This window comes from Barbatula barbatula (genome assembly GCF_947034865.1).
Source record: "Barbatula barbatula genome assembly, chromosome: 22".
Lineage (NCBI taxonomy): Eukaryota > Metazoa > Chordata > Actinopteri > Cypriniformes > Nemacheilidae > Barbatula > Barbatula barbatula.
In genome coordinates this window covers 20,711,959-20,784,047 of record NC_136785.1, presented here as the reverse complement: position 1 = coordinate 20,784,047, position 72,089 = coordinate 20,711,959, and the positions used below count along the sequence as shown (strand labels likewise).

The 72,089-nt window shown below is 41.3% G+C and overlaps 2 protein-coding genes across 11 annotated transcripts; one reads left to right on the top strand and one right to left on the bottom strand.

The window, feature by feature from the left end:
* Positions 1-11,551: 11,551 nt before the first annotated feature.
* On the bottom strand, positions 11,552-13,396 carry LOC306910899 (general transcription factor II-I repeat domain-containing protein 2B-like; the record flags this gene model as incomplete). Its single annotated transcript, XM_079485804.1, has 1 exon — positions 11,552-13,396. One exon carries the CDS (start codon positions 13,394-13,396, stop codon positions 11,552-11,554), a length of 1,845 nt encoding a protein of 614 aa, XP_079341930.1.
* A 22,252-nt stretch (positions 13,397-35,648) lies between these two features.
* Positions 35,649-53,516, top strand: LOC306910863 (prolyl 4-hydroxylase subunit alpha-2-like). Of its 10 annotated transcripts, none has more exons than XM_079485738.1 (16): positions 35,649-35,800; positions 41,246-41,346; positions 41,824-41,920; positions 41,994-42,145; positions 43,436-43,573; positions 46,888-47,127; positions 48,275-48,465; positions 48,948-49,124; positions 49,207-49,277; positions 50,932-51,031; positions 51,126-51,179; positions 51,267-51,290; positions 51,379-51,444; positions 51,829-51,897; positions 51,982-52,078; positions 53,175-53,516. In XM_079485738.1, the coding sequence occupies exons 2-16, from the start codon at positions 41,259-41,261 to the stop codon at positions 53,243-53,245; spliced, it is 1,635 nt and encodes a 544-aa protein (XP_079341864.1). In that variant the 5' UTR covers positions 35,649-35,800; positions 41,246-41,258; the 3' UTR covers positions 53,246-53,516. The 10 variants fall into 10 exon arrangements, 5 of the variants coding, with proteins under 5 accessions (XP_079341864.1, XP_079341863.1, XP_079341867.1 ...); XR_013788212.1 differs by having other exon boundaries at positions 35,652-35,800; positions 51,267-51,326; positions 51,410-51,444; XR_013788213.1 differs by having other exon boundaries at positions 35,652-35,800; positions 51,267-51,326; positions 51,410-51,615.
* Positions 53,517-72,089: the final 18,573 nt, after the last annotated feature.

Sequence of the window (72,089 nt, the reverse complement as noted above, 5' to 3'; positions counted from 1 at the left end):
ATTAGTATTACTTTTGTCTGCGATTGTTTTGATTGATTTTTGTTTCTTTTTTTAGTTTTCATATTATCTGATTCCTTGGCAGCTGCAGGGTTCCTCTGTGGGTGTGACTGGCACTGGTGCAGTGATGGGGACTTTCTTGTGATTTTGTATGTCATATTGAGTGCTGTGCTGGCTTGGGGTGAATGGCAGTTTGTGATTGTATGCTCTTACCACTTACAGTTGTGCCCAGTGTGAGCCCTGTGGTTAGTCATGAGTGTATGATCCCTCTTTCTTTGTAGGCCTATATGAGGTCTATGGTAGTGTGTCTTTCTAATATTTTTAATTCTATGAGAAATTTGATAAATGTGATTGTAATAAAACAGCTTGTAAGAAGTCTTCACTACAGTCTGTGGCCAGTTATTAGTCTGCCCCTATTGGGCAGGATACATTCTGGGGTTGATTTTCCTCTTGCGGCCGCACTCAGGGAGGTTGGCTACAATTCCATGGACCTCAAACTTTGTAATAATATTTGCAATTGTTGTCACAGGAACATCAAGCTGTTTAGAGATGGTCTTGTAGCCTTTACCTTTACCATGCTTGTCTAATATTTTCTTTCTGCGCTCCTCAGACAACTTTATCCTTTGCTTTCTCTGGGTCATGTTCAGTGTGGGGAACACTATTATACCAAACAGCACAGTGACTACTTTTCTCTGTTTAAATAGTCTGAATGAATTTCATGATTGGATACATGTGTGATACTAATTAGTAAGAAACGAATTAGTTGGAAATATCACTATAATCGCCATCAAACGTGTCCAGGCCATTTTAGAATATCTGTGTAGAATAAGCAATAATTTATCTCTTCCACAGCTTCTTCGCTTTATTCTATGACATCCTAAAGGCATGCACGTATACATGATACAATAGCTTTTAATTTCATCACTCTTCGGGAGGAATGAACCAATATTTCAATGTGAAATCTGGACCTTAGTCTTCAAATTGGGACCCAGCTAATGTTTCCAATACTGAGACTACTGTAGGCCTACTCCCTCCTGTTCAGGTCAAGGGTCAAGAGTCATAAATCATTGACATTTATACAGATGCTGCCTTATAACAACTACTGACAGTCACTTGTTGCCCCCTAGTGGCATTTTGAATTATTAGACTTTGCCTTCTCTACGATGGAATTTGCTTTGAAGTTTCTCCTTGATGGAACTGTGTAAAACGTGTGTATTGTAAAAGTCAAGTCAAGTCAAGTCAGCTTTATTTATAGAGCGCTTTTTACAATTTTCATTGTTACAAAGCAGCTGTACAAGAAAACATTGACTATAAGTAAAACATAAAAGGTTATGGAAGTCAAAACACAGGTCAAATATCAGACACACAATAAATTCCTTTATGCAGTGTTAATTAAATAAGACTATCAAATTCTAGCAGCCCCCCCGGCCAGGCAAACAGTGCAAAACAGTATGAAAACGGTGGCGAGGAACCCAAAACTCCATTGGAGGAGAAAAAAAACCTCAGAGGGAGACCAGGCCTAACCAGGGGATTCCAGTTCCCCTCAGGCAAAAACTGCAGCCTCTGCACAAGCTCAACAGTGCCGCACAACAAGGCAAAATAAAAAACAAAGTTAGATTTAAAATTATCATTAATAATCTAATAGCGACTGAAGTTTTGTAGAGTCGCCACGTCCTTCGTCCAGCATTTGTCAGGTCTGGGAATGGATTGCGCCCTGCCTGCTCCGGTAACCTTAGACTGCGCCCTGCCCGCTCCGGTAACCTTGGACTGCATCCTGCCCGCTCTGGTAACCTTGGAACAATGAGACAAGACTGGCTGAGAGTAGAGTACTGTTCTGCACTCTTTGATGCAACAAATGCATCAGTTGTCATTGGAAGTGTCCCTGGTTCCGGTTGATCTAACTAGTGCAGCCTAGATCTTTGAAATATATATATTATGATAGTCTAGTGTATGCAAGAGGAGGAGTCAAGTCGCAGTCGGACGCTCCTGCTTACTTATCCGCGCTTACTCTGTCGCTTTTATAATTTTATATTTTATCTCCTTTTATCACCTAATTTTAACTTCGGCACAGTGCTCAAACGTCTTACTACAAAAATCAGAATTATCTTATTTGACCAGCATCCAACTGAAAGCTTACATTCCAGGGAAGCGAAAACACAACTGTCTACACTCATAAGGATAAGAGAAAATGCCTTCTCTGGAATCTACTTGCTGCATAAACTGCCACAAACTTTTACAAAGGATTGCAGTTCTTGAAACAAAGTTACTTGTGGGACCACCAACCAGACAGAACACAAATCAGAGCTCCGTCATGGACGCCCTCAGCACACAGCCGGTGAGTCCCATAAATCTAGTACTCCTCGACCGGCCTTTCTGAGTGTAGAGAAACAAGCCGATCGACTTACAAATAGATGGCATAAACAGGGAGCGAGACCTAAAGGCACTCGAGACATCAGACTGTCACGAGTATCACATATTACCGCAGCAGCATCCTCTACCCCAAATACGGCTAGAAGGATTGCAAACACTGGTCTCCGAACACCGCCCATAAATCTTGAGAACAGATTTGAAGTACTATTCAATGAGGAATCCCCAAATTTGATGAATGTGTCTGAACACAGACTAAATCAGCCAGCAGCTAACTCTGATTTTAACAGGCGCTCATGGTCGAACAGACAGCGGCACTCAGCTCAAAGCGCAGCTGAGCCCAGGACTCTGATAGTGGGTGACTCCATAATCAGAAACATTAGTAGCAGGGATACAACTACGTGCTGCCTTCCACAAGCAACAACTTCTGATGTAAACAGGGAACTTCAGAACATTCTGATGAAACATAAGACTGTAAATCGACTCATCATTCATGTGGGGAAAAATGATATTCATAAAGAACAGTCAGAACTTCTTAAGAAGGACTTCAATGAACTCATTGAAACACTACAAACACTGAATGTTCAAACATTCATCAGTGGACCACTCCCAGCAAGAGGAACAAACAGGTTTTCACGTTTGCTTGGGCTTAATACATGGCTGCAAAAAACCTGCAATATAAAAGGAGTGAACTTCATTGACAACTTCAATATTTTCTGGAGTCAGAGGCAACTGTTTCAACAAAATGGCCACCAGCTAAACAAACTGGGTTCAAGAGTGCTTAAGGACAATATCTTCTTCTCCCTCAGTCATCCTTCTGCCAATCCACTCAACCAGAATGGCACACACACACCCGAACACAGTGTGAATGACCACATGTCTTCACCTCAGCACCTGATTGGACATGCGGCTGACACGTCACACAATGATAACACCACTCAGTTCATGGACACCATCTCAGCTGAGCCCTGCCCACCGAGCTCCACACAGACAGACTGTGACATATTAGAAGTGCTCCAAGATTCAGCACCCAAGGACGACTTCCTGGAAAACAGCCAGGGAAACCAGGACAGCGTATTACAGCCTCCGATAACACCAGAGATACAGCCCCTCTCACCAGACACGTTATCTCTCTCCCCAGCATCTCCACTTCTGTGCTTCTCAGAGAAAATGGAAAAACTGGTGTGTGCTGGAACCAAACCTGCTGGAAGCCCCCAAATATTGACCAAAAAACGACAAGCCCCACGGCTGCCAAAGCACTTTACATTGAAGGGGGGAATCTCCTCAACCACCACCAATGTGCAGCATCCACTTGGATGATGCGATGGCAGCCATATTGCACCAGAACACCCACCACAAACCAGCTTATTGGTGGAGAGGAGACAGAGTTACAAAGCCAATTAAAGCTGCAAGCAGCAAAGTCGGGCCCTCGCACAAGTGCAACCGCAACCCGGTGCCACCATCACCACCTGTTGGCCTCAGGAACAGCGAACGCTGGACAATGTGCACACAGGGAATTACATTACAGAAAGACTTTCTCATACGTAGCACCTAAACTCTGGAATAGCCTTCCCGACACTATTCCAGGATCAGACACACTCGCCTAATTTAAATCTAGATTAAAGACACATTTTTTCAGGAAAGCATTCACTTAATGCAAAATATGCTAAATAAACCACCGGGAGACTGCTGACAATAGATATTATTTACTAGAGTCATTTAACTTGTTATATAAACACCATGTCCTGTGCTGTGTTTTACCTTTTTTGTGTTTTTAGTTTTTCTTTTTTTCTCCAGTAAAGCTGCTTATAAATAAACTATATAAATAAAATTGAATTGAACTGTCATTTATTTACACGTACTAGATTTCCTGCTGCCAGTTTGTAGCGCAATACTGCAGGTTAATATTGACATATTTAACATGTCTTTCAGGACATGACACTTATTAACGTGTTAGGTTTGGAGCAGACTGGGTCTCATTCACTTAGAATGCGTATGCAAAAATTTGTGCGAGAAACCCACATATGACAACCAACGCTACCCAAATGCGTAAGGAAACCGGTAAATGGTAGGCATAGAATTAATTTACATTTAGTCATTTAGCAGACACTTTTATCCAAAGCGACTTACACGGAGTAAAATTAATGCTGAATAATAACAGGATTTGTTCTTTATTTATTTGTGCCACATTCATTGTTGCCAGCTGGTGGCACAATGACTGTAAGTGAACACTGACATGGATATGTGGTAAGGTCAGGACTAAAGTCAAACATGTGAAGTCGGACCTTTTGTGCCTAAGTAACTACATCTTCCTGTTTCATGGCGAAACATCAAACTTTGTCAGGCCACCACAGACACGCCCCTTAAAGAAAATGTAGGAACTTGCAATGTTTCATCACAACGGTCTTAAGATTAGACTGGCCAAATATGATGCTGATCTGTTCAAATCTTTATGAGGAGATAATCACAGTGTAAAACATGCCACTTTCTGTTCCCTGCAGGTAGCGCTTACTTGTAACTGAATATTACCATGTAGATGTCTTCAGACCAGGACTTTTATCAAATATGTGAAGTCTAGGATTGGTTATTTGGTTATTTACTGTGCCACATTCCCTTTTGCGGGTGGCGCTATAACTATAAGTGAATACTGACATGGATGTGTTCAGGTTGGGACTCTTAGAAGTTTGGGGCTGGTCGGACATTTTGTGCCTAAGTTACTATAGCTTGCTGTTTCATGGTGAAACGCCACACTTCGGCAGGCCACCAGGGTCACGTTTTCCCATGAAAAGTCAGGATCTTCGCCTTAAAATGAGAATGACAAAATATTTTGTTGATCGGATTAAAACTCTTGGAGCAATTCGTTAAAGTATGAGGCCTGGACATTGAAACAATCCGACACTGCATGTAAAGGTCACACTGTAGAACGAATCCGCTACAGTCGGCAATGGAGCCCGAATACCGTTGCGGTAATGCCGTGGGACTGGTCGTTGGTGGGGCTGTAATCGGCGTTGGAGGTGCAGACGAGGAGGTGAGTTGGGAGTGGAGTAACGTGACCAACTCGGATGTTCTAAAGGAGACATGGCCCATGATGAACATTAAAACAATGTTCTGCGTGTTCAAAATTGGAGAGAGGCCAGTTAAGAAAATGTTGAAATTTATTGATCAGAAGTCTCAAACAATACAGCCGCTGGGTGAGTTCTCAGACGCAAAGTCTTACACAAAGAACCGACCACGAAAAACAGTTTCACAGCTTTTTATAATATTTCACGACGGGTCTCTTCTCCATTTGGGGGTTAGGACTCATCCAATCAGCTTTCTCTTCTTTGTCTTGTCTCAACCAACCAGGTCACACTGCCTTGCTCTCGAATCATCTGCAACACATTATAAAGAGGCCCCCACAATCAACCACATTCCATGGGGCTCCTTGTGTAATCTAATCTTTACACACATACTTACCGTTTCCTGTGGAAAATACCCTCAAAATCAGCCCCTAGTTCTTGGTTACACTGGTTATATTTTCAACATATTATGTACAGTTAGTAATCAATAATGAAATCATAAAGCATATTAAATGTAAAATCACGTTTAAACCACAATAAAAATCACAATTAAAATCCTACACCCACTACCACACTCAACCAACCCTCCCTTTCCTTGTCTCACCCGCACTTATACACACATGAGCAAACAAACATCTTGTCATATGTGATGAAGATGCGTGAAAAGCTTAGTTTAATGACTGACTTGGTACACGCTAACATGACAAAAGCCCAACAACAGCAGAAACAGTGGTACGATCAGTCGAGTGGGAAGTGAATGCTGTCTGTAGGTCAGAAAGTGCTTTTATTGCTTCCTACATGTGAAAGTTCACTTTTGGCTAAGTGGCAAGGCCCATACAAAGTGCTTAGAAAGCTAAGTTCTACAAATTATGAGATTTCCATGCCTGAACGTAGGAAAAAGACTCAGACTTTTCATATTAATCTTTTGAGGCCTTGGAAAGAGAGAATAGGCGCTTGGTCTGAACAGTTGTGGGCCAGAACAGTGGAGGATGAAGAGGAATTGGAGGAACAATATTGCTCTGAAGTACTGCCTGACTCCATTTCATCCTGCACAGAGCTCACTGCGTCCAGTTGCTCATCTGGTTTGCTGTCGTCTTTACTCCTAGCTCCATCTTGTTTCTTTGGTGGCATTTTGCACTCGACAAAACCCAGTCAGCTCCTACCACCTTCCGTTAAACGATGTGCCGCTGCGTCCGCATGAATTCCCCCTTAAGGCCTGGAAGCACCGCTGCCACCATGTGTCGGATTGTCGCCGGCATGATTAGTCAGATAATCGGTTGTTACAGACAATCAGAGTAGTCTTCCTGCTGTGAGGCCTGGGAGATGACCCAAAAACCACAGCACAAGGTAGAAACTTGTGTTTTTATTTTGGACCGCGGTCTTGGCACACGTGAATCCACACACTTTACCCAACAAGAATATAGGAAAGAAAACATAAAATAAATAATTTAAACTGACTGAACAAACATAAGAAAAAACATAAGCTGTGAGCAGCAAAACCAGGCATGAGCTGCCAGCAGCAGATGGTGTGAAGCGGCACTAACATCCGTGTATAGACTGGGTCTGAATTCATCCATTCGTACCACTCTAGCCATTTATGATGAAGCTTGATGCAACATGCCACTCGTATTTCCCAACGAATGGTGGCTTCAGCTCCAAGGCGAAGATCTATTTCACCAACCCGTCGCCCAGACCCTACTTCTGGAGTTCATACTGTTCCTGAGCCCATGCAGGTGGATCAATACCACCTAATGCCAGGGGAGCGCCGACGCCGCTATACGGAAAACCTGTGTTTGTATTGTGGAGCACCGGGTCATCGTATATCTACCTGTCCAGTTCGATCACGAAGAACCTCGGTGAGTACCATCCATACTCCCGCATCTGTTCCACGCATGTCATATTCATCGGTAAGGCTGTCTGTCTCCAACCTGTCAAGTCAAGTCAAGTCAGCTTTATTTATATAGCGCTTTTTACAATTTTCATTGTTACAAAGCAGCTGTACAAGAAAACATTGACTACAAGTAAAACATGAAAGGTTATGGAAGTCAAAACACAGGTCAAATATCAGACACACAATAAATTCCTATATGCAGTGTTAATTAAATAAGACTATCAAATTCTAGCAGCCCCCCCGGCCAGGCAAACAGTGCAAAACAGTATGCAAACGGTGGCGAGGAACCCAAAACTCCATTGGAGGAGAAAAAAAACTCAGAGGGAAACCAGGCCTAACCAGGGGATTCCAGTTCCCCTCTGGCAAAATCTGCTGCCTCTGCACAAGCTCGACAGTGCTTCCACAACAAGGCAAAATAAAAAACAAATTTAGATTTAAAATTATCATTAATAATCTAATAGCGACTGAAGTTTTGTAGAGTTGCCAAGTCCTTCGTCCAGCATTTGTCAGGTCTGGGAATGGATTGCGCCCTAACCTTAGACTGCATCCTGCCCGCTCAGGTAACCTTGGAACAATGAGACAAGACTGGCTGAGAGTAGAGTACTGTTCTGCACTCTTTGATGCAACAAATGCATCAGTTGTTTTTGGAAGTGTCCCTGGTTCCGGTTGATCTAACTAGTGCAGCCTAGATCTTTGAAATACATATATTATGATAGTGTAGTGTATGCAAGATTAAAAAGATGCGTCTTTAGTCTAGATTTAAACTGACAGAGTGTGTCTGCCTCCCGGACAGTGCAGGGAAGACTGTTCCAAAGTTTAGGTGCTAGATCGGAAAAGGATCTGCCGCCTGCACTTGATTTTGAAATTCTAGGTATTACCAACTGACCTGACACCTGAGAGCGTAGTGCACGTGATGGACTATAATACGTTAGAAGTTCACTCAAGTAGTGAGGAGCTAAACCATGCAAGGCTTTATAGGTAATAAGCAAGTTTTTAATGTTTATGCGATGCTTTATAGGTAACCAGTGCAAGGTTGACAGAACCGGGCTAATATGCTCATACTTTTTTGTACGCGTAAGAACTCGAGCTGCCGCATTTTGGACCAGTTGGAGTTTTTGTAATAGGCCTGCAGGGCAACCACCTAATAGTGCATTACAGTAATCTAGTCTTGATGTCATAAAGGCATGTATAAGCTTCTCTGCATCTGATGGTGACAGCATATGACGTAGGTTAGATATATTTTTAAGATGGAAAAACAATTTTACAGGTGTTGGCGACCTGGTTCTCAAATGACAGAGTACTATCGAATATAAAGCCAAGATTCTTAGCTGAAGATGAGGGTTTTATGGAAGATCCATCAATAGTTAAGCAGTATTCTTGGTTGTTATGTAGGGCGGTTTTCGGTCCGATAAGTAACACTTCTGTTTTGTCCGAGTTCAGTAATAAAAAAATTGCTACTCATCCACTTTTTATATCGACTATGCATTCCACTATTCGATGGAATTGCTGTGTTTCATGAGGCTTCGAGAAAATATAAAGTTGCCTATCATCAGCATAACAGTGAAAGCTTACTCCGTGTCACTTTATTATATCTCCTAGAGGTAGCATGTATAATGCGAAGAGCATAGGCCCTAAGACTGAGCCATGTGGTACACCGTACTGGACTTGCAATTTGCGTGATACCTCATTGTTTATTGCTACATATTGAAAACGGTCGCATAAATAAGATCTAAGCCATTTCAAAGCTATTTCCTTAATACCGACATCATTTTCAAGTCTATGTAGGAGCATGCTGTGGTCAATGGTGTCGAATGCAGCACTAAGATCTAGCAGCACCAATAAGGAGATACAACCTCGGTCAGACGCCATAAGCAGATCATTTGTAACTCTAATCAGAGCAGTCTCTGTATTGTGATGTGCTCTAAATCCAGACTGGAAATCTTCATTAATCTCATTCCTTTGGAGGAAGGAGCATATTTGAGTTGAGACTACTTTTTCCAGAACTTTAGATAAGAAAGGTAGATTCGAAATAGGTCTATAGTTAACTAGTTCTCCAGGGTCCAGATGGGGTTTTTTGACAAGGGGCCTTATAACAGCCACCTTATATGCTTTAGGCATATGTCCTAATGTCAGAGATGAGTTAATAATGCTAAGTAGAGGATCTATAATTTCTGGGAGCATCTCTTTCAGTAGATTTGTAGGTATAGGGTCTAACATGCATGAAGTTGATGTAGATGATCTAATGATTTTAGAGAGTTCATCGTGATCTATAGTAGAAAATAAACGTAATTTCTCCTTAGGGGCACTGTAGTTAGTCGTTTGTTCAGCGGGATTCACTTCTGGTTGCATAGTTATAATTTTTTCTCTAATATCTTGGATTTTATTTGTGAAATAGTTCATAAAATCATCACTGCTATGCTGGTATACAGAATCAGAAGTCGCTGACGATTTATTTTTGGTTAATTTAGCCACTGTATCAAATAATAACCTAGGGTTATGCTGGTTTTCTTCTATTAGTGATGAAAGGTAGGCAGATCTAGACGTTTTTAGGGCTTTCCTGTATTTTTTAATACTATCCTTCCAGGCAGTACGAAATACCTCTAATTTAGTTTTCCACATTTTTCGTGCCGCTTTCTTTAGAGCCTGAGTGAGTTCATTTTTCCACGGTGTCGGTCTGTCATTTTTAATCTTCTTTAAGCGCAGAGGAGCAACTATGTCTAGCGTTTCCGAGAAGGTGGCATTAATATTTTCAATGGTAAAGTCAACATCTTCAACGTTATTACTCATGATTTGAGACAATTCAAGCAAATTATCAAGAAACGCATCTTTTGTAGTCGAAGTTATTGTTCTACAATATTTGTAACTAGTTTGATTTGCCACTATTGGGTAGTGAAGCAAGCATGATATGTAGGACTCAAATGATCTTTGCTAGTCCTGCATGTTCAAAATTTGGAAGGATGAGGGGAACAAACTGTTTTAAAAGTAATAGAGTTTATTCATCAGATTTAAAAGGTCTTCACATCGATGGTTTGTGGCCGTCTCCATACGAGTCCAGTCAACAACACCAAGGAAGTTTCACACCCACGTTATATACAGAAAACAGAATATGTTAATGTCTTTTGCTCCCCCTCCGCCTCCGGGTCGGAATTCCCTGAGCAACCAATCAGCTCCTGTTGGACTCTTGCTAACCATGTTCCGTTCTCTGCAAGAGCATCTGGCCGGAAATCTTCTGAAACCAGCCTTTGTTTGCAAGTTGAATTGCCTTCTGTGTCCATGTAATTAGACAAAATTTCAATGGTTATATAGCACACAATATGGTTAAAACAAAGGTTATATGATTAAAACATATCTATTAAACTTTAATCATGTCACGTGGGAAAATACATTTGATTAAAACAAAATTACTCATCCATTTCTATATCGATCCATCTTAATTCCCACAGATACCAGATAATGATCCGAAATGTCTTCGCTCTGCTGAAGGATTTTTACGTCGCCCACGTTTATACCGTAAGACAATATTAAATCTAAAGTATGATTACGAAGGTGAGTAGGTCCTGACACATGTTGACTAACGCCCATGGAGTTAAGAGTGTCTTTAAAAGCCATTCCTAAAGCATCTGTATCATTATCTACATCAGGGGTGTCAAACTCAGTTTGACTCTGGGGCCGGATCCAGACTTTCTGTTCTCGGGTGGGCCGGATCAGTAAAAGAATGTCAACTCCAAATATTTATCTTTGTTTTTCAGTACTATGCTTTATCATTCAGCCTACATTTGTAGCCTACCCTACATATTATAATCACGGATGACAAAGGATCTTTTCTAAGCACAACACATTTATTCACAAACAATGGAAAAAAAAAATGATTTCATGTTAGGCGGTGAATGTGTTAACAACTGGTTTATTTTAACAGTTAAGTGAATGCAGTTTTACACCTGAACTAACTCACCACACTAAACAAACTCAAGTGGGAGCTATGAAAAAAATATTTTCGCCTTAATTGTCATACTGCTTTGAAATAAATAAAAAAAGAAATAGAAAATAAAAGTTATAGCAGTGCATGGGCAATAAGATTAGACTACATCAGATCAAACTACTAGGCTGGGCCTACTGAAGCTGAGAATATACTGCACAATATTAATTGTCTTTAATATGAAACCAGATTAATCTTATTTTTAATGATCTGTATTCATGAGTGCAAACAAATTTCGTGTCATCACACTTTTTTTCTCTCTCACTGCACTCCTGCAGTATACTTACTGCTGCTGGCTCCTGAAACTTGGGATCTTTTTGCCTTCACAAGTGTATCGATATTAGGTGTCAAATCCTGAGTAGCAGCACATTTAACAATGTCATTCAAGTGTTTATTTGTTAACCTTGAGCGCTGCTTTGTTTTATTATTGTTCATTACGGAGAACACCTGTTCACAAAGATAAGTAGTCCCAAACATGGATAGAACCTTTGCAGCCATGGCTGTTAATTTGGGGTAACCTGGCACGAGATATTGATAAAACGTATCCAATCCCACGGACCCAAATTTATCCTTCATAGCGGAATCGCACTGCAAGTCAATAAGCTCGAGTTGAATGTCAGCTGGCATATCAGAAGGCTTCACTGTAAATGGCGAGCGAAAAAAGCCAAATTTGTTCTCAAGTTCACTGAATAACTGAAACCTCTGCTCAAACTCTCGCAGCAAATCTGTTATGTTGTCTTTATATTTTTCCAAATCATTATCGGGACGGTCCGGTGCCTCCGGACGCACAGCTGTGAGACAAGAGAAATGCGCGGTGTCACCGTTGGATAGCTGCGTCTCCCACAGTGACAGTTTCATCTTGAACGCACTTATGCTGTCGTAATATTGAGTGACAACTCTGTTACGGCCCTGCAATGTAGTGTTAAGTGTATTCAAGTGTTGTGTAATATCAACCATAAACGCAAGATCCTGCACCCATTCCTTGCATTTAAGTTCCTTTACTGGGCGTCCCTTCTTCTCCATGAACTGTCTAATTTCCCCTCGTAGCTCAAAGAAGCGCTTGAGTACTGCACCTCTGCTTAACCACCGCACGTCAGTGTGGTATGGTAGGCCAGCATGAATGAAATTATCACTGAGAAATGTGTCAAACTGACGGTGATTTAGACCGCGCGCTCTGATGAAATTGACAGTTTTCACAACCACACTCATAACATGGTCCATTTGCAGTGTTTTGCAACATAACGCCTCCTGATGCAAAATACAGTGAAATGCCCAAAACTCTTGTCCTCCATTTGCGGTCTGTACTTTGTCACGGAATTTTGTGGCAACGCCTGCCTTTCTCCCGACCATTGATGGCGCACCGTCGGTAGCCAGGCTCACGGCACGGGACCAGTCCGCTCTCACCTTGTCCAGCGCTCCAACGAGAGCGCTGAAAATGTCATCTGCTGTTGTGGTGTCATTCATGGGTACCAATTCAAGCAGCTCCTCGGTGATGGTCAAAGTTTCATCAACACCTCTAACGAATATGGCCAGTTGAGCAATATCTGTGACATCGGTGCTCTCATCTATTGCAATTGAAAATGCGATAAATGACTTGATTTTCTCTTTCATTTGGCCTGTCAAGTCACTTGAGAGTTCTGTCACCCGATCTGCGACAGTGTTCCTCGTTAGACTAATATTGGCAAAGGCAGGTCGCTTTTCAGGGCACACGACTTCTGCAGCCTTCAGCATGCATGTTTTTACAAACTCCCCATCAGAAAATGGCTTGGATGCCTGCACCAGCTCGTTGGCAATAATGTAGCTGGCTCTTACAGCCCCATCAGCGATATCGCAGCTGCGCGTAAAAGTAGACTGCTGTTTGTTCAGACCAGCCACCAATTTGTTTATCTCGTCTTTCCTTATTTGTCCTTTCAAGTGGTCATACTTGTCTTTATGATGAGTCTCATAGTGGCGCCGAATATTAAACTCTTTGAACACTGCAACTTGCTGATTACATACCAAGCACACTGGTTTTGCATTCACTTCTGTGAATAAATAATTCTCAGTCCATTTTTCCTTGAAAACTCTGCACTCCGTGTCCACTTTTCTTTTTTTTGACAGTGCCATTTTGGGAAGGGTGTGTTGACCGATAACTTGTTTAGTAGTGGTGAATTGTGAAGCAAGATTGCTGGTTTATTTTTAGTACTAACTCGTGTCAATGCCGCATGCAGCTCTTTTACACATGTACTGCCCTCCCGCGGCCGGAGGGAGCATTTGGTTTGTATTTATTTTAAAAAATCATAACTTTTGATAGAAATGAGCTAGAGACTCGCTTCTTTTTTTGACATACTCAGAAATTTATGCCGGGCCGGATTAAATCATCCAACGGGCCGGGTCCGGCCCGTGGGCCGTATGTTTGACATGCCTGATCTACATGAATGTTAAAGTCCCCAGCAACAAGGACTCTGTTGCAGCCAGTACTAGTTCTGATAAGAACCAACCAAATTCTTTATTAAAATCTGTGTGGTGCCCTGGAGGCCTATATACAATAGCCAGAATACATTTTCAAGATGTTTTGTCCTTAGTTTTAGGTATTGATGCATCAAGTACCATGACTTCAAAAGAATTGTATTTAGGATTAGACTTCTGGGAAATGCTAAAAGAGTTACGGTAAAGTGCAGCAACACCTCCCCCTCTGCCTTTTAGGCGAGGCTCGTGTGTATAATAGTAGTCTTGGGGGACAGACTCATTTAAAGCAATATAATCATCTGGCTTTAGCCATGTTTCTGTGAGACAGAGCATGTCTATTTTATGATCTGTTATCATATCGTTAATAAAAAGTGCTTTATTAGAGAGAGATCTAATATTAAGCAATCCGAGTCGTAACAGTTGATTATCTGTATTATTTTCATGTTTAGTTAGATTAACGTTAATTAAATTACCTTTGAGAGGTTTACGCGTTATTTTTTGTTTGCTAATCCGGGGGACAGACACAGTCTCTATTTTATGATGTTTGGGAGAAAGTATTATCGCATGTTGTGTATTTAGTGTGTTCTGCAACGTGAGACGGCAAGCAGACCGTTGGTTAAGCCATTCAGTCTGCTCCCTGACCTGGGCCCCAGTGAGTCAAGTTTTAGCATTAAGACTATGTGCCATATTTCTAGACAGTAGAAAAGCTCCAGCCCAGGAGGGGTGGAGACCATCACTTTTCAACAGGTCAGGTCTGCCATCAAAACTCTTCCAGTTATTTATAAAAACTATATCATTCTGCAGGCACCACTCAAACAACCAGCCATTTAGATATGATAATCTGCTATGTATCTCATCACCACGATAAGCGGGAGGGGGCCAGAGAATATTACAGTGTCTGACATCGTGCTTGCGAGCTCACACACCTCTTTAATATTATCTTTTGTGATCTCCGATTGACGGAGTCGAACATCATTTGTGCCGACGTGAATAACAATCTTACTGAATTTACGATTAGCCTTAGCCAGCACATTTAAATTTGACTTGATGTCAGGCGCTCTGGCTCCCGGTAAACATTTGACTATGGTGGCTGGTGCCTCTATGTTAATGTTTAGCTTAGCCTTCTCTGTCAGCGGCGAGGGCTTTACATGCGATAAATGCAGGGAAATAGCTAGGCTGACAGAGAAGATCTCAGAATTAGAGTCTCGCATCCAATATTTATCTGAGGATAGTAAGAATGTAAGGAGCTTAGAAAACACTTTGGATGCGAGCAATATTAGGGCGTACAGTTCGGTTCCGGATGAACAACTCCCGCAACTGGGAAGCTTTGTGACTGTGAGATGGTTTAGTCGCAGGTCAAAACACCACTCAACCGTTCCGACTACAGTCTCGAACAGGTTTGCCCCACTCAGTGACGCACCGATTGAGAAACCTGCTGAAAGTGCCCTAGTTATCGGTGATTCTATTGTTCGGTTAGGGTTAGCTCTACTTGAAGTTAGAGAAATGTGAGTTCCACGTACAGACCATTCATTTTTTGGGCTACATAATCTCGAACAACCAGGTTACCATGGATCCCCGCAAAGTTGAGGCAGTACGGAGATGGCCAGTACCACAGACGGTAAAAGAACTACAACGTTTCCTAGGCTTTTCAAATTGTTACCGACGGTTCATTGCTGGGTTCAGTTCAATCACAGCACCCCTTTCTGCGATGACTGGGAAGAAGCCCAAGTATCTGAACTGGACCCCACCCGCTGAAGACGCCTTCGAGAGACTTAAACAAGCCTTCACTGATGCTCCTACCCTAGTCTTACCAGATACTGATCTCCCCTTCGTAGTAGAAGTCGATGCTTCCTCCAATGGTATAGGGGCTGTGTTGTCCCAACGGCATTCCAACGGCATGACGCCTGTGCATTCTTCTCCCGTAAATCGACCCCCGCGGAGCGAAATTACGACGTGGGTAACCAGGAACTTCTGGCGACTAAGTTAGCCCTGGAAGAATGGAGACACTGGCTAGAAGGGGCCCGTCATTCCTTCTCTGTGGTAACGTATCACAGAAACCTTGAGTACCTCAAAGGAAGCCCGACGACTAAACACTCGCCAAGCTAGGTGGGCTCTGTTCTTCACACGGTTTGATTTTCAAGTAACATACCGGCCCGGATCTCAGCACGGTAAGGCAGACGCACTGTCCAGACAAGGAGTTTCGGACCCCGAACCTGTTGAAGATAAAAATATTATCCCATATGTTCATTAACCCGATCCATTGGTCGATTGATCAAGAGATGCCTACCACCATCCAGACCCGCCAGGTGTTCCCCCCGGACGAAGATTCTTACAAGAGGAGCTCCGCGAATGCCTTATGGATAGTGTACATTCTGTTCCAGGATCTGGCCACCCAGGAACTCAGCAAAGCCTTGGCCTATTAGCAACCCGGTACTGGTGGTCGAGTATGACACTGGTGGTCGAGTATGACCCAGGATGTCGCCCGCTTCGTGAAAGTCTAGTCCATTTGTGCCATTTCGAAGACCCCTCGACGACTACCTCAAGACAAGCTTCTACCGCTTCCTATCCCCAAAAGACCATGGTCACATATAGCGGTAGACTTCGTGACCGACCTTCCCTTGTCGGATACCTTTACATGCATCCTAGTAGCCGTCGATCGGTTTTCCAAAGCCTGTAAGTTGGTTCCCCTGCCCGGCCTGCCCTTATCCTTTGAAAACGCGGAAGCCCTATTCAACCACGTTTTTCGCAACTATGGTCTGCCGGAAGACATCGTGTCGGACAGGGGTCCCCAATTCATATCTAAGGTCTGCAAGGCCTTCTTCGAACGACTCCAAATTACTGTCAGTCTGACCTCGGGCTATCACCCCCAAGCCAATAGACAAGCAGAGAGGAAGATCCAAGACATCAGGCGATATCTGCGGTCATACTGCCATTCTCAACAGCACAGCTGGCACCGCTATCTTCCCTGGGCGAAATATGCCCAAAACTCTCTTCGACAGAGTTCCACCGGTCCAGTGTGTACTGGGATATACACCCCTCTTTTTCCCTTGGACCCCTGGACCTTCTACGGTACCGGCTGTTGACCATTGGTACCGGGAAAGTGAAGTTTGGGGCTCAGCTCATCGCCAACTCCAGCAGGCGGTACGAAGACAAAAGAAGTACGCCGATGCCCGCCGGTCCCCCACGCCAATCTTCATGCCAGGACAACGAGTTTGGTTGCATGGCACGGGTACGGTCTGGAGGAGAATATTCTCGACCCACTTCTGTTGACCGAAATTTCATCAGCAACATCCAGATCGTCCCAAGCCAAGACCTCGAGGGCGCCCTCGTCGAGCTGTTGGGTCCGCTGGAGCGGACCATGGAGGAGGGGGTTCTGTAAGAACCCCGATCACAACCCCCAGATCATCGCCCCCTGCTGGTTACAAATGATCTTCATCTCCGGAATTTTAAAGGACTTCAATTCCCAACATGCACCGCACACTCACCCACCAGCTTAGATTGTTCATGCACCACACCTGTTGTTCATTTGATACACACTATTTAAGCCTGAGTTTTGTTGAGCGTTGTTGTCATCAGTTTCGTTTTGTACTGCACTATGGATTATATGGAAGTAAAGACCGGGGATTATTAAACCTGAAATCTTGTTTTGGATTACCTACCTGTTTCCTGGTTTTGATGTTGTATCCGAGATTCCTGATTTGGAAATACTTACCTGTGGATTATTTACCTGATGCTTGTTTTGAAATTTACCTGCAAAGTACTTTTGAAGGGATTGTACTTGATGATCTGAACTCAACTATTAAATGACCTGATTCCTGTTACCCCGGCTGGTGTCCTCATCTCTCCTCAGTCCCCGTTGTGACATGATGGTTATGTACAGAATTTGTTACGTGTATTTTATGATGAGTGCACATACATTTAATCGAGATGTGTCGAGAACTTTGCTGTTTTTAAGAGTTAGAGAAACTGCTAATTTAGCTAACCTCGTGTTTTGTTTAGCTGTATGTTAGCCCACATGTTTCAGTTGTCTTTTTTTTCTTATGTTAGGCTGATTCTGGTCGAGGGTTCTGAACATTTTCTCCGTTTGAATTTGAACAGGTATGTAATCCCAATATCAGGATAAGAAAATAATGTGTTCATTTAAAACGTTTTTGTGTATTGATTAATGTTTAATGGCACTAAAAAAACTCAAATGTAAAGTATGTACATTCAGGGCCGGATTATCCAATGGGCATTATGGGCATGGGCCCAGGGGCCCATGCGCGTTGTGGGGCCCAATCAAGAGGAAGATGTTTTTTATAACAGCAAATATAACCAATGAAATACAAGCTTACATTTTATTAATCTAAAAAGACTGTTCTAATTGGTTAAACGCAAGTACGTAACAGCCCGCGCAATGCCGAACTATTTTTAGTTTAGAACTCTCTTCTCTTCGCTCTCTCAACGGAGGCAGTCGCATTTTTCTTGCTCCCGTCCTCCACTTTTTTTCCTGCTGATCTCGTGTCTTGTCTCGTATCATCTATTAAGAGACTCTCTCTGCACTACTCTACAACTGAAATTATGGATCTGATCAACTGGTCTCTCAACGCTATTGACACGATCTTCTCGACGAGAAGATTGGGTTCGGGGGAACCTGTCTGCCCTGACGGAACGTTCGTAGCTGGCTACACGATGGACGCCTGGGAGAGATGGCGGATCGTGTGTCTGGCTCCTCTTTCCGTGGAGGACATTGAAGATATCTACCTATTCGGAACCATGATAACAGGTATTATGCTGATTGGATTAGGCTGTGCCCTTAGTTATCGAGAAATTAAGAAAACGGTAACAGCTCTCAAAAGCTCACAAGGCTGCCCGTTATGATGGAAGTCGTGGGAAGAGCGGACGGCTCTGGAAATGAGACTATTAACCGCAATATGGATTCTATCACGGAGAAGCTCACGACTTTGCAAAGGAAAATTAATATTGTTGGAGACCAAAATGGACAAAGAGAGTAGCCGTGGAAATGTAATGCGGTTGCTCGCCCCAAGACTAAACAATCAATCTTATCTTTTTAGACTCCCCCATATCAGCCTTGGCCAAGGCTGGTGCTGGAATTCAACCCTGAGTGGAGCAGTACGGAGAGACGCTCTTGCGTCCCTCCCCCATTCTACTGAAACACCTGCACAGACTATCACACAGACTCTCACACACACACACAAACATAGGCCGCACTCGAGGGCGGTCACCCATTCCCAGATCCATCGCCTCCGTCGCTTTGACCCCGCCAGCCTGACAAGCGGGTCTGTATACGGCGCCACCATGGCAGCAGGATCAGATGGCTGCTTGTCGGAACTGGATTACTTATCCCTGTTGCAAGTCTTGTCTATGGTGTATTGTGTACATGTTTTTCTCCTCACCTCCCCCATGTTATGCTTTATCTTCTTCTAAAAATACATTTCGTTGCACTGTACTTGTATGTGTGTAATGACAATAAATTGAATCAAAATCACAATCAAAAACTTTTAAATAATTTAGCGCTTAATCGGTCGTAACATACTTTGTCGTAGTTCAAAATGAGTGAAAGTGGTTGTAGAAAACGCAAACGAAAAAGAGAAAAAGAGGAGAGGGAGATATCTTTATTAAGGCATGTGCCATCAATCAAAACATTCTTTAAACGGAGCCAGGGGGAGAATCAGGGTGAACAAGTTGAAGATGACGAGCAAACTGACCAGGGACCGCAGCCCGGAGTCGGACCGCAGCCCACACCGGAGCCCAACCTGTCTGAGTCCGAAGCTAGCTGTAGCAGCAGCACGCCGTGGATTTATCAGGTGTCTGATCCGGCGTTGTGGGGGGCAATCACTGAAGATGGACGCGCTGTCCTTATCGATCGTGGTCCTGCTGCCTTTCATAATAGACGGAGTAAATATCCAGCCTCAAACCGTGATGATGGTTTGGGCGGAAAGGTGCGCTCTCTCACTAATGATCTGTTGTGTTGTCAACTCCCAAATGGCGAAAAAGTTTCCCGAGACTGGATCACCTATTCACCATCCACAGGTAATATTTTTTGCTTTGCCTGTATGTTTCTTTCGACAAAAAGAAACCAATTTGTTAGTGGGTTTTCTGACTGGAAACACCCTGAATGTGTGGGTGAACATGAGAAAAGCACAGAGCACTGTAATTGCATGTTAGCACTGCTTCGGCGCTCATCTGTCACTGGGACTGTAAATTCTAAACTAGTGCAACAAATGGAGGGAGAGAGGCGTTACTGGCGGGACGTGCTCAAACGTGTTGTGGCTGTCATTACATTTCTGAGTGGAAGAGGGCTTCCTTTCCGTGGTAGTGATGAAGTACTTGGTTAATCACAAAATGGTTACTTTCTTGGTGTCGATAGTGCTCAAAATTGGGCACTCTCGACATGGCATTTATGACACAGTTTTGGCACTGTGTCTTAGGCAGATTTAAAGTGACAAGTGAGGCATTACAAAAGCCTGACATGGATCTGATGAGTGCAGTTCGTCTGTTTGAGTCTTTGAGATCATGGGTTGTATCACTTCGAGACCAGTTTGACCATTTTGAAATATCTGCAAAGAATATTCCTGGGGTGTTCCAGTCATATGAAGATGAACTGCAGCAGGCCAAAAAGCGGAGTGAAGAACCCCTGAAGAGGAGTGAAGGAGAGATGCAGAAAGAAAAATTCCCTGAAGAGGAGAGGAGGACAGATAGACAGAGAAAGGGAGCCCTTAAACAGGAGAGGAGGAGACAGACAGACAGAAAAACCCCTGAAGAGGAGTGAAGGAGAGATACAGACAGAAAAACCCCTGAAGAGGAAAGGAGGACAGATAGACAGAGAAAGGGAGCCCTTAAACAGGAGAGGAGGAGAGATACAGACAGAAAAACCCCTGAAGAGGAGAGGAGGAGAGATACAGACAGAAAAACCCCTGAAGAGGAGTGAAGGAGAGATACAGACAGAGAGAGCCCATGAAGAGGAGAGGAGGAGAGATACAGACAGAAAAATCCATGAAGAGGAGTGAAGGAGAGATACAGACAGAGAAAGGGAGCCCTTAAACAGGAGAGGAGGAGAGAGACAGACAGACAGAAAAACCCCTGAAGAGAAGAGGAGGAGAGATACAGACAGAAAAACCCCTGAAGAGGAGTGACGGAGAGATACAGACAGAGAGAGCCCCTGAAGAGGAGAGGAGGAGAGATACAGACAGAGAAAGGGAGCCCTTAAACAGGAGTGAAGGAGAGATACAGACAGAAAAACCCCTGAAGAGGAGAGGAGGAGAGAGACAGACAGACAGAAAAGCCCCTGAAGAGGAGTGAAGGAGAGATACAGACAGAAAAAACCCTGAAGAGGAGAGAAGGAGAGATACAGACAGACAGAAAAGCCCCTGAAGAGGCGTGAAGGAGAGATACAGACAGAAAAAACCCTGAAGAGGAGAGGAGGAGAGATACAGACAGAAAAACCCCTGAAGAGGAGAGGAGGAGAGATACAGACAGAAAAAACCCTGAAGAGGAGAGGAGGAGAGATACAGACAGAAAAACCCCTGAAGAGGAGTGAAGGAGAGATACAGACAGAGAAAGGGAGCCCTTAAACAGGAGAGGAGGAGAGAGACAGACAGACAGAAAAGCCCCTGAAGAGGAGTGAAGGAGAGATACAGACAGAAAAACCCCTGAAGAGGAGTGAAGGAGAGATACAGACAGAAAAACCCCTGAAGAGGAGTGAAGGAGAGATACAGACAGAGAAAGGGAGCCCTTAAACAGGAGAGGAGGAGAGAGACAGACAGACAGAAAAGCCCCTGAAGAGGAGTGAAGGAGAGATACAGACAGAAAAACCCCTGAAGAGGAGTGAAGGAGAGATACAGACAGAGAAAGGGAGCCCTTAAACAGGAGAGGAGGAGAGAGACAGACAGACAGAAAAGCCCCTGAAGAGGAGTGAAGGAGAGATACAGACAGAAAAACCCCTGAAGAGGAGTGAAGGAGAGATACAGACAGAGAAAGGGAGCCCTTAAACAGGAGAGGAGGAGAGAGACAGACAGACAGAAAAGCCCCTGAAGAGGAGTGACGGAGAGATACAGACAGAGAAAGGGAGCCCTTAAACAGGAGAGGAGGAGAGAGACAGACATACAGAAAAGCCCCTGAAGAGGAGTAAAGGAGATACAGACAGAAAAACCCCTGAAGAGAAGAGGAGGAGAGATACAGACAGAGAAACCCATGAAGAGGAGTGAAGGAGAGATACAGACAGAAAAACCCCTATAGAGGAGTAAAGGAGAGATACAGACAGAAAAACCCCTATAGAGGAGTAAAGGAGAGATACAGACAGAGAAAGGGAGCCCTTAAACAGGAGAGGAGGAGAGAGACAGACAGAAAAAGCCCTTGAAGAGGAGTAAAGGAGAGATACAGACAGAGAAAGGGAGCCCTTAAACAGGAGAGGAGGAGAGAGACAGACAGAAAAAGCCCTTGAAGAGGAGTAAAGGAGAGATACAGACAGAGAAAGGGAGCCCTTAAACAGGAGAGGAGGAGAGAGACAGACAGAAAAAGCCCTTGAAGAGGAGTAAAGGAGAGATACAGACAGAGAAAGGGAGCCCTTAAACAGGAGAGGAGGAGAGATACAGACAGAAAAACCCCTGAAGAGGAGTGAAGGAGAGATACAGACAGAGAAAGGGAGCCCTTAAACAGGAGAGGAGGAGAGATACAGACAGAAAAACCCCTGAAGAGGAGTGAAGGAGAGATACAGACAGAGAAAGGGAGCCCTTAAACAGGAGAGGAGGAGAGATACAGACAGAAAAACCCATGAAGAGGAGTGAAGGAGAGATACAGACAGAAAAACCCCGGAAGAGGAGAGGAGGAGAGATACAGACAGAGAAACCCCTGAAGAGGAGAGGAGGAGAGATACAGACAGAAAAACCCCTGAAGAGGAGTGAAGGAGAGATACAGACAGAGAAACCCCTGAAGAGAAGAGGAGGAGAGATACAGACAGAGAAACCCCTGAAGAGGAGTGAAGGAGAGATACAGACAGAAAAATCCATGAAGAGGAGTGAAGGAGAGATACAGACAGAGAAACCCATGAAGAGGAGTGAAGGAGAGATACAGACAGAAAAACCCCTGAAGAGGAGTGAAGGAGAGATACAGACAGAGAAACCCATGAAGAGGAGTGAAGGAGAGATACAGACAGAAAAACCCCTGAAGAGGAGTGAAGGAGAGATACAGACAGAAAAACCCCTGAAGAGGAGTGAAGGAGAGATAAAGACAGAGAAAACCCTGAAGAGGAGAGGAGGAGAGATACAGACAGAAAAACCCCTGAAGAGAAGAGGAGGAGAGATAAAGACAGAGAAAACCCATGAAGAGGAGTGAAGGAGAGATACAGACAGAAAAACCCCGGAAGAGGAGTGAAGGAGAGATACAGACAGAAAAACCCCGGAAGAGGAGTGAAGGAGAGATACAGACAGAAAAACCCCGGAAGAGGAGTGAAGGAGAGATACAGACAGAGAAAGGGAGCCCTTAAACAGGAGAGGAGGAGAGAGACAGACAGAAAAACCCCTATAGAGGAGTAAAGGAGAGATACAGACAGAGAAAGGGAGCCCTTAAACAGGAGAGGAGGAGAGAGACAGACAGAAAAAGCCCTATAGAGGAGTAAAGGAGAGATACAGACAGAGAAAGGGAGCCCTTAAACAGGAGAGAAGGAGAGAGACAGACATAAAAACACCTGAAGAGGAGTAAAGGAGAGATACAGACAGAGAAAGGGAGCCCTTAAACAGGAGAGGAGGAGAGATACAGACAGAAAAACCCCTGAAGAGAAGAGGAGGAGAGATACAGACAGAGAAAGGGAGCCCTTAAACAGGAGAGGAGGAGAGAGACAGACAGAAAAAACCCTGAAGAGGAGTGAAGGAGAGATACAGACAGAGAGAGCCCCTGAAGAGGAGAGGAGGAGAGATACAGACAGAGAAAGGGAGCCCTTAAACAGGAGAGGAGGAGAGAGACGGACAGAAAAACCCCTGAAGAGGAGTGACGGAGAGATACAGACAGAGAAACCCCTGAAGAGGAGTGAAGGAGAGATACAGACAGAAAAATCCATGAAGAGGAGTGAAGGAGAGATACAGACAGAGAAACCCATGAAGAGGAGTGAAGGAGAGATACAGACAGAAAAACCCCTGAAGAGGAGTGGAGGAGAGATACAGACAGACAGAAAAGCCCCTGAAGAGGAGTGAAGGAGAGATACAGACAGAGAAACCCATGAAGAGGAGTGAAGGAGAGATACAGACAGAAAAACCCCTGAAGAGGAGTGGAGGAGAGATACAGACAGAAAAAAACCCTGAAGAGGAGAGGAGGAGAGATACAGACAGAGAAAGGGAGCCCTTAAACAGGAGAGGAGGAGAGAGACAGACATAAAAAGCCCCTGAAGAGGAGAGAAGGAGAGATACAGACAGAAAAAAACCCTGAAGAGGAGAGGAGGAGAGATACAGACAGAGAAAGGGAGCCCTTAAACAGGAGAGGAGGAGAGAGACAGACAGAAAAAGCCCTTGAAGAGGAGTAAAGGAGAGATACAGACAGAAAAACCCCTGAAGAAAAGAGGAGGAGAGATACAGACAGAGAAAGGGAGCCCTTAAACAGGAGAGGAGGAGAGAGACAGACATACAGAAAAGCCCCTGAAGAGGAGAGAAGGAGAGAGACAGACATAAAAACACCTGAAGAGGAGGAGAGATACAGACAGAGAAAGGGAGCCCTTATACAGGAGAGGAGGAGAGAGACAGACATAAAAACACCTGAAGAGGAGGAGAGATACAGACAGAGAAAGGGAGCCCTTATACAGGAGAGGAGGAGAGAGACAGACAGAAAAAGCCCCTGAAGAGGAGTGAAGGAGAGACAGACAGAGAAAGGGAGCCCTTAAACAGGAGAGGAGGAGAGAGACGGACAGAAAAAGCCCCTGAAGAGGAGTGACGGAGAGATACAGACAGAGAAAGCCATTGAAAGAGACAGACAGACAGAAAGAGATAGAGTGAGCCCCTGAAGAGGAAAGATAGACAGAGAGAGCCCCTGAGGAGTAGAGGTACACTGTTTGTGTGTGTGTGTGTGTGTGTGTGTGCTGCTCTAACTGCTTTATTGTTCATTTTTTATCTAATACTTTCATGTTTTAGTCAAACTGACCTATGCTGTTTACCTCCTTTTCATCACTAGAATGGCGAGTAGAGAAAAAAATGGGAAAAGAAGAGAGAGACAGGCAAAAAGAGACAGTCCCTGGATAGCTGAGAAGAAGAGAACAAAAAGAACATCTGGAGATAGGAGACAGAGGATAGACAGAGGAGATGGACAGACAGGAAGGAAGCATGAACAGGTGTGTGTTTGTGTGTGAATTATGGAAGAACCTGATTAATAGACTGGATTTATAGAGGTGAGGCAGTAAGTGCTTGCACATGCCAATGAGTTACACTACACAGGGAAATGTCTTGATATTGTTGCTGCTGGTCCAGGAAAGCAATGTGGTGTAAATCCTGTATGATGGATAATAATTAAAGGTGCTGTTATTGTCCAGGTTGTGATCACATGCTGTAAACTGTCTGTGTAAATCCTGTATAAGCTAGAGGAGTTTCAACAAGTGGTACCCTATAATTAAAAACCTTGTTTGTGGACACGTGTGGGGGAGGGGGGCCCTACAAGAAATTGTGCCCAGGGGCCTCTGAAGTCTTAATCCGGGCCTGTGTACATTGCTTCGTGCATATTATTGTATGTATTACCTGTTGAAAAGAATGTTTATTTCATGTTGCATAATATTAATGTCGAGGGTAGAGTTCTGAACATTTTCTCTCTTTGAATTTGAACAGTTTGTACACAATAAAGTGCCTTGAGGAACGTCAGTGTCCTGTCATCAGTGCACCAGAACACAACGCATGGAATTTATCATGTTGTTTCTAAAGTAGCCCTAAACAGACAAACTGCTCTAGAGAACGCATTTTATAAATAAGTTATCTCATTGAGGAAAGCGAAAGTGTGACAACATCTTAGTCCTCTCTCAGTCTCTGTAGTGCCTCGAAAGGGAGGGGTAGCGTGAGCCGTTGGTTGCAATTCGCAACCGCAAGCCAACCACTTCATCGACAACAGGCATCACATTATTCTCCGGTGTTGCATGAACGCAATTGACTAGCACCTGCACTAGGTTATTTGCATAAGGCGATCTGACTGGCTGACGTGTGCGTTGGCACTTGAAAAGTTACGAAATTTTCAACTTCTGCCACAAACAATGCCAGTTACGCAACACCGACTGACCCACCATTCAGTTCAAGAAAGCATGATGTCACCCATTCAAAGCGTTGATGCTGACACCCTGTGTGCATGCAACGTAAGGGCACTTAGATGTGAAATAAGGTAGAATTGTTTTGTAACTTTCCCATGTAATGTAATTTGCTATATAGTCAATAATCAAGAGCAAACCAGTGAGCAGTTTTGGACAAAACAAGTGTCTGAATTCACTCCTTCTATTGGACACAGATCCCACTTTGGGTGCAGCGCTATTCACCCATAGTACCTTAATAGAGATGTATGGACTTCTGTGTTCTAAGAAAATTCAAAGAAATGTGGAACAAGTTTCCCCTTAAAATGACAGAAAAGTTCCCAGTGAAGAAAAAAGTGATTCATAAAGCATCTTAACCCTTAAAAGAGTACTTAAGGTCCAACATTTTAGGAGTAGCGAGGAAGACTTTTAAGAGACTTAAGAGTTTCTTTAGCAGCAGAGAAAATGGACGAAGCATGAAAAGTGAGAAGAAAAGTGTTGCAATGCTTGACAATTTCCATATTACTTTTAAGGTTTGTATGATTTTTTATTCAAAATGTTCTTTGTGTGTGTTCAACTTTTGTTTATCTTGGTTTCGGCTTTCTTGTATAACTTGTGCACATTTTAAAAGAGTTATAATATAAAATTACATTTATAATTGAATGACAGTGAGTTAATAAGACACAACACATTAGATCGTGCGGGGTGCATGTTTGAGACCCATCCTAGTAGAGACACGCTAACACCTCCTTAACAACTGGATAAATGCAGGAGAGATGATTCTGTCACAATCTTCTATCGTGATCACACAACACTTATCATCTCTCCTTACAGAAACGTCCATTTTCTATCAAATACAATGACATTAACAGCATTGTAAGTAAAAAATTATAAAGAATATATATATATATATATATATATATGTGTGTATATTGTGTGTTGCGCGAGTATGGTAAAACAGAAAACAATACATGCAATTTCAAACTACTGACCATATACTTAAAACACCCTTTCTTCCTTCCATACATAGCAACGGGGTCAGCCTAACTAAGATAAACAGTTTTGTCTTTTCCTTGCTCAGAGTTGCCCTCAGATTGGTCCTGAATCAATTTTGAGCTAAGACTCCTACATAGAAGTTTATAAGATAAATTAAGAGCTTTCTTACAGGATTCTTAGAAGTATACAGCCTGCCAGTGTAATAACAGTGAGCCATATTTATGATGAAAGCTCAAACATGTTCAACGACTGAAAAATTATGCCATGATTGCTGAAAATATCATCCTTTTGATTAGGTTTCATTATTTCAACGTTAGTCAGTGTGTAATGTCCAGAACTGACCATCTGTCTGGTTTACAGTCTTCGACTCTCGTAAACTGATATGTCTGAAAACGGTTAAACTTGAAATTACGTTTGAGTGAAGGAGGACCAAAATGCAAACTTATGAAAACGTAAGAAAAATGTTGCTGCCTACATTCGCTCCTGTTCTTCTGAGTTACTGTGTAATCTTGACTGATTTGTCAAGCCCCATCACATGACCATTACGCAGATGACAATGAGCAGCCTCAAATTCTGAGAGCTTCCAATGGAACTGGATCTGACTCTGTCAGTGCAGTTGAACTCTATTATTAGTACAAGACAAATGTCATTTCAAGCACTTAAGCCCCACATTCATACAGACACGTCCCCGTGTGCATGAATGGTCATGTCATGTAATGCTATAGACTGTAAAAAAGATGGACGACATGACCTCCATTGTAATGAACTGATTGTAAAACGTCAGCCAATGTCAAGTCAAGTCAGCTTTATTTATATAGCGCTTTTTACAATTTTCATTGTTACAAAGCAGCTGTACAAGAAAAAATGACTATAAGTAAAACATAAAAGGTTATGGAATTCAAAACACAGGTCAAATATCAGACACACAATAAATTCCTATATGCAGTGTTAATTAATTAAGACTACCAAATTCTAGCAGCCCCCCCGGCCAGGCAAAACAGTGCAAAACAGTATGAAAACGGTGGCGAGGAACCCAAAACTCCATTGGAGGAGAAAAAAAACCTCGGAGGGAGACCAGACCTAACCGGGGGATTCCAGTTCCCCTCTGGCAAAAACTGCAGCCTCTGCACAAGCTCAACAGTGCTTGCACAACAAGGCAAAATAAAAAAAATTTGATTTAAAATTATCATTAATAATCTAATAGTGGCTGAAGTTTTGTAGGGACGTCACTTCCTTCGTCCAGCATTTGTCAGGTCTAGGAATGGATTGCGCCCTGCCTGCTCCGCTCTTGTAACCTTGGAACAATGAGACAAGACTGGCTGAGAGTAGAGTCCTGTTCTGCACTCTTTGATGCAACAAATGCATCAGTTGTTTTTGGAAGTGTCCCTGGTTCCGGTTGATCTAACTAGTGCAGCCTAGATCTTTGAAATACATATATTATGATAATGTAGTGTATGCAAGATTAAAAAGATGCGTCTTTAGTCTAGATTTAAACTGACAGAGTGTGTCCGCCTCCCGGATATTGCAGGGAAGACTGTTCCAAAGTTTAGGCGCTAGATAAGAAAAGGATCTGCCGCCTGCACTTGATTTTGAAATTCTAGGTATTACCAACTGACCTGACGCATGAGAGCGTAGTGCACGTGATGGACTATAATACGTTAGAAGTTCTCTCAAGTAGTGAGGAGCTAAACCATGCAAGGCTTTATAGGTAATAAGCAAGATTTTAAAATTTATGCGATGCTTTATAGGTAACCAGTGCAAGGTTGACATAACCGGGCTAATATGCTCATACTTTTTTGTACGTGTAAGAACTCGAGCTGCCGCATTTTGGACCAGTTGGAGTTTTTGTAATAGGCCTGCAGGGCAACCACCTAATGGTGCATTACAGTAATCTAGTCTTGATGTCATAAAGGCATGTATAAGCTTCTCCGCATCTGATGATGACAGCATATGACGTAATTTAGATATATTTTTAAGATGGAAAAACGCAATCTTACAGGTGTTGGCGACCTGGTTCTCAAATGACAGAGTACTATCGAATATAAAGCCAAGATTCTTAGCTGAAGATGAGGGTTTTATGGAACATCCATCAATAGTTAAGCAGTATTCTCGGTTGTTACGTAGGGCGGTTTTCGGTCCGATAAGTAACACCTCAGTTTTGTCCGAGTTCAGTAATAAAAAATTGCTACTCATCCACTTTTTTATATCGACTATGCATTCCACTATTCGATGGAATTGCTGTGTTTCGTGAGGCTTCGAGGAAATATAAAGTTACGTATCATCAGCATAGCAGTGAAAGCTTATTCCGTGTCGCTTTATTATATCTCCTAGGGGTAACATGTATAATGCGAAGAGCATAGGCCCTAGTACTGAGCCCTGTGGTACACCGTACTGGACTTGCGATTTGCGTGATACCTCATTGTTTATTTTTACATATTGGAAACGGTCGCATAAATAAGATCTAAGCCATTTCAAAGCTATTTCCTTAATACCGACATCATTTTCAAGTCTATGTAGGAGCATGCTGTGGTCAATGGTGTCGAATGCAGCACTAAGATCTAGCAGCACCAATAAGGAGATACAACCTCGGTCGGACGCCATAAGCAGATCATTTGTAACTCTAATCAGAGCAGTCTCTGTACTGTGATGTGCTCTAAATCCAGACTGGAAATCTTCATTAATCTCATTCCTTTGGAGGAAGGAGCATATTTGAGTTGAGACTACTTTTTCCAGAACTTTAGGTAAGAAAGGTAGATTCGAAATAGGTCTATAGTTAACTAGTTCTCCAGGGTCCAGATGGGGTTTTTTGACAAGGGGCCTTATAACAGCCACCTTATATGCTTTAGGCACATGTCCTAATGTCAGAGATGAGTTAATAATGCTAAGTAGAGGATCTATAATTTCTGGGAGCATTTCTTTCAGAAGATTTGTAGGTATAGGGTCTAGCATGCATGTAGTCGATTTAGATGATCTAATGATTTTCGATAGTTCATCGTGATCTATAGTAGAAAATAAACATAATTTCTCCTTAGGGGTGCTGTAGTTAGTCATATGTTCAGCGGGTTTCGCATCTGGTTGCATAGTTATAATTTTCTCTTGAATATCTTGGATTTTATTTGTGAAATAGTTCATAAAATCATCACTGCTATGCTGGTATACAGCATCAGAAGTCGCTGACGATTTATTTTTGGTTAATTTAGCCACTGTATCAAATAATAACCTAGGGTTATTTTGGTTTTCTTCTATTAATGATGAAATGTAGGCGGATCGAGACGTTTTTAGGGCTTTCCTGTATTTTTTAATACTATCCTTCCAGGCAGTACGAAATACCTCTAATTTAGTCTTCTTAAAGTTGCGCTCCTTTTTTCGTGCCGCTTTCTTTAGAGCCTGAGTGTGTTCATTTTTCCACGGTGTCGGTCTGTCATTTTTAATCTTCTTTAAGCGCAAGGGAGCAACTATGTCTAGCGTTTCCGAGAAGGTGGCATTAATATTTTCAGTGTTAAAGTCAAGATCTTCAACGTTATTACTCATGCTAGAGATTTGAGACAATTCAGGCAAGTTATCAAGAAACGCACCTTTTGTAGTCGAAGTTATTGTTCTACAATATTTGTAACTTGGAGTTTGATTTGCCACCATTGGGTATTGAAGCAAGCATGATACCAGATAATGATCTGAGATGTCTTCGCTCTGCTGAAGGATTTTAACATCGGCCACGTTTATACCGTAAGACAAAATTAAATCTAAAGTATGATTACGAAGGTGAGTAGGTCCTGACACATGTTGACTAACGCCCATGGAGTTAAGAGTGTCTTTAAAAGCCATTCCTAAAGCATCTGTATCATTATCTACATGAATGTTAAAGTCCCCAGCAACAAGGACTCTGTCTTCAGACAGTACTAGTTCTGATAAGAACCCACCAAATTCTTTAATAAAATCTGTGTGGTGACCTGGAGGCCTATATACAATAGCCAGAATACATTTTAAAGATGTTTTGTCCTTAGTATTAGGTATTGATGCATCAAGTACCATGACTTCAAAAGAATTGTATTTAGGATTAGACTTCTGGGAAATGCTAAAAGAGTTACGGTAAAGTGCAGCAACACCTCCCCCTCTGCCTTTTAGGCGAGGCTCGTGTGTATAATAGTAATCTTGGGGGACAGACTCATTTAAAGCAATATAATCATCTGGCTTTAGCCATGTTTCTGTGAGACAGAGCATGTCTATTTTATGATCTGTTATCATATCGTTAATAAAAAGTTTTTTATTAGAGAGAGATCTAATATTAAGCAATCCGAGTCGTAACAGTTGATTATCTGTATTATGTTCATGTTTAGTTAGTTTAACGTTAATTAAATTACCTTTGAGAGGTTTACGCTTTATTTTATGTTTACTAATCCGGGGGACAGACACAGTCTCTATTTTATGATGTTTGGGAGAAAGTATTATCGCATGTTGTGTATTATGTGTGTTCTGCAACGTGAGACGGCAAGCAGACCGTTGGTTAAGCCATTCTGTCTGCTTCCTGACCTGGGCCCCAGTGAGTCAAGTTTTAGCATTAAGACTATGTGCCATATTTCTAGACAGTAGAGAAGCTCCAGCCCAGGAGGGGTGGAGACCATCTCTTTTCAACAGGTCAGGTCTGCCATCAAAACTCTTCCAGTTATTTATAAAAACGATATCATTCTGCAGGCACAACTCAAACAACCAGCCATTTAGATATGATAATCTGCTATGTATCTCATCACCACGATAAGCGGGAGGGGGCCAGAGAATATTACAGTGTCTGACATCGTGCTTGCGAGCTCACACATCTCTTTAATATTATCTTTTCTGATCTCCGATTGACGGAGTCGAACATCATTTGTGCCGACGTGAATAACAATCTTACTGAATTTACGATTAGCCTTAGCCAGCACATTTAAATTTGACTTGATGTCAGGCGCTCTGGCTCCCGGTAAACATTTGACTATGGTGGCTGGTGCCTCTATGTTAACGTTCCGAACAATAGAATCACTGATAACTAGGGCATGTCCACTCACATGTTACATAAAAACATCAGTTTGAAGTCTGGGCATGTAGTGAGCAACATCAACGAGATAAAAACTGACTAAAATAACAGAAAACATCTTCGGAAAACATATTTGGAGAGGGTGGGGTTTATGACCTGTACTGCAGCCAGCCACAAGGGGACGATCAAGTAGCCGTAGCTTCACTTTTCGGGACATGTGAGGCTTATCCGTGTAAGGCCCCGGTTACACGGGCCTTTTAGCTTTCTGGACTTCAATTTATACGCATGCGACACACCAGAAACGCAAGCCCTTAGACATTTCAATGTGTAGCAAAGTTCAAGTTTGGTGAACTCTGACCTGCGAATTTGGTTTACATAACTGCATGAGACCAATCGGTACAGAAATGTTTGTAACCATCTGAACGAATTTTGCATGCTCAAAGTCTACTAAGAGCGAAGCCTACAGTAATGCAGTGTGGATGTAGATCTTTTCTGAAATGTCACATGATGAGCTCAGCACATCCAGAATCAATAACATACTCATTCCTCTTAAAACTTGACATTGTCCATTTGTAAATTTGCACAAACAAATAGCTTTTGGCATGTGAATTATTCTATGCATCACACTATGGCTTTGTGCATTCAATCTTTTTTGAGGGGAATATTTTTGAACCACATGTGCCTCCATATAATTTGTCACGCACATGCTTTCAGTGACTCGAGGTAGAGCTTCCTCACGTGAAACATAGAACAGCTTTCCTGTAGCTCAGTGCTAAGTATGGAGGACTAAAAATGACAGAAGGAAAAATAAATAAATAAATAAATAAAAGTAGAAATAAATAAATAAATGCATAAATAATAGTGAAAATAAATACATTTTGGTAATATAAATGGCTATTTCTGTATTTTTGCATGTATTTATTAATTTATTTATGCATATCTATATGTATTTATACATTTATTTCTATATTCATGTATTTATGCATTTATTTATTTATACATTTTTTATTTCTACATTTTTTATTTCTACATTTATTTATTTCTGTATTTCCACATTTCTACATTTATTTATTTCTGTATTTCCACATTTCTACATTTATTTATTTCTGTATTTCCACATTTCTACATTTATTTATTTCTGTATTTCCACATTTCTACATTTATTTATTTCTGTATTTCCACATTTCTACATTTATTTATTTCTGTATTTCCACATTTCTACATTTATTTTTCCCTGCGCCTGTATGCTAATTGAGTGGGGGGTGCCAACATCAGTCTGAAGAAGGATTGGTTAGAGCGATGTGATCGAATCTTGATTTCGCTGCCCTGTTTCGCTGGTACAAGCAAGCCTACTCGGTAATGCTGCTTGAGTATGTAGCCTGGATGGAGACTTTTGTTCAAGCGATTGCTAACGATTTAAGATCATTAGCGCAGGATTGTGAGAACAATGCGTCCAATGACTATCTCCAGTTTCGTTTGTGCAGAGTAATGGAGGATTAAATTGATTCATTATGCGCGCATACTTAGTAAACTACGGTAATTTCTAGAAACACCGCTTTTAAAGCTTTATTTAAATGCGGATCATCTGTGTGTCTCCTCAATATTATATATTTTGTTTTACGTTTAGAATTTCCGTAATTGAAGAACATTTTTGTCAGAATGTTTGCATTATGCATGTTGTGAAAGCAATGTCTCCGTCTGCAACTTTTGTTTAACATTTACTGTTACTGATATTTCCGTCAAATAAAACGGGTTAAAATTGTTTTACCTGTAGCCTACTCCTGTGAAAATCTTTTTTTAATGTGTATCCTATAGTAGATGTGTTGTTAGTGTCTAGATGATTAGCTACAAAATGCAAATACATGATTTTAATACAGTAACATAAGTTTGTACAAGTTTAACTGTGGAATGGCTTTTGAAAGCGTATTATAGCGTTTTGAAAAAACATGCTTTCCTACTATAATGACTTATAACTAATGGTAATGGTTTACTGTAGCATTTGGGAGAAATTGTCAGTTTTCCACTTTAAATGCCTATAGAAACATGATTTCTAATAAGTTTCACAAACGGATGGTCGGTTCCTGTAGGCGGCATCTCTGTCTCAGAGAGAATGTGAAGTTGCAGAGGATTTCTTGAAGACTCTCTAGCACTGCTACCTCAACTTCGACATCCATTTCAGCACTGATCTGAACTAAATCCTCCATTACTCTGCACAAACGAAACTGGAGATAGTCATTGGACGCATTGTTCTCACAATCCTGCGCTAATGATCTTAAATCGTTAGCAATCGCTTGAACAAAAGTCTCCATCCAGGCTACATACTCAAGCAGCATTACCGAGTAGGCTTGCTTGTACCAGCGAAACAGGGCAGCGAAATCAAGATTCGATCACATCGCTCTAACCAATCCTTCTTCAGACTGATGTTGGCACCCCCCACTCAATTAGCATACAGGCGCAGGGAAAAATAAATGTGGAAATACAGAAATAAATAAATGTAGAAATGTGGAAATACAGAAATAAATAAATGTAGAAATGTGGAAATACAGAAATAAATAAATGTAGAAATGTGGAAATACAGAAATAAATAAATGTAGAAATGTGGAAATACAGAAATAAATAAATGTAGAAATGTGGAAATACAGAAATAAATAAATGTAGAAATGTGGAAATACAGAAATAAATAAATGTAGAAATGTGGAAATACAGAAATAAATAAATGTAGAAATGTGGAAATACAGAAATTAATAAATGTAGAAATGTGGAAATACAGAAATAAATAAATGTAGAAATAAAAAATGTAGAAGTAAAAAATGTATAAATAAATAAATGCATAAATACATGAATATAGAAATAAATGTATAAATACATATAGAAATGCATAAATAAATTAATAAATACATGCAAAAAAACAGAAATAGCCATTTATATTACCAAAATGTATTTATTTTCACTATTATTTATGCATTTATTTATTTATTTCTACTTTTATTTATTTATTTTTCCTTCTGTCATTTTTAGTCCTCCATAGCTAAGAGCATTGTGTTAACAGCGCAAGGTTGTGTGTTGGATCCCAGGCGATTGCAGATACCTGTGTATAAATGTATAGAATAATGAAATGTAAGTTTCTAAATGCAGTTGATATATGAGCCGCTCATATGTTACACATCAAGTGAACGACTCGACTCTAGTGTGAACGTGCAGTCCGGCATGATCCGTCTTTACCGTAAACCGCCGCATATATGCGCCTCCCGTTGAAATAACGATCAACTCTCCGACGATTAAACATTGCTGCGCGTCTCAGTTTGAAGGATTATTCCTCAGTCTGTTATTTCAGAGAAGCAACCGTTACAACTCAAGGCAACAATGAAACTATATCTTAAGATAAATCAATGTTCATTTTATTATGTGTTAAATTAGACAACCTCGATGACGTCCGACAAATATGCGACCTCCGGAGGACACGCAGCCTTCGAATTGAGACGCGGTGTAAATATGATGAACCGGCCATGATGTATTTAAAACGTCTTGTTCGGGAATGTGAGTGCGCGTTTATAAGGCGCATTGCGTGCGTGTATCATGCGCTGCACAGACCGATCGTCATATGACATGAAGTATCGCGAGAGCGGCGTGAATTCAAAAATGTAAAATTGTTCTCGCGATACTTCGATGCCAGTCGCTCCGCGGGGAGAAGTGGTCCACGCCTCCTCTGTACGTGGCAGCGACCAAAACTCCGCAAACATCCCAAACACGAGCGAGAAATCCTCAAGAAACCACCACGAGCTCACTGCACCACCTGAACCCCCATCACGCGGAGGTGAGCCTATTTCACGAATAACGCTTCTGCACGCGACTTCTTCCCTTCAGACATCCCGCGACGCGTGTTTCCTCCGAACGCTGCACGTGCCTTCTGTCGTTTCTAAAACAATCGTAAATGCATGACGTCCGAGGTATTTGTCATGAATTAAATCATGTGCATTTTCAATGATGTTCTTACAGTATACACAGTGTTTCTTTATATATATATATATATAATATATGTGTCGCACAGTGGACGTCTGTGAGAGTGTTTAAATCACAGCAGAAAGTGTCTTGTGTGTTATGAAATGTGTTTGTTTATCAGACCGAGGAACAGTGAAGTATTTGAAGAAGTCCCGGTCATGTTTAGGGCTGACCAGCGGAGACGACATGGCGCGTGGAGGAGAACTTTCTAGATGATGTCATCTTCTCTCACATGCATCGCATTGCCTTCACTAACACTTTTAACGGCTCTTGCTCAAAAATATCTTTCTATCAGGAATGTCACTTATTTCTTCGTGATGAATGAAGTGTAATCTTCAGCTTCTTGAAGGATATCTGCAGTCAGTCTCTGTCATCAGAAGGGCTGGAGATGTAGAGGATTTCATTCTTTAATATAAATAACCAAACACTACGGTTTAAATATGTAAACAGTGTCCCAGCTGTAAACATGAGGTCACTGAAGTCAAACAGTGTCCGTCCATTGAGTTCAGTTGAGCATTCTCTTCTTCTGTGATGACGTCTAAACCTCCTTCGTGAAATCACATCAGACAGTGATCAACTCAGATTTGTTGTTATAATGTTATGGAAGGTCATTGAGGCATTTCTGCGAGTTCTGTCTGTTTCGTTGCGGTTTGATGGCTAATATTGGGCTGCGTCTGGAATCACCTACTTAAATGAGTATGGGTCATGATGTCAGAAACCTCAGTAAGCTAAAAACAGTGGGCGAGAATAACTTCTACTACTTCCGCTGAGATTCGAAAGTGTGGATCAGATGGACACTTATCAAATTTCAAAAGTAAATCAAATAAATATAGCGGAAAACTTTTAGGAGGACGTCTGTTTTTAATGTCAGTGCCAATGAATGAATTTCTTGTCACTAAATGATGTTTTTATCAACGCTCACGTGTAGGTTGTTGTTAATACGTCATAGGTCAAAGAGCATACGAGTCACAACACAATAAAACATGGCGGACGCAGTAGGGCTGCAGCTATCGATTATTTTTTCGAGTATTCTACTGATTTTTCTAATGATTAATCGGGTATTCGGATAATAAGTACTGCTTTATTAAAGAGCAATACTAAATACTGTATACAAGAGAAATTGAAATGAACAACTAATTTTCTTTCCTTTTTAGAACAATTAACATTTTTATTGCTGAAGTTGCCTACATTAATATCTGTGAAGACTTTACCTATTAAGTGCATTCAAAATACAATATAATTCCAATGTATAAATAATTAATGAAAAGAGGAAAGAATCATTTCAAAGGTAAACAACTAACTTCAGCTTATGCATGATGCATTTAGTTCATTTAAATTCGTTTTAGTTTATTTATTTTTTACAATAAAATTGTAATATATTTGTCCACATAAAAATACTGTAGTTAACCAGACTTTTATTTCATAAGACTCTTATTTTTTAGAATGTCTGTTTCTTCACTCAAACAATAAAATGTTTGTGAAACAAATTCCCAGAGGAAGCTCACGTGTTCGTGTCCTCATACAGCGCAGACGCATTCATGAGCATCACGCGTGTAGCACGCAAAGCTATGAAGTTCATTCACTCAGAACAGACAGATGGCATGTGTGTGTAAATAACAGGATTCAGCGTCCACAAGTCTGCATCTAGTTTTATGGACTCGACAAGTTTCACTCGCAAAATAGACTATAAGTATTATAGCATTTCAATAATCTTATCACTTTATGAGACATACGTGTGAGCGTGTGAACAGATTTAACGGTGAATGTGTGAGACTTGAGAGCCCTTTAACATGTTCAGAGTTTAGCGGGCTGTGCGTCAGTAATAATGGTCCGTGTGGAAACGCAGTCCTACTCTAGTTAAATAGAGTTAAATAGATTAAACAAAGCTTCGAGGTGAAATATTTTTGTATTCGAATTACTCGAGGAATCGGTTCAGTCCTAGGACACAGTATGTCCCAAATGGATTCATACTACTCCCACTCATGCGTTATTGAACGTACTGTTTTAACGGCCGATATGTAGGTACTCATTCAAATTCAGTACAGTCACAGTATGCGATTTCAGACGCAGCCCTGGTGTGGTAATGTGACCGGGGGGTTGCTATGGATGGTCCAAATAAACATGTTCAGGATTTGAGCGTCTTTCATGTCTGTAGCACAGTAGGGCTAATCTATCAACTATTAGAGCGATTAATCGTCGATTATTTAAACGACTAATCAGTAGACCTTTATGAAAATAGACATTGAGTTCTACATATTTTAACTAATAAATAAATATAGACAATTGCATCAGCTTTTGAATTGGTTGTTTTAATAAATAAACTTTGAACCAACTATACAGGTACACATGTTTTCTGATTTTGTCCAACTGAAATCACACACACACACATGCTCTATTAGCATCGTTGACTTTGGTACTTTCAGAACAATAAATAGAAATAAATGAATCTACTAATCAATTCTTATAATATCTTTATAGTAAAAATGAACTGAGCAGCAGAGAGACTTTCAGTATTTAATTACAGTAAAATGAACTGAAGATGTAAATCTTCATGAATATGAATAAACCGAGGTAACTGCTAGGAGTCTTATGACTTGTCTTTATGGTGGCTGATAGTGTCCGGTATTAACAGTAGTCTTCACTATTAAAGGCGTATTGTTGTTAAACGTCTATCACTGTCTGTTTATTAGACACTGCACTAATATTAGTAATAAAGGATTCACCGATAGTTAGCTGGTTCTCTTTGTGCCGCGATGTTTCCTCTTCAAGTGTTCCAACGTGCACTTTGTGCTCCCGGGAAATGCAAGTTCTGTATTGCACACGACAGCATTCTTGGCTGTAAGTTGAAACTTTACCAAACCTTGCTAATTTGCCTTGTTTTTTTCTTCAATCGCATTTTGTAAGATGGTATTACACACTAGCGCCACAACAGCGGATCGGTCAAATCACGATAATACATTAATACTCGATACCAAAAATATCTGTCGACAATAATTGACACAATAACACATCTTTGCAGCCCTATAGCACAGACGGACTTATTCCACACTGAAGAATAAAACTTCGGATGAATATGAGTAATAGTTTAGAGATGTTCAATGAGTCATGTGCTGATCCATTCATTCAGACCTTCAGGATCTCTGGTCATGACTGAAGGGCCCTTGAGCAAGGCGCCTTACCCCTGATTGCTCTGCAGTAATGTGCCACTGTAAAAAAAAACTACTTGTAAGTCGCTTTGGATAAAAGCATCTGCCAAATGAATAAATGTAAATGTAGATGAAAACACTGACACAGAGACGGATCTTCAGGCCTATAGATCAGACTGATAAATCAGAGGATGTTTGTTCATCGTGAGATTAATGTCATGGATCATTCCTGCCGCTCTAGTTTTCAGCAGTAAGAACTGATGTCAGCTTGAGTTTGTGGTCGAGTTTATTTTGGATGTTGGTCTGGCTGGGCTCGGTCTCCAGCGGAAAGCCACATAGACCAGAGCACCAGCATAGTTTAGTTTAAACAGTAGCGGCTGTTGTCCACAGCAGTGGTTCTCAACCTTACTGGGCCCCATCATATCTCAAACCATCCTCATGGACCCCCGAGCTCACACGCCTTCCCATTTCTTTCTCCAGCACAACAACATATTTCCACTAAATTAGGAAAATAAAAAGAGTTGTAAAGTCAAAAATGATTTGAAGCCTAACTTAAAATGACACGTGACCATTTCAAGTGTAATTTTGGGGAGGATCTATTGATAGAAATGCAATATAATATTTATAGCTATGTGTTCAGAGGTGTATAAAGAGCTCTCACATTGAAGCGTTATGTCTTTATTACCTTAGAATGAGCTGTTTCTATCTAAACACACGGCGGGTCCTTGCATGTCATTGGCCATGTTCTGACAGCCGTCATGTGTTTGGAACGAGAGGAGGAGGACAATTCACAACCTCGCCTCTAGTCTAGATATTACTGACTGGACCTTTAAAGGTTTTCAGCACAATTACGTCTGATTAAAAACAATAACAGATTTATCAACGTGATATAGAGGCTATCCATTGTTGAATTCAAATAAGTTTTCAGGAGTTGACTTTGAGCTCTGGTGTGTGATTTCTGTGAGTTGCCCAACTCACCTTGATGTGTACGACGCATTCTTACAACCCATCTGACATGAAAACACTCGGAATAGGAGCCAATCGGTGTGGGAAACAGACGAGTGATCGAACAGAGATTGCTGTTTGCACATGTACACTGTTATGTACTCGTACTCGTAAAAATTCCCCGATACCAAAGACCGATACCTCATGTGACGTAATTGACAGAACGTTCCAGTGCACACAGAGACACCTCCAGTCTTGTTGCGAAATGGCGGACATGGATTTTGTTAAGCAGGTAGCTGCGCATTATGTGCTATGGGAGGCTGAAGATAGACGTAGACTCGTTCGGCGCCGTGTCTGGGTCCATCTGATCCTTCAGAGGCGAAGTCCTTCATTGTTGTTTCAGATTTCTGCCTCCGCTCGCTATGTCATAATCATGTCCCTACTAGAGCAAGCTCCTGATTGGTTAACGCAGCGAAAATTTTCGCCAAAGTTCTTATTTTTTAACTTGCGCGAATAACGCGAACTCATTCGCGTGAATTGCACCGCGAGTAGGTCTATCGTGTCTTTGCATTGACTTAACATGTAAACCACTCTCTCTTAACGCTTCATTCGTGCTTAGCTGTGTGGAAATATTTCAAAATCTATGATGACGACCCACGCATGGCAATCTCCATGCTTATGTCCTTTGGAGGTTATTGGACACTGTGAATTTTGGGCTTTGAAAATTTTGATATTTTTTCATAATATGAGTTGAAGTTGTTAAAAATAAAGATGCTGATATGTTCATTAGTCTCATTGTTTTGTTCTTAGAAAATTGCCACAAACAACAAAAACTGTACAACAGGCGTCGGTATCGGCGAGTACCAGGGAAAAGTATCGGTACTCGTACTCGATCCTTAAAAAGTGGTATCGGTGCATCCCTAGTTACACACTAGAAGTCCTCCGTTACCCTTCTGAGTTCTGATGGATCCGTGTGTTGAACTGATGCGGTGAAACTGATCCTCGTACTGTTTATTGCTAAGAGCTTAAGCTCATGAATACAGTCATTCGTGGTGCTTCAATGAAAATAAGCTTATTCCACTTATTCAGCTTATTCAATTACACCACATAAATAACCCTCCCCACTTTCTGCACATTTCTACACAATGTCTTTGTGTTTTCTTTCAAAGGTTTTGCTGGAGAATGGCGACACGTGGGATCATGTTAACGCTGCTCCTGGCGCTGGCGTGTCTCTCCTCTCCCACGCGAGCAGAAATCTTCACGTCGATCGGTAAACTTCTGAATAACATCATCCTGTCTCGGAGAAAACCATTTACATTCACCGGCTGAAAGCACTGATGGTTTTCCAGGCGCTCCCCATGTCTTCCATTGTTTTTCCCAACAGTTCCTGGTGACTTTCAGCCAGTGTTTACACTACATCAGTTCAGATGTGATTGTTGTGCTTATCTGACTGGAATCCCATCATATTTACCCAAATATTTTTTTACAAATCCATTTCCATGTACATTATTCATATGAAATCCTATTCAATCACACTTCTGAAGATCCGTTCAATTTTCATTTCAGATTGTTTGATTTTGTATCATTATCATAGAATTATTGCCGCTGAATGAAACTCTCTCTTAGCTTTCCTGTCTCTTCATCTCTAACTGTAATATTGTTGGTTTTTTTGTGGAACTCTTCAGAATGTCATTTACTTCTGCTTGGTTCTGTAGATCATGCTGATGTTTTGCCCTTTCTCTCATAGGCCAGATGACAGATCTGATCTTCACAGAGAGAGAGCTGGTCCAGTCACTGAAGGAATACATCCGAGCCGAAGAAACCAAACTAGAAGCTGTGAAGAGGTGAATCTCTCTCCCATATGACTCTCTCGTCGTGACTCATGCATGTGTTAATGATGTCTTTGGGTGACTGCAGCTGGGCTAATAAACTGGACTTGTTGACACGAGCCTCCACATCAGATCCAGAAGGATTCTTGGCTCATCCCGTGAACGCTTACAAACTGATGAAGAGACTGAACACAGAGTGGTCGGAGCTGGAGAGTCTTGTGCTTCAGGACCCATCAGACGGTACACAATAAACCCTTCAACTCTAAAGTTCAAATGTGGGTCAAACATTACAAATAAATGTACCAGGAACAGTATAGGCCATAAATATATCTAATATTGAACACATCATCTTTAAAGTTACTGGTGTAGACATGACCTTTTGAAGAGGCCTTAAGAGCCGTTCACATTACAACACCAACTGTGACTAAAGAAACCAGAACATCACGTTTTTATTGTGTAGTCAGCTGAGTTCTTATGGCTTAAATCAAAACAAACCAACTGCAGTTTGCTTTATTAATTGGAATGCACAATAAAAAAAACATGATTTTAAAAACGAAGTTATCCAATTTTGATCAATCTCTTCACTTACAATCACACAAGTTGAGGATGATGATATTGTTGTGTAACATCAGTATATAATGTCCCATCGTAAACACAAACGCTTTCTGACTGCTACACGTTGCGATCATCATTAGTCAGACATTTGAGATCCAGACTGCTTAACAAAATGTTTTATCGTTCATCAGCTGGAAAAAATCATTCTGAAAGGGATTCCGACCATCTTTATCATTATAGTTGTGACTATAAAATTGTGGTTCATTGTGTGAATGACCCTTTAAACAGATGAAATGTGTTGTTGTTATTATTATGGTATATTGTTTATGATTTGATGTGGTGTGGTGTAGGGCTGGTTAAAACAGATTCATTCTCAGATTCTGATGAATGAAGGAAACAATGTTGATTATGGTGGACGGCGTTTTATTTCTTAAACATGTTTCAGGTTGGTAATGAATTTCAATGAGTTTTTGTAGTGAAAGATTTACAATGTTTAACAGTAATGTTTACATTGTGTGTAGTATTTGTAATGAAACGATAATATAACCAGCATTTATATTTCAATATGAATTCTGTTTCTGCAAATCCAACATTTTTTAATAAAACAATAATAACTAATCGAATCAAATTGAAACCGTAGAAAGAAGAATTGAATTGAATACCCAGGCAGCCCTCACTTAAGCCATGTGAAGAGTGATCCTGGAGTGCTGTCTGAACTCTCTCACCCTGATGTGAACTTGTGTAAGCATGTGTTGCCACGTGGATCAGAAGAATGTCTTCATTTACAACGAAACTGACAAGTTTGGGCTGATATACAGTCCTTCAAATCTCATGTGAAGTACATTCATTCAACAATGGACATGATTGCGCAGAGATTACAAGACATAAAACATCCAACCTGTTAGATTTGATTTGATGTTTAATTGTGACTGAATCATGATCCTGATGTTCTCCTCTTCTCTGCTTCTTCTCCAGGTTTTCTGTCTAACATGTCAGTACACAGACAGTATTTTCCTGATGAAGAAGATGAGAAAGGAGCGGCTAAAGCTCTGATGCGTCTGCAGGACACGTATAAACTAGACTCAGAGAGTTTTTCTAAAGGCAAACTGCCAGGTCAGGAACAGCTCAGCGGTAACTTCAACTCTTCTTCTGACTTCTACATTCATACATGACGTCATTTCAAGAGCGTTTTCATCAGAAGCATTTTCTATTTTCAGGCCCACAAGATTTTGTTGTGAATTATGCGACCAAAAATATGCGACTCAAGTTTGCAACGGCTTTATTCAAAAATTGATGAATTGAATTTGAATTGACTGAAAAGGTTCTTTTCTATAAAACTACCACCTGTGAAAACATTATTGAACTTTTCCTATGATTAAAAGCCATGCAGCAGATTCATTCTGAAGGTCTGGATACCTTGGCATGTTTAAGTTAAAGGCCCGCCCAAGAGGCCATTTTGACTGACAGGTCAAGCAATCAATCACGTTTCGTTTCATGCCACTTCATGCTTATGGTTGTGGAAATATCACCACTGCTTGACTTTTGGAGCGGAATGCGTGATGTGATGATGTCAACCAAGTTATGTGGAAAATCTGTGACAATCTCTCAATATTGCAAGTTGGAGTTTGTTTGATTATGTCAGGCATTGATCAGGCATAACATGAGCACTGACAGGTGAAGTGAATAACACTCATCATCTCTTCATCACACCAGCTGTTAGTGGGTTATATTAGGCAGCAAGTGAACATACTGTATTGTCCTGAAAGTTTAAGCCTAATATGACTAGGGATGGTCCCATTACACTTCTTCCTTTCCTGATCCGATTCTGATCCCTGAATTCTGAGTATTACCCGAAACTATTAATTTATAGTGAACCACCGGAGTCACGTGGACAATTTTACGATGTCTTGACGCACTTTCAGCGCTTTGAAGATTGGTTGCGTTGCAATCTAAGAAACTACCTTCATTAGCGTTTTAAAGGGAGGTCATGCAGATGTTGTAGTACTTGAGAGCGTCTTTAAAGGTCCAGTCAGTAATATCTAGACTAGAGGCGAGGTTGTGAATTGCAAGCAACCGCTCAGTTCTCCTCCTCCCGGTCCAAACACATGGCCAATGACATGCAAGGGACCCGCCGTGTGTTTAGTTAGAAACAGCTCATTCTAAGGCAGGGGTCTCAAACTGAAATTGGCTGGGGGCCATTGGTGTGACTGACATTTCATAGGAGGGCCGTTTTAACATTGAAGCACAAAAAGATTCTGGAAATTTACTTTTAGTTGCTGAGATGTTAGCTCACATATCTTTTAAAACATTATTAACATATTTGTGTCATGCTTAACAAAAATACAAACAACAGTGTTTGTGCATTGTTATATAATTTTTTTTTTTTTAAAGTTGCCTACTTTATTTTAACTTAAGTAACTTATCAAACTGTGCTGAACCTTACATTGAACAACTGCGATCTCTGAATACATTTGTAAACGATTCTATTTCTTGCCAGACACTTGGCAGCGCTTCTGCTCACACAACTGAGCCACGTTTGCCCTGATGGAGTTCACCGTTGAAACCCTGAGTACAGCTTCAAGATTAGCATCACTAAGCCTGGACCTGAATTTGCATTTATTGAAGTTCATAGTTGAGAAAAGTTTCTCACACTGGTATGTGCTTCCAAAAAGGCACATTAACCGACTGAACACTTTGGTCATTCTCTCAGAAACTGGGCAGTATTGTCTGCATTTCCTTGTGCCTCTCTGAATTGAGTTTTTAGCTCACTGTTGTTCCATTTTTTTGTCCAAATTTGGGACACTCTCCACATCAGCTGAGAAGGGGTCTGCAAACAGTTGGAAAGTGTCACGGTGTGCCTTAAAGTCAGCATAACGCTGATCAAATTCCTGAAGTAGGTTATCAACAGCAGACGTATATTCATCACCATTGAATGCTATGCCCTCCTCCACAAGAGATCTGCATGTTGTGAAATGACTGAGATTTTTGGCAGAATGCTGATTTTTCCACAATCTCAATTTTGTGTTGAAGGCTTTCACACTTTCATACACTGCTGTGATGAGCTGACCAGGGCCCCAGAGCTTCAGGTTAAGGATGTTCAGCTCCTGTGTAATGTCCACTAGGAGTGCAAGGTCCATGACACATTTAGGATCATCAAATTCAGGAACATCCATTCTGCCATCTTTCATAAATCTCTTCACCTCTGTCCTTATATCAAAAAATCTCTTCAAGACATTTCCCCTGCTGAGCCAGCGTACCTCAGTAAAGTAAAGTACATCACCATATGTTGGCTCAATTTCTTCCAAAAATGATTGAAACTGGCGGTGCTGTAAACTTCTTGACCTGATGTAATTGATGCATCTTAGGACAACAGACATGACGTGTTCATATTTTAAGCAGTTAATGCACAGCGCCTGCTGGTGTATAATGCAGTGCAGAACAACTGCTGGATCTGCATTTTCCTCTTCCAACTTTCTTTGTACCAGCACTTCCAGTCCATTATTTTTACCTGTCATAGACGGGGCGCCATCGGTGGTAATGCCTACTAGTCTGCTCCATGGCAAACCAGAGCGTTCAATCGTGTCGCACAGCTACTGAAATATATCTTTGGCTGTTGTGCCAAATCCTTTTTGGCTCTCTGGAAAAGGCTTTGCTGGGACGTTAAGCTCTCTCTGCAACTGTGTGGCTCATTTTTTTCTCTCGTCTTCCTGGTACTTCTCATATTGGTCTCCGTGTTTTGTCGAGTAATGCCGCTTGAGATTGTATTCCTTCAGAACAGCAACATTTTCTTTGCATATCAGACAGGTGGCGTTCCCATTAAACTCCACAAAAAAATACTGCAGTGTCCATCTTTCTTGAAACAGTCTGTGTTCCTCATCCACTTTCCTTTTCGGTTTGGAATTAGACATATTTTAGTTCACAGCCAAACAAAAAAAGTCCATCTTATGAAGTCATCCAGCAAACCGTTTTTAGTACATATTGAATTAGGTAGTTTAAATTGCTGTAAAACAACTACAAATAATAATAAAATATTCCTTAAAATAATCATATTTTAGCGGGACGGATTGTATTATATTTTTGATGTCAGTTGCGGGCTGGGAGTTTGAGACCCCTGTTCTAAAGTAATAAAGACATAAACGCTTCATTGTGTGAGCTCTTTATACACCTCTGAACACTATGAAGATTATAATGCATTTCCCCAAAATGACACACTGGACCTTCAAAGACTCTATTAAGAATCTGAATGATGCTCTTAATGCATGTGCTTCTATGTTCACTACAGTCATGCACATCGCGGATGCAGAATGATGCGCTTAAAGCACTTTCTCTTTCTGATGTTGCAGGGATCTTTGCTCATGCTCATAATATTTAGATCGGCACATCCCTAGATATGACAGTAGATGACTGATGTGATGTGATGTCCACAGGGGTGCGCTACAGTGCTCTACTGACAGTAGATGATTGTTTTGATATGGGGAAGTTGGCCTACAATGAGAACGACTACTATCACGCCGTGCTGTGGATGCAGCAGGCTCTTAAACAGATGGACACCGGAGAAGATGCCAAGACGCTCAAGGCTGATATCTTGGATTATCTCAGTTACTCCGTCTATCAGATGGGTGACCTGTCACGAGCTATCGAGCTCACACGACGCCTGGTGGCCATCGGTAAGATTCAGTTGTCATTTTAACTGATGTCCACTGCAGATCAAGTGTGCTTTATTAATGTCATTGATGTACTGAATATCAGTCAGGGCCTAACCAATGATCTATGGAAAAGACGACATTACGCTGAAGCTACCGCGCCGCCATGTTGCTATGCCCTCAGATGAATAGAGAGTATTAATGATAAAGCAGCACCTCACCAGTCTCCATTTTATATCTTAGGTCTGACAGTACGTTACTACAACGCAAATGTCTTAAGCATGTAAATGGTTTATTATTTTCTGTGGGGATTTTCCTGTTTTACTAGATATAGAGTGAGTTACGTTCATTTTCATGACAGTAGCATAAATATCAGATCAGCAGACTCACGACACACCTCAACATATGCCAAACGTGCTTATTCTGAAATCAAAATACAGATAAACACAGGCTGTATATGAAGAGTTGGGTTCCAAAATGAGATAACTAATACAATAAAAACACCATGACATAATAAAAACACGAACAATGGATCTCATTTAGGAACCAAATTCTTCTTAAAGTTCTAAACATTTACACATGTGCTGTGAAACTGTGTGTAATACACACTCACTTGCTATACATTGATTTATATACGTCGCTATTCTGCCCAAAATAAGGGAAAACATTGGAAAATCATCAGAAGTAACAATTAATAATTTAAACACACAGGTGAACTAAAAACGTATCGCGCCCCTGATAAGCTGAACAGCGGGTTATTTCTGATGGTCATTTTGACTGTAAGTCAATGGCGCTCTCTGTCAGTTGAGCATACCAAGATGGCGTCGTGATCGCTTCCGCTGTCTTCACCTCCTGCGGTCGGTTTAGCATTCTGTGTGTAATCCAGTCATTTACATAGATCCGTGGGTACTGGGACATTATGTGTATAGTGCCACAGTATTGAATATAATAATTTACATTTTGTTTTGTCCAGTCTGTAACAGGTTACTATAAAGTCTCAATGTAATGCTTTGACTCAAACAATATAATGTTTGTCAAGCGTTAAACAGGGTATATTTTTATGCTGTATTATCATATACAGAACAAAGCAAATGACAACAGAATAGCCAACATGCTGTTCTTGCTATTTGACAAACTATTGTAAGTGGAGGAAATGTTTGTGTATCTGCAGATCCCGGCCACCAGAGGGCAGGAGGGAACATGCGTTACTTTGAGCGTCTTCTGTCAAAAGAGTTGAGAGACGTGACTCAAGAGTCTGCCGATGAGCGACCCATTCAGCTGGACACTTATGAGCGTCCTAAAGACTACCTGCCTGAGAGAGAGATCTATGAAGCCCTGTGCAGAGGAGAGGGAGTGAAAATGGTCAGTTTAGAATGATCCTCGATTTAGAGCTGAGACGATATTTATCCATTCACACTAATTATATCTGCCTGGGTCCTAAATCCATTGAGTGTTTTCTGCACAGCTCTTCTGTGAACTACGGCTCTTTGATCTGCTCCAGTCCCTACCAGATTGAGTCATTTATAACGTGCAACACCCGTCAAACATCATCATTATAAATGTATCATGAAAATACCTTTAAAGGATTGAAGAACAGCAATCAAATATGACCATTGACATTTCCTGGAACTGCGTTTGTAGTCTTCTGTGCCCCGTGAGCAGAGTGTCTGCGCGAGAGCGCCCTCTGGTGTTCAGATGTGGTGGCAAACTGAGCATAAAAAAAACAGCATATATCGTCCCGGCCCTACATCGATCTCAGATCATTCCAGAAGATGACGTGATACCAGCATAAATCATATGTTTGATGAATTAACATCAATGATTATCCACGGTGTCATCTGCAGACTTCTAAGAGAAGCAGCCGACTCTTCTGTCGCTATCAGACCGGGAACAGGAACCCCCGTCTACTGCTGAAGCCCATGAAGGAGGAGGACGAGTGGGACAGTCCTCGTATCGTTCGCTATCTGGAGGCTCTTTCAGACCAGGAGATCGAGAAGATCAAGGAGTTAGCCAAACCCAAGGTCAGGGCGGGCGTTCGGTAATCAGACACATTGGACTTTCATTTCACATCTGTCTCCAAACTCCTCACATTTCTGTGTTCAGCTTGAAAGGGCCACGGTGAGGGATCCAAAAACTGGAATTCTGACTGTCGCCCATTACAGAGTTTCTAAAAGGTGAGCGAGCGCACACACACACACATTCACTCCAGGATCATTACCACCTGTAAAAGGCCGCCGTACAGAAAACACACTGACAATGAATATAGACATAGCAACATCTGAAATATAATAAGTATAATGAACAGAAGGTACACATATAGAAACATGAAGCAGAATGTCTGAACCTGTGTTACCTACCTACTGTACTTTTACACCTTTCTTTACACCTTGTATGTAAGAAATGTCTTTCTTTTAACATTCAAAGCAGATTTATTTCATACAGACCTAAACATTAACGTATTGTCAACACTGTAAACATTTACAAGAGCAATGTAAATCGTGCAAGACTCGATTAGAAAATGTTTACTTAAAGGGACAGTTCACCCAAAACAATGATTAGCTCTCCCTCGAGTTGTTTCAATGCTGTATACATGTCCTTGTTCTGCTAAACACAATGAAAGCATTAGCAATTTCAGCTCTAAGACAAAATCAAAAGGGCTAAATTCTTCCAAATGTTCAACAGAACAAAAAATAATATCGATAATATTTCCTACTATGGGAGTCAATGGTGCCGCAGAACTGAAAATTGTTATAGTTTTTTCCAAATACATTTCAAATATCATGAAACGCAATACCGTGTAATATTTCAGTGTCCAGGGACACCTGCTTCCTTTGTAAGTCAAAAACATCACAGTTGAGTCCAACTGCTTCAATACTTTACTCCCGGTGTCAGTGAGTGCGTTTACATGCACAAAATAAAGGGATATCTATCAAACTTCAGCTCAAAAAGAAACCTTTTTCATGTGTTTACATGCATAGTAATAAACCGGCTACGCATTTACACAGACGTGCAGTGACGTCATCGTCGATAGTCTGTTTAGTCATTAATAAGAAGCTGTATGTTTCTATCTCTTCTCATGTCCGCAGAGCCACTTTTATGTGTTATTTTACTGTTACTTCCGTTTGGGACTTTTACTACTGCGCTGTCAGACATGCGTACATGAGCAAAACTGAAAGATACCGGTAATGGTGTTTTCATGCAGCGCGAAATCGCTGTAAAAACTACCTCTGCCGAGCAGGTTTTGCTTAAGCCGCTGATGAGCTTTTCCCGATAAAAGATTTAGTTGTACACGTTTACACGACCTCACATACATCATCGCCGTAACACTGTGCATGTAAACGTGCTCATAGTTTCTTCTTTTGAAAGCAGTGTTTTGCCACTCAAGGGGGCGTGTTCACATGGGAAAGTGATGTCAATGCAATATGATGTAATTTGTGACAACAGAAGCGGTGCCGGTTCATCAGACAGAACAGCATGCACAGTTCTAACAGTCTGTGTTTGGCAGTTAAAGATGCGGCGTGACACATCTGTGGAGGGTGTGTACGGTCACGAGAACCAAAGTGTTTGAATGTTGAAGAGGTGGTGCAGCGTGTCATTGGCAACTATGTGTTGAGTTATTAATGAGGTATTTCTGTTTGGTTTGTGACACCCTTTACAGGAAACTCACCGTGCATCGCACCTGAACCATTTTTTTGGGAAACTGATACTTATTAATTGCTTCCGGTTCTTTTAAAAAACCATATTGATTTTCGGTTCCCAACTCTACTCGCGATGTAAAGGCACAGAGATGTTGTTTTGTTAAGAAGCATGTTTGTGTCGTGTGTCCAGCGCGTGGTTGGATGGTGATGATGATCCGGTGGTTGAACGGGTCAATCGGAGAATACAAGACATCACTGGATTAACTGTGGACACGGCAGAGCTCCTTCAGGTGATTCCTCATCCACACCGAGGTTTCATTTCATATGATTTGGATTGATGATAATGGAGTGATACCGATGATGTGTGTTCCTGCTGTGTGTCAGGTGGCTAACTATGGTGTCGGAGGTCAATATGAACCGCACTATGATTTCTCAAGGGTAAGATGATTCAATCATCACTGTATCCACTGGCAGAGTAAATGTAAAGGGAGACTTTTGGATAAAAGTTGCACACTTCTGTTCCAGCGTCCTTTTGACAGCAACCTCAAGGTTGATGGAAATAGACTTGCCACCTATCTGAACTACGTAAGTACACGTGTTTGTGCCTTTCTTTACTCTCACACTTTTGTCTTCGTAGAAAGATGAACCTGATGCTTTCAAATCATTAGGCACTGGAAATCGTGTGGCTACTTATTTACATTATGTAAGTATGAGTATGTCGTGGTGCTTGCCTTCACATCTCATGTGTTGTTTGATCCATGTGGCTTCCTCGTGCTGTCAGTCGCTCTACGTTCGTAAGTTCATTGGCCGTCGTGATGAGTAAAGCGCACACACTTCAAGAAAGCAAGCGTCGTTTCTGTTCAAGATGTGAGAAGTGAGTATGATAAAGTGTCCAGACGTGACAGTAAACACAGGTCATGTGATGATTCACACCTGTGGTTTCTCGTCTGGACACACCCGAGCAGAACATCATGACATCATCACTGCATACAGTCAACAGACACGCGTGGATTATGTGTGGTTGTGTTTTCTGCATCATTTATTCCATCATTCTGAGTGAAGGTTCATGTGATGTCTGTGCTTACAGATGAGTGACGTCGAGGCGGGTGGAGCTACAGTATTTCCAGATTTCGGGGCCGCTATCTGGCCTAGAAAGGTACAGTGATCACTTCTGTAGATTGTGTTGGATCCGTTCTGTACGTAACTCTTGTGTTGACGTGTGGTGCTGGTCTTGTTCTAGGGAACGGCAGTGTTCTGGTATAATCTCTTTAAGAGCGGTGAAGGAGACTACAGGACGAGACACGCCGCCTGTCCAGTTCTTGTAGGGAGTAAATGGGGTAAGCAGTCGGCTTACTCTGTATTAAAGCACAAATCAGACATTTTTTTTTTATTTTAAAATGATTCAACTTTATGTAAGTCCCTGAATGACTTTAGCCACACCCCTACATTTTTGATCACAAATCATGACTGTATCTCTCTCTCTAATAGCTCTCTAAGAGCAGATCGGTCTCATCATTTTGAAGTTATTTGTTCGAAGGTCAGAAAATCTGTGTGGTACTTTATGGAATGTCACTATCAAACATCTTTTTTCTGCAACTAAGCAGGGTTTCATTCTATAAAATGTATTTTTGAAATGTGTATATCTGAACTGTGCTTGATAACCATGCGCTGAAATTGTCACTAACAAAACAGTCATGGCCGAAACGTATCACTGGGTATCATTGATAAAAAAGGAACACTTAATCCTTTATTTGGGGAAATAAAGAAAACTCTGTACGGTTATTCAAATCTTTAGTATTTTAGTATGTTTTAGTAGTGGTGTAGTATGTGAGCTGGATGTTTTCTATTAGATATTTACTGTCAGATGTGTGTCTGCTATACAGTATGTGCAGCATAGTTAGATATTTGTATTGAATTCTGATTCAGCTGTGCAAATGAAATATTGTGATCACTACCAAAACATTTCAATCGCTACTGAAAATGTGTGTGCGTGGGATGTTTTGTCAAAAATAAGATGAAATGATAGTGTTAATGAATCCTTGACATTAAAGTCAGTATGATCCATTTTATGCCAAAGAATCTCATGAATATGTAAATACAATAATATATAATGTAATAAAAAGGATTATGTTTCGGTAGGAAGAATATTTCAAAACTTTCTGAAATGACAATGAGAAAATGAAGTGGACAGTTTCTAGAAATGTGTTCCTTTGATTTTATACAATTTGCATCCGGTTCTGTGCGATGGTGGAAAAGCGCTCATTGATTGTTTGTTGCATTTCTATTCTGACACTCAACAGGACATTTCTTCAGCCAACATGAACTCGCAATTAACAATATATTTTGACAGCATTCATTCTTAATGTTAAAGTTAATGTTAGTTTTGAATATTTGCTGCTGAGGTAATGAGTGTTTGGTGTTTTCCTCTGACAGTTTCAAACAAATGGATTCATGAGAGAGGACAAGAGTTCAGAAGACCATGTGGCCTCACCGAAGCTGACTGACGGAGGACTGATGTCAATCACATCACACTCACAGAGCCTCAACATCAACACACGCTCGCCGAGATCTTTCTCTCTGTCAGGGATTCTCTTTTATTTGAAGAATTACTATGATGACGACGAGTCTTTGATATTTCTTGATGGATGTAAAGTGATACAGTAATGCATCATGTCATATCTCGTGTGTGTGTGTGTGTTTATATCCTGCATAAATTATTGCTCTGTTCTTTTAATCAGTGTTTTATGTTTGCAATAAAAATGTATTTGAACTTTTATATTGTGTATTTCATTTGTGAGCTTCTCTTAAAGCAGCAGTAACATCTGAAAGATGGAGTTCATGTCCTGCAAAACAATTTCACTCCTCATATGAGGAATAAAGTTAATATCATGCCCTGGAATAAAGTCTTCATCAGTAGGTTTAGCATTAGTAGGTTAGGTTTAGTACAATGTGACTTTTATAGAGGAAATTATGAGTTTTATTGTGTGTGTGTTATTTGTTTATTTAATAGGGACCATACACATTCATGAACATAGTTGTATAAAAATCTACCTTGTGAATATGCCAGAATTAGTAACAATAACTTATTTTCATCTGCAGTCATAAAGACAGCCAACAATTATACAACATTCATTCACTATAAATGAAAAGGAACACATAATGGTGACATATACATTGAAAAAGACATTGTTCATCCACCTCTGTACTGCATTCAATTTAACGGTGTATGAGTGACAAATGTGTATCAGTTCAAAATAAACCCAGCTCTGGTTTTCTGAAAGCCTCTGTTGAGTAAGTTTTAAAGCTGTTTATTGGGAGGGGCTGTTTGTGTTTCTCAATGACATTAAACCTGTAGGTGGGACGTTGCTTCATGTAAACACACATCACAGTCTGTATGTAACTCTGTGTATTTATGTGGATTGTTGAGGTTCAGTGACTCCGGCTGCTTGATCTGCTTGTGTTTCTCTCGTTGGCACTCGAGCTGAAGGCCGTCAGTAATGGAGGTGAAGTGGATGATTTTACTGCTGTCAACACACTGGTGTTACTGTACTGAGTTTTATTCTTCAACAGGTGAGTGTGAACCTGAGCTCGAGAAAACCAATGAAAAATGAAAAACTGCTTCAACATGAAACTCTGTTTTCAGATCACATGACTCGACTGATGGACATCCAAAGAGAGTTTGCTCAATGTGTCAGTGAATACACAGAAGCACTGCAGAGACAGACGGACATTCTCAAGAGGTAAGGACCGGAGCACTGGACCGCAGTATGTGATGAATGTCATCGTACATGAAAGCAGCTGTCGGTTCATCACCATTCCAACTAAATCTCTGTTTACAGCACACTGAGCAAGCTTATATGAAAACCTTCTTCTGTTCATTAAAATAACATCAAATATCTGAATTAAACTAAAATGATCTGAAGTCACTAAAATAATAAACTAAAAATTATTTGTTTTTGTTACTTAACAATTTACCAACAAATAAACAAAAACTAAACCAAAAAAATCAATTGACAACATATAGTATAAGTTTTTATTTGTTTGTTACAATTTAAATAATGAAATGAAAATAAAATGATCAAAACTGTAGTAATCAATGCTCAGCCGCCGGGGCGATTCTAGGGTCAGAGCTTTAGGGGTGCTGAGCACCCAATGAGCTCCACTGCCACCACCCACCCTCTTTACACACAAAAAAGAACTTAATCATTTTAACATTGATTCAACTAACTCAAAAATTCAGATTTGTTTTCTTTTTTTTGAGACCTTTTCAGAACACCAGTTTAATTGTGAGAGTTCAAACAGACTGCCCCCCGTAACAAACACAAAACCTTCTTCAGTCAGCTTGTTTTCCTGACCCATTAACTCCATGTGCCTCCTTTTGTATCAACAGTCATCAGATTGGTTAGATTAGATTCAACTTCATTGTCATTGAACAAAGTAACAGGTACTTGGACAACAAAATTAAATTCATCTTCTGTAATGGCAGTCTCTATCTGGTCACACGCCTGTCTGAACTTTCATAAACCAATATAAGTCATCAATAAATAATAATAAAACAAGCTTCACATCAAGAGCAAAAAAAAAGAAGGTAAAACCAAAAAGTCCAAAATATCCAGATAATTTACATAGGTCATGAAAATACTTAGAAAGTAAAGATATAAAAAAAGAAATAGAGATAAATCTTTGAAGTACTTCCCCTAAATCCCCATTTTTGCTCTACTTCGGGAGAGTTAATCTATGTCGCCGCACTTTGATGGTGGCAAACCTGTCAATGACCCTTTGGTGTTCAATTATTTCAAGCAACTCCTTCTCAATAGACATCACAGCTAGGTGCTTGAGTCTGCTTTGGCCTGTGGTCCTCCTGAACCATGTATGGAGCCGATGCAAGGCACTAATATTATGAATCTAGGAGTTTGTACACTGCTATCATGTCCTGGGGCCTCATTTATAAAACTTTGCGTAGGATTTGCATCAGAAATGATGTTTAATTCACAAAGTTCGGGAGGAGCCGTAGCATATAATCAGCCGGCTGGTCCACAATCAGCAATCACCGCACATACACAATCAATCATCTTACCTGCTCGATCTCCTAAGATTAAGCATCAACGCTATGTCTGAGACCCCCGTCATCGAGGCCGCTCTCACTACCCCGCTTTAATGCCTTTCCTCAGTTGCTCATCTGGATCTCAGCATGTGACCAGTTCATTCTAACTGCCAAACACATTCCCGGATCAAAAAAATCAGATTGCTGATTTCTCCCCAGCAGGAACCTCCATCAGGTGCTCTACTTCAGCTGGATCCCTCCTTCAGTAGCCTCCTCCCAGTATCAGTCCTCATCCCAGGGACACCCACAAAGATGTGTTAATTTTAGATAGTTTCCGAATTCCTATATTTACAACCTCTACGGGCACTAAGCCTACTTCCAGCCGCTCATGGGTTCCAACTTCTCATCACTCCAGCAGGCATCCTCACTCCATATCAGTCTCAACCATCCTTGGAGGAACCCCTGCCCCAGTCTTGCCTCATCACAAACCACACCTCCTAAGGGGCCATCATCCTCTTGTCCTTACCCGAACGCAGTCCACGCCTCCATACTGTTCAGCACCGCGTTTGGGGGGGTATGCGTACTCCGGTGGCTGTCCCACTTCTTGCTTTATGGGGGTGTGCTCTGGGCTCAAACCGGTTCCGAGCTCGGCGCACTCACCCTGACCAAGGTGTAGTGTTTCGGGTTCGGATAGATCTGGCGAGCTCGGAGCCCGCTTCCCGGACAGCACGCCAAATACGCATAACCTTCAAAACCAAGCTCTTGCTTTATTATCCCTATCAACATCACTGTTATCTGCGCAGGTGAACTCGTGAAATGATGTGAAGTGGCGTACGGATGAAACGTAGGACTTGCATACGCACAGAAATATTCGGATTTATAAAACCGTGCGCATGCACATCCTGTGCAGTTTTTCACTTAATAAATCACAATCAATTCTAAATGTAGCGCAGCTACACGTTGTACATGTTGTTTGGAGGGCACAGTGTGGGCATTACTAATGCTTGAGTGGTAAAAGGTTGCAGACGCCGTAAATGCTGTAGCCTCACATCCTCGGGCCGTGGTCGAAATAAAAATAAAATGGTCGGACATCAAAGTCGAGGCAAAAAAGCGTCTAGCGCTCCATCGCCAGATTATGTCTGCCACGGGTGGGGGAAATGGGAAATAGTTATTGTAATTTCTTGCAGCTTTCTGAATGGTTGAGACGTCATACGTTATTTTATCAAAAATAAAACAAACTAAAAGGCATATGCATGAATACCATGATTCCGTAGCTGATGAAGACATTTTTACTATGAAAACAACTTTCCCCAGTGGACGATTGATACATCTGTGGGCTGTCTATCTATTTATCTATCTGCTCCGCCAGACGGACACATTGACGAGAATATCAGTTTTGTACATGATTTCGTTCTGTTTACAATATTATTCATGATGATGAATTCCATATGCGGGGACGCAGGACAGGTGGATTCGGTCTAAAGCTGTTCTTGGTGAATTCCACTTGGCTTCGGTATAGTCGACAATGCAGGTAGAGTTTAATACCCAAGTATCCATGGAAGAGCAGGTAGCTGTGGTTCAAAAAGTGATAGCCGAAGAATTTCCGGCATTGGATTTTTCACAGCTCGCTTTGGCTAATTTGTCTTCCCAGGAAGAATCGGAGGTGTGTAGTCTGTTGAACAGGTACAGTGAGGTTTTTAGTATAGGGGAAGGTGATTTGGGTTGTACTCCCTTGGTGGAGCATACTATACCTTTGTTGGATGAGGCGCCAGTACGCCAGCATTACCGTAGATTGCCCCCATCTCAATACGATCAGGTAAAACTGCACATCCAAGAGTTATTAGATCAAGGAGTAGTGAAGCCAAGCTCTAGTCCATATGCCTCTCCGATTGTAGTCGCTCAGAAGAAGGATGGTGCAAATGTGATGAGGTCCACATTCACCCTAATTACCAATCAAGACAATAAACCAGCTCAAGTTGTCAAAGGAATGAACACTTCAGACTGTGTGTTGGTACACGGCTTCAATTAATTTATTTAAGCCCAACAGCAAATTAACCACCTGACTCAGGCGGCAACCAAACATGTAACAAAATCAAAACAATTAACAGGTAGGCTGTAGCCAGCACCTCGTGTCTAACGAACAAGGTTCTAGGCAGATATAAAACAACCACCCTTGGCCATGATTAGTACAAGCCAAGAAATCAAAATCACAGCACACACGTAATATCAACAGCACCAATAAATCCACTTTGTGTCTTCACTGCAATACACCACCCTCTAGTGGCCAAGGGGACTATTAACCTAGAAATGGCGGCTACAGCCAAACTAACAAAACAAACAAAAGGAAAACAGAAAGTATAACAAATAACTCAAACAAATACTACAAGACACAATCAACAGAGTTCAAATACTAGAAAACTAAATTCACAAAATTAAAGTAATGGGAAAAACAGTGGTCAACAAAACAAACACAGATGACACTGTTAAAACACAATACACAATTAAAACCTAACACTGTAACAATACACTCATTCTAATCATAATTATATATATATCTATAATAAAAACAAACAATTACCTTTACAGTTCTTCCATTCAAGAGATACCATGTCACCAAGCAGCAACTGCAGAACAATATGCTTCACCCGTTATGGGAAACCTCATGGATCGAGGAGAATTACAAAATTACGAATTGATACACGATTTATTAGTCACCTGCCAGATCACGGAGTCGCAGCTGGTCTGCGGAATTTGCTACGGCACGATCATCGTCCTTACAGACCGGCAATAAACAAGCAAGCGAGTATCAAACACACACAAAAAAAAGACTAACTTGAACAAAAAGAAAAATGCCAAACTTCTCGCGAGTGTCGCGCTAGACAGCCATGTATGCACTCCTAACCACACCCTGCCGTCTGCACTTTTATCCGGTCTCAAGCGGAACCTGCGTAGGACGTACTTTGCCGTGATGTCATCCGCTGAGTCCAACCCACTACACATAACATGCCAAGATTATTGCAGAACATATTTCACTTTTCTTTTTGCAAATATGAGTTAATTTCCATTTCTGTTGTAATTTTCGTTTGATTTTGTTTGTTTAACACTGCAGATCGATCAAACGGGTGTTCATGTAGGCTGTTAATTGTAAGACTTGCTTTGTGAAGTCTTCATGTTATTTATGAGAGGCAGTATTGACATTTCTTTTACACAACGGTCTACAGTTTCACACACTTTCACGTGCTTCTTCCATCTGCCGATGGTGTCGCCATTTCTCATTTCACTTGTGTTTGTGCGTACGCCTGGGTCAGTGCTTGCGTGATGGACCGCACATTTTCCCGCCAAGTTTGCTTTTTATAAATACCAATTATTGCGTAGAGAGCGGTGTACGCCTTCTTTTGTGCGTACGCAATGTTTATAAATGAGGCCCCTGAACTGTACCAGCCTCACTCTTGCGCTTCAGAAAGTTTTTTGCAACTATTACTTCTTCTGACACTCTGGTCCAAACGCCAGGGCTTCATGTTTCCATGACGACTGACCAGAAAAGACGCACGTGACGTCATGTTTACATGACTCCCGGTTGTTAAAATGAGTATCATATATTAACGATAAACTTTAACAACAGAGACACAGGTACGCACTACACAGGTTCGCAGTTTATTTGTCGTGATGCTGTTTTTGTTTCAGGCTCTAGCAGTTAATAAACAGAACTGCATGCGTCTTGCGGAAGAACATATTAACCGGCGCTACTTCTCTCCGTTTGTGACTATGGACGAGTCACCCGGGTCCTGTGCTTCACCACAGCGGCGGCGACCCGCTGGACTAAAATAGTCCGAAAATAAACACTAATAGGTGTACCGAGGTGATTCAGGATACTGACTCCAGTACTCACCGATATGGTTTCTCAATCGGAACAACTCTATGTAAAAGGAAAGAAGTGTGAAACAGCTTTGGAGCAACTTAGATGATTCAAAACACTACATAACTGGTTCTCACTCCGCGTGTGTTTCGCGCTGGATGACGGTCGCGCTGAGCGGTGCAGGAACAGAGGAGAAGTAGAAGAAGAGAAGAGGAAGAGCAGTGGCGGTTCTAGACAAAATTTACTAGGGGGGCCAAGGAGGGGCCAGTGTTTAACCAGAGGGGCACATTAAAAAAATTGCAACAAATGATATTTAAAGATTACATTTACATTTATTCATTTGGCAGACGCTTTTATCCAAAGCGACTTACAAGTAGTTTTTACAGTGTCAAATTACTGCAGAACAATCAGGGGTAAGGTGCCTTGCTCAAGGGCACTTCAGTCATGACCTACTGGCACTGAAATTTGAACCAGCAACCTTCTGATCACAAGCTCAACGCTCTAACCCCCAGGCCACAACACTAGTGCAAGAGTGAGTGCAGTTGCAAAAGAGGTAGGGCCAAAAAAAATAAAAAATGCATCCAGGGTACAACAATGTGCCATTTCCTATTGTGGAGAGTTGAGTCCACACTTAACTTGGCATAACAATGCTGGATCAATTATACCAGTTTGGCCTGAAGCTCCGTTTTCTGTCCCCCATCAAAGTGGTTGGGAATATATTCAAGATGGGAGGGCAAGACTGGTATGTCATTCTTGGACTTGCTGATATCTGTAGAAAGATGTACAGTTAACACACATTTAATGACTTATGCATGTATATCGACATGTATTTCAATTTATAAGCCAAGTATTTACTTAAAAAATAAACATTAAAGTCATATTGTCACAAAAAGGAATTTACAGCAGAAAGTACCATTTTAAGGACACACAGTAGGCCAACAAGGAAATTATCATTGCACTGTTTTGCAAATACTAAAGACCTTCTTCATCACAAACCTGATGGTGCAGTACTTGATCCACATGGATCCATTTTCTGTCCCTCTGGCTGTTCCCCTCTCTGTCCCTGTATACTTTAATCACATGCTCTATCCAACCTCCACTGACTCTTCTGGCTCTCCCTCTTCCTGCTCCTCAACACCTTGATTTGTTTCTCTCACTTTTTTGTTTATTCGGGCAAAAAAGGATGCTATATCCCTTCCTCGTTTCATGATAACTATAAGAAAATAACTTAGGGGCATGCATTACATTTCTTTGCCTATTATGGGAACATGTGTGCAATATATGTACACAATAAAGGATACAACTTTGTAAATATAACATGTAATGCTATTTTTGTCTTCATTTATAAATATTGTATATGTATTAGCCATTCATGGTCAATGCATATATTGCAGTATATTGAAAAATATAAGCACTAGTTTCCCATATATGGAAATGCATTATGTAATATATCGCATTACATTTTGAAGTATATTCCCATATATTTTTGTTCCGTGAGGGCATTGTGTAGACCTCGTAGCAAGGATACTGACATTTAGACATTCGCTTCTGCTTCAATAAGTTTGCTTAGATATGAATATGTTTCTAAACATATCGAAACCAGACATTTAAAAACTTTATTTTATTATCAATATAAGGAACATGGTTATGTGCAAGAACAACAAGTCACTTATGAGATCAAATAGTTTTTTCTTACCTTCGACTCTTGCACCAGGAGAAATTGTAGCTCCGCTCTCCAAGAGTAGGTTCTGTGCCCAGCAGCACCGCAGGCGGCTACAGTGTTTGGGTGTGCCGCTTTAATTTACTCGTGTAGAATGTTGAGTCGTATTAGTTCCGCTTTTGGCGCTCGCATGTAAAATCATAATTAATTGATACCTATTTTTTGGTCAGCACAGGGGTGGCCACGGGGGTGGCCAGGGACATTTCTACAGAGGCACGGGCTTCCCTAGGCCTCTGTGTAGAACCGCCACTGAGGAAGAGACACCATTTGCTAAGCGGGATGTTTTCATTTTCATCCTTAACGCGTACATTTTAAACCACAAACTACGGAGTATGTTTTGGACATTTTGCTGAAGCACCCCTAAAAAGGGGCTAGCCTCGCCCATGCTCAGCCCTACTGCTGTTGGTTTGCTGAAATTGTTTTGTTTTTGTTAGTAAACATATCCTTATCATATGAGATCCCGATGAGAGCAGAAGAGGCTTAACAGGATGAGATTTTAGTGAAAGTACTTCATAATGACATATTTCCACTTGATAGAAAACTCTACTCTAGAGATCAAGTCTTCTTCTATAGACTGTTTGAGTGGCAACAACAAAAACAAAACTTATCTTCTGGTAGAAGTGTGGGTTTAATGTAATTTAACACAACAGTTCCCGCCGTCCTGGTTACATCATGAAACTAGATAATACACAAAAAGCTATTATACAACTTAAAATCAATGCAATATAGTAAAGAGGGACTATATGTCAGGTTTTTGTTGTGTTCGAGTCCCCACATCACCGGACTGACATTTCCCATAACCCCCTGCTGGAGTCACCATCACCTGTGTCTAGTTAACATTGTCCACTCTGCCTGTGTAAACCTGTTTTCACATTCATTCCTTGTAAAGTCTTTCTGAGCGTTCTCTTCTGTTCTCCGGTTTTGATTCTGATTGTTTTTTATTCTCCTGTTTCCCTGCGTCTTCTACCTTGGTGTTTTGATGTAGATTGACGCGTTGAGGTTGAACCCTTTGCCTGTTTATTGTATTAACATGTTTGGATTGCCTCTTTGAATAAATACACTTCACTTAGATCCTTCAACCATTTGGGATTTTGTGAGAAATAACACTATTTACAACAAAATCTAAAGAAAAAAAAATCTCTGAAAACATTTTTTGCATTCATTTCATTACAAAATCATGTCAGCTGAGTGCTCGCTTGTTTAGGGTTAGGCTCCAGTTTTTTTTAAATCTGTGCAAAGGATCATGGGTGACAAAGGATACACTTCAAGCCTCCTTTGAAAAGAGGTCGAATGAAGGAGACAAAACGGAGGCTGCCTTCCTCAATCCTTCCGATTTAGATGTCCTATTAGGACACTCGATGGCGTGGCAGCTAAGAAGAACTTGTGCTTTCCTTTAACACATGAGTGTCCGGGCCTGCTCCTGGAGATTTCACTCAAACTGCAACTTTGCAAAACTTATACTTGAATAATGAACTTAATTTGAAATCTGGGTAAATAATTTTTAAATCACAGAACAGAACACAAAACATGAGCAGTTTTTCCCTTTAAAGAACTCCAGGCCTGAAGAGTGCAGAAAACCCAAACCTTGAGTGGAACTAAAAATTGAGTCAGCATTGCTTGAGGGACCTGGCAGATTAGCATGGGTATAAAATGTTTGGTGTTAGCTTTGACTTCATTCCTCCATCTAAAAATAAGAAAACACAGCTCATTGTTCAACCCTAAAGACGCAACTGGTATGTAATGTTTCTAATGATTTATTATGTTGCATCCATGTTTGATTCTATTAGGAGGGGTGACACTTTTTATTGTGAATATTTTCTGACTGCAGATAATGTGTTAGTTGAAGTAATTGATAGAAATGTTAGCATGCTTTGTTGCTGTGTCATTGTTTATTGTGTAAAGAAATCTATGTTTATTTTCTGTTTAAGGTTGTCAACCTATTCCTTAGTCCCTAATTCTATGTCATTCAATTAATTTCGACTACTCTATTCAACGATCCATCTTTTTCAACTTATTCTGCTACAATCCCCTTCTGCTGAAAGGGCCTGATGTCCTCAATCCCATCAGAGCATTACTACTCAGGTTCAGGAGAGGCGTCCATGCTGCCCTTGGCGACATCAAGAAAATGTACAATTCTGTGTGGTTGAAAGACCTGGAGATGCACCTCCACAGATTTCTCTGGAGAGACACTGAGAAGGAAGAGATTGAAGAGTATGCGATCACCAGAGTCAACATAGGCGATCGGCCAGCAGGGTGCATTGCGCAATTGGCTATGAGAGAGATAGCCAAACTGCCCTTGTTCGCTCGCCTGGGAGAGGAAGGCAGGATCCTCGAGGAGGATACCTGTGTCGATGACATCCTGACTTCAAATAATGACCTGCAAAAGCTGGAACAGAACACCAAAAGAGTTGAAGAAATCCTAGGCGGGTTCTTCCTCAAGCCCTGGGTCCGGTCAGGTAAAAGTGGGAGGCAGGAGATCGTACCAGGAGAACAAGGAATGGAGGCAAGCACGGTACTCATTCTCCCAAACCAAATGAGAGAGGGAGACAATAAAGCTCTTGGAGTTGGATACCTTGTTGAGGAGGATAAACTGTAACTCATGACTTCAATCAATTTCTCAAAGAGGAAAAAGAAAATGAGAGTCGGACAAAATCTCCTTGATGAAGAGGTGAGAGGAAAAACTCCAAACCCACTGATGAGAAGAGAACTGCTAAGCCAAGTAGCTAGCCTGTATGACCCAATAGGCCTTGTCACACCTGCTAAACAAAAGGGTGCCATTCTTGTCAGGAAGGCGTTTCAGGAAGCTGGAGGTAAGACTCTGACCCGAGACACTTGGGACCAACCTCTGTCTGACAAATTGAGGGAGGAAAGCATCCAATTCTTTGAGGAATACACACGTCTTGGCCGAATCACTTTCCACAGAAGCCTTACACCAGTCAACTGGATTGGAAAACCTTGGGGAATGACATTCTCTGATGGAAGTGACAAGAGCTATGGAGCCGTAGTGTACTTCAGATGGAAGACTGAGCAAGGCATCCAAGTCAGACTGGTTGAGTCCAAAGCAAAGCTCACACCATTGGACAAAAGGGGGAAGCAGTAAAAGCTGAAATCTGCGGTGCTGTCTATGCAGCAAGACTTAGAAATTATGTTGAAAAGTCGAATAGAAATTGAACGATGGCTCCATCTACTGGACAGTCAGACTGTGTTGGGAGCAATCCAGAGAGACAGCTACGGATATCAAACTTTCTTCGCGGATAGAGTTGGAGAGATCCAGAAATCCACATCCAACGAAGACTGGTGGTGGATCCCAGGAGGCCTGAACAGTGCTGACATTATATCAAGAGGGGCAACCCCAGAAGACCTCCAGGAAAATTCCATGTGGCAGGAGAGACCAGCGTTCCTGCGGCAACCTGTGGAAGAATGGCCACACAAGTCAGCCAAAGAAGTCGCCGCGTATGCCAAGGAAGGCATAAATAAACTTCAAAAGAAAGCTTTCTCTGCAGCACTGACCAGAGCGCAGGCCAATAGAAACAAGATTGATGTACAGCAAAATAACCCAGATAAACCGAAGATTCAGATCCGAAGACCACCAGCCGACTCTGCAGTAACCAAACTGATTGACATCAGGAAATTCAGCAGCTTGACCAGGCTAATCCGAGTCATTGCCTGGGTTTGGAGTGCTGCAACGACATGGAAAGAGGTTTTGACCAAGAATTCAGCCTCAGATAAACCAAAGTGGGAGGAAGCTCTTTCAACAAACTGGAGGTCCAGAGCCAAACAAGCTGTGCTCACTGTCCGGGCGTGTGAAGATTCACTAAGAGACCTATTCCTTGCAGCTCAAGAAGGTATAATCTTTCAAGACATCACTCTCAACAGACTCGCCGTTACAGAGATGAAGAAACTGGGCTCTTGGTTTGTGGAGGAAGGTTCCAGATCTTTGATGAGGACGAGACTGCCGTACCATATGAGGCATGGATATCCATTCTCCTAGCTCAAGAGGCCTACAGTGCAAACCGTGAAGAAATAGCAGGCACACTCCTCCGGATGAGGAAGAAAGCCTGGGTGATAAAAGGTCAGAAGCTGGCTAAAAAGAGAGTTGACAACTGTGTGGTGTGCAGAAAGGCCAGGGCCAGAAAGTGCCAACAGATCATGAGTGACCTTCCATCCGAGCGAATAATACCAGCCAGACCGTTTGAGTACACAACAGTGGACTTATTTGGACCATATGAAGTCAAGGACGAGGTGAAAAAGAAAACCAAGCTCAAGGTGTGGGGAATTGTCTTCTGCTGCATGGTATACAGAGCTATACACACAGATGTTGTCAGTGACCAGTCAACTGAAGGCTTTCTACTGGCTTACCAAAGATTCACAGCACTGAGAGGGCACCCAAAGAAACTGGTCAGATCCTGGAAAGAACTTTGTGGTTGCCAGACCTGCCCTCAAAGAACTCTACCTCTTTCTGGATCAACTAGGTAAATCTGAGCTTGAAAATAAAGCTTCCAAGTATGGGACAGAATGGAGCTGGAAAATTCACCCAGCAGACTCGCCTCACAGGAATGGAGCTGCAGAAGCAGCTGTTCGCACTGTGAAGCGGGCTTTGCACAACCTGGGAGGAGAAGGACTCTTTACATGGAGTGAGTTTCAAACATTCCTCTACACGGCTGCTAACCTAGCCAGTGAGAGGCCCATAGATGCCAGAACTCAAAGCCGGGAGGACTGCATAGGGTACATCAGCCCAAATTCCCTTCTGCTTGGACAGACTGGACCCAGAGGAGATCTTGGATGCTTTGATTTTGAAAACTACCCATACAAAAGATTGAGAGCTATCCAAACAGAAGTTGCCCGGTTCCGGAGGAAGTAGAGTCAGTTAGCTGGGCCCAATCTGTTTGTGAGGAGTAAGTGGCACACAACACATAGGAATGTGGCTGTTGGAGATGTTGGCTGGCTGATCAAAATGCTTGGAGGGGTCAGTACAAACTTGCCAGAGTTACCAGTGTCAACATTGACAAGAAGGGCATCGTTAGAGATGGGCATGTCAGAACTTTTCCCATCTATCCAGTACCAACTGTGAAGCCTGCTAAAGAGAAGTCAAAGAAACTCTCAACCAAAATACCTGCTACAGTTCTTCATAGAGATGTCAGGCGCATCATTGTTTTACTTCCTGTTGAAGAAGAAAGAACTGAAAGCAGAACCTGCCCCAACACAAGAGTTTCTATGACCTCCTTGGGTTCAAGAACCAGAAGGTCAAGTGGGAGGTGTCGCGTCACAGAACAGAACACAAAACATGAGCAGTTTTTCCCTTTAAAGAACTCCAGGCCTGAAGAGTGCAGAAAACCCAAACCTTGAGTGGAACTAAAAATTGAGTCAGCTTTGCTTGAGGGACCTGGCAGATTAGCATGGGTATAAAATGTTTGGTGTTTGCTTTGACTTCATTCCTCCATTAGGAGGGGTGACAATTTTATTGTGAATATTTTCCGACTGCAGATAATGTGTTAGTTGAAGTAATTGATAGAAATGTTAGCATGCTTTGTTGCTGTGTCATTGTTTATTGTGTAAAGAAATGTATGTTTATTTTCTGTTTAAGGTTATCAACCTATTCCTTAGTCCCTAATTCTATGTCATTCAATTTATTTCAACTACTCTATTCAACGATCCATCTGTTTCAACTTATTCAATTTATGGCATTAAAACCATCTGGAAGAAAAATAAAACACCAAAAAGGAATTGAGTTGTCCCTTTGCATTCTTTATGTGTTGAGCAAGCCGTTTTGAAGTTTGGGCAGAGCTGAACAAATTATAACATCTTGAGAACGTCTCGGTTACGTATGTAACCTCTGTTCCCTGATGGAAGGAACGAGACGTTGTGTCGAACCGACAGATGGGGTTCGCCCCTGAGAACCCCATCTGTCGGTTCGACACAACGTCGAGAGACAGACAGAAAGGGAACTTTACAGTCCCTGTGAAATTAAAATGACAAATCGTATTTTTTCATAAGACATAAGGCGTTTATAATTGTCATGATTCTGCTGCATCATGTCATGTTTCTCTTAGTGTAGTGGCAGGATCATGACAGAACCTCATGTTTAATGTGGAGAGAGGCAATTATTATGGTCTTACAGACACTCTCTCTGGTCTCGTCTTTGTTCCCATCCTCTCGTTACCCTCGTTATTGATGAATGCCCTACACCTGTTTCCCTCTTGATTTGCTCCCTTACTTAATGCCCTTGTGTCTTCTGTCTTGTGCTGGTTCATTGTGGTATGTGTGGTGAGTTCATGTGTCCTGTTAGTTTAGTTATTTGTAGTTCATGTTTAAAGTTTATTGTAGTCTTGTTTAAGTGTAGTTAGTTTTAGTCCTGTCCTGTCATGTTATTGTATCCCTGTTTTGGTCTGTTACCCCCACGTTTTATTATTTATTATTAAAATATGTTAACCCCTTACCCGCTGTCTGCACCTGGGTCCTCTCTCCGTGTCTCACCACGAGATTCATGACAATAATAAATAGTTTTTCAATGTGGGTCATTTTCTTTTTAAAAATCATGTACCCTCGTAGTCTTCAGTTAAAATCTGAAAATGCCATTCTGCCCTGAAATGACGATCCATCTGAAATTATGTAAATTAGACCGTTAACTCCTCCCCGTCAACTGTCAGTCTGCTACCAGTTTCATTTCAAAATGCCATGACTGGTTTAATATATCCAATCAATTAGCAATAAAAAATGCAAGCCGCGCCCACTCTCGGAAATGTGTCAGAATACGGAAATAAAAACGATCACGACTTTTCCGGAAATACTGGTACAGCTGTATCTCTCTTTTATAAATGTGATCAAACTTAAAACTCTTCGATATAAAAAAAACTGATGAGTAACAAATTTGTATTACTGAACTCGGACAAAACTGAAGTGTTACTTATTGGACCGAAAACTGGCATACGTAACAACCAAGAATACTGCTTAACTATTGATGGACGTTCCATAAAACCCTCATCTTCAGCAAAGAATCTTGACGTTTTATTAGTACTCTGTCATTTGAGAAACAAGTCGCCAACACCTGTAAAATTGCGTTTTTCCATCTTAAAAATATATCTTAACTACTGTCATGATTCTGCCGCATCACGTCATGTTTCTCTTGGTTTAGTGGCAGGATCATGACAGAACCTCGTGTTTTGTGTGGAGAGAGGCAATTATGGCCCTCCATACACTCTCTCTGGTCTCGTCTCTGTTTCCGCCCTCTCGTCTCTTTGTTATTGATTTCATGCCCAACACCTGTTCCCCTCTTGATTTGATCCCTTATTTAATGCCCTCGTGTCTTCTGTCTTGTTCTGGTACATTGTGAGTGTGTGGTGAGTTCCTGTGCCTTGTTGGTCTGGTCTGGTAGTTCTTGTAATGACCCCCTTGTGGGTTTTTGTTTTGTTATTTATTACTATCATTTATGACATCAAGACCAAATGACTGTAATGCATTTGTAGCGCCCCTTGCGTGTCTAGCTAGTGTGAACTGCGCTCCCCGAATTCCTGTTTACCGAGAAATCTCTCTCTCTAATATTAATTAATGCTCCCAATGTAATTCCCTAATTATTACCTTCTTGTAACCGCTTACCTTAATGACAGCTTTTAATTTAATGCAAAGTACCAATACTGTGTCTTTATAGCTAAGTTAGAGTAATAAACTAATTGTATGCAACTATCTCACATGCTTGGTTACCTAAACGATAACTTTATAGTTACAGTACGTTTCCACCCTTTTTAAATGACTATCAATACTTTAAAGCAATAAGCATCAATTTAAAGGTCACTTATCTTAATCAGAATTTATAGACACTTTCACTTTAACCCAGGATACTGTATACTCAAGGATATTATATTGCATTAAGTATCAAAATGACCAATATCATAAACCCAATGTAATGCAAAACTACCATAGAAATACGTTTGAATTATTTACTGGGAAAAAGAAAAAAAGAAAATAGTATGGACATCTGTACAGTTCAAACATCGACAGTGCAATTCAAATGAAACCATTCAATTCCCAAAATTAAAGCGAAGCCGGCAAAATGACTCAAATGGTACCTCAATTGAATAAAATGAATACCCAGACAGTCAAAGGAGGCCAGTACATCGCAGGCCTGTAGCGTTGCTGGCGAGCGGGGAGACCTTAAACACAATGGCCGCTTCGTGTCGTGGCGCAACAAAAAACAACTCACTCGCTGATGTTGTAGTGCTGATCAGCGCGTTGTCCATCACTACGCAGCTACGCGATGCTAGCGATGATGATGATGATAGAAGGCGTCATCCGACAGTTATGCAGTCAATAGTTCTGTAGATAAGTGCTTCTTCAGACGATGCACAACCGGGCAACCGAGCAGGCTACTCACTTGACAAAGTCCTTGTAACTAAATCGCGTTGACTAGCCGTCCGCTCTTCCTCCTCGTGGACTAACCGAGTGCTTCACAACATCAACTATTACACTGTAAACTTAGTCAAATGTCTGTAACTCACTGTAAGTGCAGTCTACAAGTACATTTACTATCACACACGCATTAAATTGGCTTTTTACCAACTTCTAACGTCACTGTCTACACACGGTTCTCACTCTCGCTCGCGTCTCCGCCTCTTTTCCCGATCTCTCAACCTGACTCCTGATTGAATCTTTCTCCGGGTTCATGAATTTTAACCAACTTAATTTTTAACACACATAAACAAGTGCTGGCGGCAGATCCTTATTCTATCTAGCGCCTAAACTTTGGAACAGTCTTCCCTGCACTGTCCGGGAGGCAGACACACTCTGTCAGTTTAAATCTAGACTAAAGACGCATCTTTTTAATCTTGCATTCACTACACTATCATAATATATATATTCCGAAAGTTTCGGCTGCACTAGTTAGATCAACCGGAACCATTAACAACTGATGAGCAACTAGGAGCAACTATGTCTAGCGTTTCCGAGAAGGTGAAGTTAAAATTTTCAATGGTAAAGTCAAGATCTTCAACGTTATTACTCATGCTAGAGATTTGAGACAATTCAAGCAAATTATCAAGAAACGCACCTTTGGTAGTCAAAGTTATTGTTCTACAATATTTGTAACTTGGAGTTTGATTTGCCACCATTGGGTAGTGAAGCAAGCATGATACCAGATAATGATGCGAAATGTCTTCGCTCTGCTGAAGGATTTTTACATCGTCCACATTTATACTGCAAGACAATATAAATCTAAAATATGATTACGAAGTTGAGTGGGTCCTGACACTTGTTGACTAACGCCCATGGAGTTAAGAGTGTCTTTAAAAGCCATTCATAAAGCATCTGTATCATTATCTACATGAATGTTAAAGTCACCAACAACAAGGACTCTGTCTGCGGCCAGTACTAGTTCTGAAAAGAACCCACCAAATTCTTTAATAAAATCTGTGTGGTGCCCTGGAGTCCTATATACAATAGCCAGAATACATTTTAAAGATGTTTTGTCCTTAGTATTAGGTGTTGATGCATGAAGTACCATGACTTCAAAAGAATTGTATTTAGGATTAGACTTCTGAGAAATGTTAAAAGAGTTACGGTAAAGTGCAGCAACACCTCCCCCTCTGCCTTTTAGGTGAGGCTCATGTTTATAATAATAATCTTGGGGGACAGACTCATTTAAAGCAATATAATCATCTGGCTTTAGCCATGTTTCTGTGAGACAGATCATGTCTATTTTATGATCTGTTATCATATCGTTAATAAAAAGTGCTTTATTAGAGAGAGATGTAATATTTAGCAATCCGAGTCGTAACATTTGATTATCTGTATAATGTTCATGTTTAGTTAGTTTAACGTTAATTAAATTTGTGCCGACGTGAATAACAATCTTACTGAATTTATGATTAGCCTTAGCCAGCACATTTAAATTTGACTTGATGTCCGGCGCTCTGGCTCCCGGTAAACATTTGACTATGGTGGCTGGTGCCTCTATGTTAACGTTCCGAACAATAGAATCACTGATAACTAGGGCACTTTCAGCAGGTTTCTCAGTCGGTGCGTCACTGAGCGGGGCAAACCTGTTCGAGACTGTAGTCGGAACGGTTGAGTGATGTTTTGACCTGCAACTACTCCATCTCACAGTCACAAAGCTTCCCAGCTGCGGGGGTAGTTCAACCGGAACCGAACTGTGCGCGCTAATATTGCTCGCATCCAAAGTGTTTTCTAAGCTCCTTACATACTTACTATCCTCAGATAAAGATTGGATGCGAGACTCTAATTCTGAGATCTTCTCTGTCAGCCTAGCTATTTCCCTGCATTTATCGCATGTAAAGCCCTCGCCGCTGACAGAGAAGGCTAGGCTAAAGATTTGACATGAGGTGCAAGTGACAATAATAAGAGAAGAAGCCATAACTCACCGGGTTTGAAGAGTAATTCCAACTTACCAAGTTTGCTCGATGAATCTTAGTATATACGCTTAAGAGAGAAACTGTTAGCACACAAGACAACTAGAAGGCGAGATGATATTTAGCAGTGTAAACAGAAAGCCCGCTAGCACGCTTGTGCTATGCTAATGGCGCTGAGTGTTTTGGTTTAAGATCTTCAAGTAAATAACCAGGAGATGGTCATTGAGATATCAGGATAAGTTTGCAACAACAGTGATAAGTAACAATGTATGCTATGAATAAAATACACTAATATGAAAGAAAGTGCAAGTGCAGTGATACAACAAACCGATTCCGCTGCAGTGAGGTGAAACTCCGTCTACCGGAGCTG

Excerpts from the sequence above, each read along its gene's own strand:
- LOC306910863 (XM_079485737.1), top strand. The coding sequence starts at position 41,259 with ATGGCGACACGTGGGATCATGTTAACGCTGCTCCTGGCGCTGGCGTGT. Across the intron at positions 43,592-46,887 it reads AGGTCAGGAACAGCTCAGCG|GGGTGCGCTACAGTGCTCTA; the intron begins GTAACTTCAACT and ends TGATGTCCACAG. Across the intron at positions 51,898-51,981 it reads CCGCTATCTGGCCTAGAAAG|GGAACGGCAGTGTTCTGGTA; the intron begins GTACAGTGATCA and ends GTCTTGTTCTAG.